A 72,089-nucleotide genomic window follows, 5' to 3' on the forward strand; every position below is an offset into this window, starting at 1 on the left:
TATTTTGGAAAGCAAATACCCCAACATATAATCTATGAGGCATAATGAGCCATTTGAATGGTTAATTTTCCAGAAGTTTTTGGCAAATATAGAAAAAAAAATGAAAACGCTTTTATTTTTTTTTATTTTTTTTACAAATAGTTGTCCATTTATAAGATATTTATAACGCATAGCATATACATAGCAAAAATTACAACCCAAAATACATTCTGCTACTCCTCCTGAGTATGGTGATAACACGTGTGAGACTTTTACAGAGCCTGTCCACATAGAGCCCCAACATCCCAATGAGCACCATCAGGTATTCTAGAGACATAAATTAAGCATCTAATTTCCTTACGATCTATCAGATTTTTGAAGTCCCTTCATATTTCTAACACATAGCATGTTCATACCAAGAATTACACCCTAAAATATATTCTGCTGAACAAATGGTAAACAAAAGATTACCTGTGGTTTTATTAGTGCAGTTGTCCACAAGAGGAGAGCCCTGATCCATGCAGCAGGTAGGGACGTAGTCAGCGACAGTGAATGGAATTGTCCAGGCTGAAATATTGTTCATAGTCAGTACAGGCAGGGATACTGTCCATATACAGTCTAGGGTCATTGCAGGTAGATATATTGTCAGCAGCACCAAAATATTGGTTCTGGTAGTAAGCAGGAACAGTGCCTGCATAGCGCCTGTAAAGAGCCTCTCCTCTCACTCCAATGTGAAAGCCTTAGGGCTTTCACATTGGATTGGTGCGCTTGCAGGACGGTTAAAGTCCTGCAAGTCACATCTTTGCAGCGCTGTATACACTGCTCCTAAAGCGCCCCTGCCCATTGAAATCAATGGGCAGCACTGCCAAACCGCCGGCAAAGCGTCTCTGCAGGGGCGCTTTGCTGCCAGTTTTAACCTTTTTTCAGCCGCTAGTAGGGGTTAAAAGTGCCCCAAAAAAGATGGTAAAGCTAAGCAGCACTTTTCAGCTGACGCCCCCAATGCCTCAGTGTGAAAGCAGCCTAAGGTAAGGGGGTGGGTTACTGATATAAGGGAGAACCTTTATATCAGTGCCCCCTTTACATAATTGTATTCGCTCCTCCCTTACATCCGTGACCCTCTCAGACTGGCCTGGTGGCGTTGTCACTGACCTCCTCTCAGGTGCAACGTGCAGGGCTCAGTCAGACGTCTGCAGCTTGATGACTCTGGTTTTATCCCATAGTCTCATTTACACAGTTCACACACGTCTGACTTCTCCCATGATCCCCAATCCCAGCGACACTCCCACTCTTGACTCCTCTCCAGACTCCCTCAAAGACTGCAGACATGATATAAGACGAGAGATGGTCAGAGACTGTGCAGACATGATACAACAGATCAATGCAGTCTCTCCAGTGTCCATCAAATGCAGCCTCACTGTGCCCATAATGGCAGCCTCACTGTGCCCATAATGGCAGCCTGACTCAGCCCATAATGGCAGCCTGACTGTGCCCATAATGGCAGCCTGACTGTGCCCATAATGGCAGCCTCACTGTGCCCATAATGGCAGCCTCACTGTGCCCATAATGGCAGCCTGACTCAGCCCATAATGGCAGCCTCACTGTGCCCATAATGGCAGCCTCACTGTGCCCATAATGGCAGCCTCACTGTGCCCATAATGGCAGCCTGACTCAGCCCATAATGGCAGCCTCACTGTGCCCATAATGGCAGCCTCACTGTGCCCATAATGGCAGTCTGACTCAGCCCATAATGGCAGCCTCACTGTGCCCATAATGGCAGCCTCACTGTGCCCATAATGGCAGCCTCACTGTGCCCATAATGGCAGCCTGACTCGGCCCATAATGGCAGCCTCACTGTTCCCATAATGGCAGCCTCACTGTGCCCATAATGGCAGCCTCACTGTGCCCATAATGGCAGCCTGACTCAGCCCATAATGGCAGCCTCACTGTGCCCATAATGGCAGCCTCACTGTGCCCATAATGGCAGCCTCACTGTGCCCATAATGGCAGCCTCACTGTGCCCATAATGGCAGCCTGACTCAGCCCATAATGGCAGCCTCACTGTGCCCATAATCGCAGCTTGACTCAGCCCATAATTGCAACCTGACTCAGCCCCACTGTGCCCATAATCGCAGCCTGACTCAGCCCATAATGGCAGCCTTACTGTGCCCATAATCACAGCCTCCCTGTGCCCATAATCGCAACCTCACTGTGCTCATAATCACAGCCTCACTGTGCACATAATTTCAGCCTCACTATGCCCATAATCGTAGCCTGACTCAGCCCATAATGGCAGCCTCACTATGTCCATAATCACAGCCTCACTGTGCCTATGAATGTAGACTCACCATTGCCTGCCCTGGGCATCTCCCGCTATGCTGGGTCTGTGTGTTGTCGGCAGCGCTGTTATGGCCCCGCCTCCCCGAGGACCGGCTCGTGTGATAGGCGGAACACAGATGCAATCTACTAACACACGAGCCAGTCTAGGCAGGCGGGACCGTAACAGCGCCACCGGCAACACACAGACCAAGCTCCGGCCGGGTTGCACTGCACTCCCGCAGCATGCAGCCACAGATCAAAGCGGCCCCAGTATTTCCCGGTAGGCCAGTCCGGGTACAGTTTGGCATTAGGCAGAAGCGTGGTCGTATAACAAGCCAGGGTCAGTTCCCGGAGAAGGCAGAGTTATGTTTAGCGTTAGGCAGAAGCTTGGTCATATAACAGGCCAGGGTCGGTTCCAGAGAAGGCAGAGGTATGTACAGTTCAGTGCAGTGGCATAAGGGGTGTGGAGGAAAATGACAGGCAATGAGAATTACATTTATCATACTTCCCTAATAATGTAGAAAAGTATGGTAATGGTGGAAACAGTCACCTATACAGAGGACTGGTTGGGAAGCACATTGGGGACGATGATACATGGTGTCTCTTCTAACTCCTCCTCTGGAGCACAACCGGCATTTCTTCTGATGCCTGTGGCCTGTTTCATGGGGGAGGGATTTTCTCAGGAAATTGGTGTTCGTAGAGTCTGCTCATGGAATCAGAGCGAATATTTCCTGGTGGGCCTTCAGGGTACAAAAGGGCGGAGATAATTTGTTCTTGGTAATGCATATAGGATACGGGGGTCTCAGACGTTTTTTGGTAAATAACATAAGTGTTATACATGGTCAAACTGAAAAAATAAATGGACACTTATTTATACCAATGGTGGGATTTTCTTGTGGGAAGGTCATTCAATAATCATCTGATCATTGAAGTCCACTCCCCCCATAAACAAATTATAGTCGTGGACAGAAGCTGGTTTCTGGATTGGGCCGTTTCTTCTGGGGACTTCCACCTATGTGTCATTATGGATTGATGTGAGCATGTGGACGTTTCGTCTGTCCCTCCACTTCACAGCCAATAGCTCCTGGTTTCACAAAGATGCTGTCTCCCCTCGTCGTAGCCTTTCATTGATGAGATTTTGCGGGAAGCCCTTTCTATTTGCTCTTACTATACCACATGCTGGGGTGTCCCTCCGGGAAAGATTACGTAAGAGGGGCAAGCTCGCATAAAAATTTCCCCCCCTTAAAGATGGTTTCCCTTTTCCAAGGAGTGGATAGACAAGCTCCCAGACCACTTTTCCACTGGCTCCAATATACTCTGGGAATGCAGTTGGGAGTCCTTCACTTCGTACACCAATAAGGCATAGATGTACCCCGTGGCTCGGTCACAAAGTTTGTACATTTTCACCCCATATCGGGCCCTGTTGCTGGGGATAAACTGTTTTTTACAAGGGACTCATCCATGGAGATATTCTGGTCGTCGGTATATAACTGGGGGATTTTTCAGAGAAATAATTTAGGAGTGGCTGAATTTTAAAAAATTTGTCAAAAGCTGGGTCGTTCGGGGAGGGTACTGGGTATTGTCATTATAGTAGAGGAACCGCATAATCATAAGGTATCTTGATCTTGGCATAATGGCTGAGAAGATTGGCATGTGGTGGATGGGGTTGGGAGACCAATAGGAGTACAATTTTTTTTGTTTTGTGAGTTTCATAGTAAAAGTTAGGCCTAAGACCCCATTCACACCTGAGCGTTTTGTAGCTTGAAGCCTGAAGCTACAAAACGCTAGAGGGGAAAAAATCTATTATTCTCAATGGAGATGGTTCACAGCTCCACTCCATGTCGCCTGAAGCCGAACGCCTGAAGCTCAAACAAGTTCCGGACCCTTTTTTGTCACTAGAATTGAGCAGATTTGGTAGTTTTTCTTCTTTTAACATTGGTGACCTTTTGCCCTGCACAAAATCACGGCAAATCATGGTAAAAAACGCAGGAAAAACCGCCGCAAAATCGCGGTAAATTTGCGTGATTTCCTGCTTGAAAACGCTATGCTCAGGTGTGAATGCAGCCTAAAAGAAATTAGAATTCCTTTATGGTAAGATCTCTCCACTCAAAGGGACGGTCGTAACTAGAACTAGGGTTGCTTACTATGTACTTCTGTTCATAGAGGTTGCACTGGGCCACAATTGACGATAGTAAGGGAAGTCAGTGAAAATCAAATGAAAAAAATAGCAAAATCATAGGTGTTCACCTGTACACCTGGCTGGGCAGTGGAAGGGGGGATTTTTGCTGCTCAGAAATTAGGGGGAAGCCACAGGGGTTTTTTAAGAGCATAGGCAAGGCTGGCATGGGTCCTATCCCTTTGGGACTACGATGACACCCTGCTGGTGCTTGGACTTTGTTGCAGTGGCACTACTCTCGAGGTGGACGGCCCTGTGCTGCTGGTAGTAAGCTGCTGCTCCACGCCAGAACACCTTCTTTTCATGGGCACACGTTCCTCACCCTCTGTACAGACCCACAGGTTCATATGCTGAATCAGAATCGGACTGAGAATCCGAGAGCTTCCCGCTGCTCTCATCGCATAACAGGCTAAGGCGCTGGTAGGCATCCTCGCTGGTAAAAAATGTTTTGCTATACTGGTGTTGCAACGGTTTTCGATACGTAAACTAGACAGGTGTGGCTGTACTGCTGTGTGCTGGTGAGGGTGCACTGCTGGGTGCTTGGTACAGGTGGCACAGATGCGCACTGAAGGCACAGATGACCACCAATAGGCACAGTTGGCACTGATGTGGCACAGATGAGCACTGTAGTGGTACTGATGTGGCTCTGGTGGCACTCATGAGGCTCTGTAGAGCCACTGTATCACTGATGTGGCACAGGTGGCACTGATTTAGTACTGTTTGGCACTGCTGGGCACAGTAATATAGGAATAAATTTACAATATTACACTGATCGCTCTCCTCTTCACTCACGCTGTATCCGTGTGTGAGGAGAGCGTTGAACCCCTGGATAACCCCCGCTGTGTTTACATTGTGATTGCTCCATGATTGGATGGAGCAATCATGTGGTAAAGTGCCACTGTCATTGGCTCTTTACCGCGATCCTTGTTGCGCTGGGTCCCGTGAACCCTGTGAGCACGGATAGCCCCGTGTGCGTGCCCCTGGGAGGATATCAATGTACGCCCTCCCAGGGCTATTGAGCCGCGCTGTAGCCGTCATTTGACTATACTGTGGTCGGTAACTGGTTAAACAGTTTTTTACATTTTAGGTGTCTGACCTCTTCTTCTCCCCAGTGTGCCAGTTTATTTTTGTTCTGTAGACACACTGTAAAAAAGACGATTGGGCAAAAGAGGCCACCACAACGCATTTGTTGCAAAAAATAAAAAATAAATGAAAGCAGGATTAAACCCAAGAACAATAAAAATATTAAATTCTTAGATGTAATGGTTGCATTCATTTTCTTTTTTTATGCTTTTTGTCCTTTATTTTCATCTGGTGATCCAACCAGAAAGTCTGTTGTTTTTCAACTTACTTTAACAGACCAAGCTGTCCAGCAAAAGTGGCAGAGATTTAAGATGAACCATTTAAAGGAGTAGCACAGCCAATGAGCTTTGGCTGTACTTCTTCTGTGGATAACAGGAGTGCAGTTTGTTCTGCAATCCTTTGACCCATTTTCAGCCAACAGACGGCTGACGTCACAGAGCCAGTCCAGCCTCCTCCACAGCCCAGTGATCCAGTGAGCGCAGGGGCAACGGTTTGCCAGAGATGAGAGCTGGTGACTGACAGTCACCAGCTCTCTGCTCACGGAGCACTGAGAACGGAATGATCAGTGGTGTTTAAACGTTTGATTCTCAGTTTTAGAGCTGGTGGTAAGTATAATTCTTAAAAAAAAAAAAAAAAAAACAACAAAAAAACACCAAACTTCTCTTTTAACACTGACAGGGGTGTTTACAATGGTCAGTTTTAATTTATTAATCCCAACCACGGCACTACCCGACTGGAGTTTGCATGTTCTCCCTGTGCCTGTGTGGGTTTCCTCCGGGTACTTCGGTTTCCTCCCACATTCCAAAGACATGCTCGAAGGTTAATTAGCTTCTGTCCAAAATTGTCCCTAGTATATGAATGGGGACCTTGGATTGTGGACTCCATGAGGGTAGGGACCAATGTGAGTGTGCAATGTATGTGTACAGTGACAGCGCTATACGGGTGCCTTAAATAAATAATAATATAATAGATGAGCATCTTAATTAAATGAAATGTACAGGGATAGGGATAATTGTAGACACGTACATTCACTCTGGTTGAACTGGATGGACTGGTGTCTTTATTCAACCTTACTATGAAACTATGTACTATGTAACTAATAATATAATGCCATAATAAAATGGCATTTTAATACTTTAAAAGATAATGCTGTGTCACACTCACCAACAATACACCCTCACTGTGCCCATTTGGAGCCTCATCTGTGCCAATTTGCAGCCTCACTGTGCCAATCTGCAGCATCATCAGTGCCCATCAATGCAGCCTCACTGTGCCCATCTGTAGCCTTATCAGTGATTACAATTCAGCCTCCTCAGTGCCCATCAATGCAGCCCCACTGTGCCCATCAATGCAGCCCCACTGTGCCCATCAATGCAGCCCCACTGTGCCATCAATGCAGCCTCATCAGTGCCAACACTGCAGCCTCAATGTGTCCATCTGCAGCCTCGCTGTGCCAACAATGCAGCCTTGTCAGTGCCCATCAATGCAGTCCCACTGTGCCATCAATGCAGCCTCACTGTGCCCATCTGCAGCCTTAGTGTCAACATCGCAGCCTCAATGTGCCTATATGTATCCTCATCAGTGCCCATTTGCAGCCTCATTGTGCCCATTTGCAGCCTCATTGTGCCCATCTGCAGCCTCGCTGTGCCAACAATGCAGCCTCATGGTGCCCATCTGTATCCTCATCAGTGCCCATCTGCAGCCTTGCCAGTACCTTGATTACACACAGCGGGTGTCTGCCGCTGTGTCATGCAGCTTTAGTCTTAAAGTGGTTCTGCACCTAAAAAAAAAAATATTAAAAGCCAGCAGCTACTAATATTGCAGCTGCTGACTTTTAATAAAATCACACTTACCTGTCCCAGGGTCCAGCGATGTCGGCGGCAGATGACGAGCGATCGCTCGTCTCGCTGCTGCCACCGCCACCACCCTCTGTCAGGGAATCGGGAAGTGAAGCGTTGCGGTTTCACTGCCCGGTTCCCTACTGCGCATGCGCGAGTCGCGCTGCGCGTCTCTTCTGGTCCCCGCTGTGTCCTGGGAACTGTGTGTTTCCCAGAACACAACGGGGGGGGGGGGGGGCGTCTGCGGGGGTCTGTGGCGGTCTGCCTGGAAGTGGGTGCAGATACCTGGATTATCCAGGTAACTGCACCCCCCTCCCCCCTGAAAGGTGCCGATTGTGGCACCAGAGGGGGGGGAGGGATCAGATGAGCGGAACTTCCCCTTTAAGGTGAAGAACCGCTTTAACTGTTCAGTGGCCGTCCACTGTAACAAAGCCCCGCCTCCTCATCCATGATAGATGGTCAACTGAACACTGATACAATGCTGGGAAAATGAATCAGTGTTCCGTCTATCATGGATGAGGAGGCGGGGCTTTGTTACAGTGGATGGCTGCCGAACAGTTAAGACTAAAGCTGCATGACACAGCAGGAGACACTCGCTGTTTGTGATTACTCCAGACTGAGTGATAGCGCAGTTTCAGCCGAGAGATCGTGCCGCACTCGCGGGTGCCCGTGAGCCCACCATCAAATGCGGTAGTATCCAGCGAGTCGCAGGAGACTTGAGATGTCTGTCATAGTGTATAACAAAAATAGGCACTGACAACTGGGCTATGTGTAACAAATATTCACACTTATCCCTCATGCAAATGAGATAATGCAGGAGATTCTGGTGGCAGTATAGAGAACCTTAGAACTGCAGGGTATAAAGGCTTAAGAACACCCACTGGATATTAGAATTAGGTTTCAGAAAAAACATATATTTCTAGGTATAGGCAATACATGAGATAATATAATAATTATCCTCGTAATGCATTGCTCAGTGCTAAGAAGTAATATAATTGACCACTGAATTAGAGATTGGTCAAAGACTGATAAGGCTGTATTTACATTTATACGTGTGCTTTGCAGCACATTTTCAAGTTTTTTACGCATTTAATGATGCACTGACATGCCTCACTGTTCTATCCAAAGCACCTATACATCAGTGGATGACATATCACCATAACCTTTTTTGGAAAATTTATGTCAGCAAGCTACCTATATGTGAACTAGCACCATTAAAAACAATGGCAAACCTCTGCAAACATGGGTATAAATGGGCCCTAAAGCAGTATGACAGCTGTATAGTATTATTGTCATTTGCAGAGCATATCATTGGAAATGTCAGACAAGAAGAATTAGGCAATGGATTTATAATTGCTGGAAAATATTAACAGCTCTAGGCATGTGAATGATTCCTCTCAGATGGGGGAAAATGAGGTAGATTAGAATATGCTGTGTTTGAAGGTTAAAGAAGAAAGTGAAAAGGATAGCTTGCTGTTTAAGATCAAAACTTTCAACTTTCTGCAGATAACTGAGAACACATAGACCTTATTTTCCTGCGATTCAAGATATCTTAAAATGTTGAACGCGCCTTTAGATATTTTTCATTGCCGGTGCTTTGTAGGTGCTTATTGTTGCACCACCATCACACTAATATCCATGTTGAAACATACTGGACTTGCAAACTCATACAAATAATTAAAAAAAAGGTTTATCACTACCATGTTATTAAAAAGAGCTGCTATATTGTATAAGCCCTTGTACACACGGTCAGACATTCGGATTTTGTCCGAAACTTGTGTTGCATACACACGGTCGGACAAAGTTGTCAGAAAATCCGATCGTTCGTAACGTGATGACATTATTTCATTACGACGGGACTACGTTCAGGCTAGTAGCCAATAGCTTTGGTCTAGGAATTTGATATGAGCATGCGACACACTTTGTCCGATCGGAATTCTCTACAAATGATCGGATAAAGTCCTATCGGATCAAGTTGTCGGAAAATTCTTATAACCAGCTCCCAAACTTTGTTGGTCGAACATTCCGACGGAAAAAGTCAGATCAAGCCCACACAAGGTCGGGTTATCGGATAACACGGTCCGATCGGACATTTTCCATCGGAATGTCCGACCGTGTGTACAAGGGCTTAGACTGCAAGGTTACAGAACAACTGTCAAAGACTGTCAGGTTCACAGAGAGAATCCATTGACTGCCCATAGTACTGAAAGACAACCATAGACTGCAATCTTAAGGGAAAAAGGATTGTTAATAATATAGAACAATCCCTGCTGTATACAGCTTTACCCCATCATAAATTATGTGGCAGATTGTAAATCTAAATTGATTGGATTAGAGTGGCAGGATTATTGTGGCGGGATTATAAATGAGGATTTAAACAGAAATCACAGTTTTGTTGAGAAAAAAAAAAATCACCTCCATGAGCAAAAAGGACATTTTAAAAACGTATCAAAACTTCATTGCAAATCATTTCTTACTTGTGTTCTGCAGATATTGATAGGACTGGGAGGGCTTGTCTGCTATACTCACACAATCAGTACCGGTGCTGTAAAGAACAGTTCACCGCCGTGGCATCTCTTTAGGTTTTCAAAACTCTTCAATAGTTTACTGATTTAAAAAAGTGGAGTGTGATTGTTCACCCCTTTTAACTGTATTATTTCTGGCTTATTCATCAGATGCCAACTGCTTGATTTATAAAGATCCGCTGCCAATCGCATCCAATGGGATCTGCATTTGCTGCTCTCACCTCCACAAATCTCTGTATTCCCAGTAAATATCTGTCCAGTGGAAATAATCAGGATTTATCTAGATTAGGGGATTTGCTGCACATTTGTCAATGACCCATGGCTTTCTATTGATTAACATTTACTTGGTTATTAATACTGGGGATGGTGCCAGTCAATGTCAACAAACATGCAGCAGATCCGAAGCAAGCAAAACAAGGAAAAAAACGCAAGATTTATGGATAGGGAATATGGTTGTGAAATACCACTGACCTAGTAATTAAAGCCTTTGGAAGGATGTTTTGACGAGAAATAATTTTTTTTTTTTTGTAGGGATGAAGATAAAATAAGTGAAAGGAATAGCAGTGAAATGCAGAAAATCTGTAATTACTGCAGGTTTGCAGCATGGATCAGTCAGAAAGCAGCAAAGCAAATTAAGACTAACACAAGGACAAGGAGTCAGTGAACATCAGGAAGGATGACTTCCAAACACAACCTCCCTCCTTCACTGACGCTTTTCTTTTGTCCCTTTCTTTCTCCCTCCCATATCATCTAATCTCTCATTTTCTCCCTCCTCCTTTTGTTTTTTTTTCCTCTTCCTCCCCCTTTCTCCACCCTCTTCCCTCTCTCTTTTTCGTCCCTTTTCACTCTCCCTCCTGCTCTCTCTCCTCCCTCCATCTCATTGGAAGAAATAATGTGAAAGAGATCAGCAGTGGCTGCAGTGGACGAAGCTTTCTGCATACAGAGGACATACCACATCTATACCTAGCCTACAACAGTAACCCAGGGATATGCTACAAAAGCAGCACCGAGGGAACAAAGGCAAACACAAGACAGGTAAAGTAAAAATTCCAAATACATATGCGGATATAGGTGCGGATAACCTGGGGGATATACCATGGGTACTGCATATGTGGTAGATCAATGACACTGTAGTTGTACAGAACGATATCTATGCAGGGTTATGCATGCGATACAAAAAGCCATGTAACTCATGACACAAATGCAGGTAGAGATCAAAATAAAAAGGTCGCAACAACAAATACACGTTTGTTCGATGTTATTTTTGTAGTAACAGTTAAGTTTATTTACGTGTATTGATGCAGAGGAGGAGTATCGTCATTCAGAAAATATTAGTTTAAGGAATCACATATACATCATTTGTTCTGTTTTGGGACATGCACAAAGACACCATGCACACACACACAAAAATTAGCAGCACAATGACATCCATCATGTGGGACCTGCAGTTTATCTGCATCATCCTTGTAAACATCCAACCCCCTCCCATCCACAGCACTCACTCACCAATTGCTCTGCACATAGGCACTGCACAGGCATATTCATTTCAAGGTATAGATCTGCACTGCAAAGGTAAATGTCCAAAGAACCTGAACCTATATTAAAACAGTACCGAAACCTTGGATTTGCAAATATGCTTAATTAATTAAAATGGAATGGGAATGAATTAGACTCGAAAGTGTGACTATTTTTCTTTATTGATACTAATTTGTACTGGTACTACTGAAATATACATCTTTTTTTTTCTGCTAAATTAACATACTATATGATGTATATACATATATGTACAATATATATCGTTTCTGCTGTCTCATCTTTGCTTCTAAATGAAAGAGAATTATATATGACATGCGTATAAAACACAGAGAATGACATATTTAAAGCTTAGATGGCGGGCCTGTAAGCCAGATAGCTAATTGTATGTAAACATTATTGGAGCGTTCATGTGAATAGCTGGATTAACTATATATATATATATATATTAGTTTATCACACATATGCACAAAAGCAGTACACTGATGTCATTTAATATGATTTACTTAGTATTTTGTTCTCTCAAAAATGATCGTGGATAGCGATACAGCAGGATTCAGTAAGCATTTAGTGACATAATCTCAGGCTCACAATTAGAACAATTAGCAATGCAGGAACAGTACAATACATGGAGACATTTCTTTGGTTTCCGTCCTTTTTTCAGACAAAATGGTTATTGAGAGGGTAAACAAGATTAGAGCAAAAACAGACCACATTTCCCAACATGTATTATAGTAAATGGTGGAAATAGCATTTTTGTTTCATATAGGCTTAGTAGCTTACTAGAAACCTTATGTTATGGGTTGTGGTCTTTGGCATGAAAGTTTTGAGGTCTTAGACCTTAGTTTATATCTATTTCTCAGGACCACTACAAAGCTTCTGGCTACAGAAAATGTGAGCTGCAGAGAAGAAGGTATTTTAAAAAGCAAGAATATCCACAGTGCCATATTTCTAGCTCCATCTGTATACAAAACAAACCTGGAAACTAGACTGGGCACAACTTCTTCGGCCCCTAAAGAATGCCCTTAAATTAGAGAAAATTGATTTGCCTGGTTGGAAATGTATCCTTTATTAGGCGAGCTTGCTTTAGACAGTTGTAAATGTCAAGTGGTTTGCAAGAAAATTGCTTATCAGCATTTTTACATTGTTTTGACTTTTACTTGGGAACCTTGTTGTACATTCAATAAACATTGAAGGGACATGTTACCAGATTCAGGGTGCAAGAATAGCTGAACGTTTTGCAGTGCTGCAATGCCGAGAGCCTTCACTATTTCTCACAGTGCTTTGTGATCATTTTACTTTTGGGATAATGTTGGCCACCTCAAAGATTTCATTTCAGCTATTTTGCATACTTAGGACATTTTTCCTTATGCATATTCCAACATCATCATCCAGTCCATGAACTCGTGAACTGCATCGTTTTAACCAAGCAGATGTCTTTATTTTTGTCACTTCAATTATTTCCCATATTACATCAGCTGTCACTATTTTTGTCACTTTGGTCACTTGCCATATAGCTGCTTTCAGAAGGTACTAGCTGTCACAAATTTTTATCACTTCTCTATTGGCCATACACAACTATTTGACAGGAATGCTAGACTTGCTTACAATTTTACTGAATGAAAACCACATTCACAATTACAATTTCATTATTTCAAGAAAAAAAACTTCCATTCTGCTACTGCAAATTTTCACCTCACCGCAGTCAAAAACAAACATCCATTTGACTCCACTATCAGACTGCAAGACACATTTGCCAACACACAGACAGAAGGTGTAAAACATGGTCATTTTTATAGGTCTGGATAGGTAGCAATCTTTAAATAACAAGACTGATGTTAAATGCTTTCAAACACCAAGGGGGAGGCTTCCTTAATCTAGCCATAATATCAGTTTGTCTGTAGCCCCTTCTTAACCATGACAGACATCCCTCTGGCCATGGCTTCTTGGGAAATTAAATGGCTGGGTTGAATACATTTTTTTTAAAGAGGTGCTGATGCACTTCTTCTTTCTCTATAGGCACAAGCATGTAAATTCTCTCAGGGCTAATATGCATGGTTTTACCATGATATTTCCATAGAAAGATAATTTGGTAGTAAAATCTTTCATGATTCAGTAGCTAGATCTTTAAAGAGGAGTTCAACCCTAACGTGGAGGCTTCCCTTATCTATCTCTCCCCCCTCCAGTGCCATATTTGGCACCTTTCTGGGGGGAGTGGGTACCTGTTTTTGACAGGTACCCGTCCCCACTTCTGCCGGACCTTGTTGCGGAGAGGTACATCAGAAGTTTGCCCCCCTCCTCCTCCCTGCTCCTTTCTCCTGGCCAATTAGAGAGCACAGCGCACTTCACACATGTGCTTTAGGTAACCGGCTGTGAAGCCGCAAGGCTTCACTGACAGTCTCCCTTACAGGCTATGGTGGTGGCAGCACTCTAAAGCTGATAGAAACATCGGCTGGGGTGCCACATCGCTGGATTCCCGGACAGGTAAGGGTCCTATTATTAAAAGTCAGCAGTTACAGTATGTGCGGGGGGAGCTGAACTCCGCTTTAACTCTACAGGTAACTTCAGATTACCTCCTGTTGGAGTTTGAAGTATAGGTTCTTGCTATTTCCATTAAAGGATAAGTCCTCCCTAACACTAAAATTGCTACATCTACAGGCATCCATGATATAAGCCTAACCTATCTAGTTCTATAAAGAACAAATACATACATGTATACAAATACATACATACTGTAACATTGGGGATTGTTTAGATCAGTGTAGAGCCTACCAGTGAGTGGAGTCCACACCAGATATGCCATTTAAAGGTTTGTATGCCCTCTTTTAAGAAAGAAAATGTCCACCCCGATTTCCCACACATGGGTTTCAACTTCACCGTAGTAATGAACAAAAAAATACCAAGCCACCTGGCTCTCGAGCAGCCTCGCTGCTCAGGCTTATGCTTCAGCCCTCTTGGCTCTATAACAGAGTTCCTGTACAAACCCTGTACATCAGCACTCTTTTCCAGCTTCCTTGCTGTTCCAGCCCACCGGCTTGGACCCTCTGTCTGCTCTGACAGACGGAACTGTGCAGACATGCACACTTCTCCCTTGCTCGCCTGGACTCCTCGGGAGGGTGGAGCATTACAATGATCAGGTGTCTACAAATAGTCCAGCACACACCTGACCAGTCAGTGTGCTGGTGAGTCTCAAAATCAGGACCCAGGACTGGGGATTTCATCCCACCCGGATCGATACGAAATCCCCGGGCTCCAGATCCCAAAATACATTTTTTTCCAAAGGAGAACTCTACCCAATGCCTCCTTTGGTTTCTCCCTCTAAGCATCACTGTCAGTCTGCTACAGGCTCTAATGAGTCCTTCCCAATCTTTTTTTCCGGGTCCTCTTCTAAAAGCCCTTTGCTTCCTGAAATTTTAACGGGGTCCCCCTGGCCTTTCGATCAACCCTTCTACCTCCACACCTCAGGTTCCCAGGTTTCCCAACACCTCTCTCAGCATTTGTTAGGACAGTGCCTGCAGAGGGCACACACACCAAAGGGTGGCAATCACCCACGAAAACCTCACAAGATGCCACCTCCCCTGGTGTCACCCACACAGCAGGCAACTGTCTTACCACCTGACCTTTAATACCACCTGGATTTCTATCCAAAACCAGGACAGATGAGCTCTCGTCTGATCCACATACAAATCTTACTGCACTTTTTACACATTTCCCTGTCTCAGGGACCTTATCAGGTTTGTCACCTAAACCTATTATTGGACTGGTGACCCCAGTCTCCTTAACCACCTCTGTCTGAGCCCCGATCAGGATCTCTGCTGTTTTCTGGTCAATGCTTGGGCCTTCCATCTCACGTGGTTTGTCCACTGGTGCAGTATACGTGTTGCAACTTTTAAACGAACATCCTTCCAGCTGGAGATAACCACAGCCTGGTGCTCTACCAGAGCGCTGCCAGGTGTTGAACTCATACCCAAATTCTTAGGCTCAGTATCAATGAACTGCTCCAGATCATTACCAGTGACATCACTTGGACACTCCATGCCAACATTACTTTTGTGGATCGCAGACAAAGTTTCTGCTGTGTGCTCGCCCTCATTTGGTCCATCTTTCTCACGCGGGTTAACCCCTGCAGCAGCTACCGCGCCCTCAGGTACAAGCTGTTCTACAGTCCCTTCTGCTGGCACAGCAGAAACAGTGTCCACCTTATTTTTGTGCATCTATCAGGGAGATTCGATTTTTACCCCAACAACCCTAATCTATTGTATGTGAGCTCCTTTCAGCAGTACTCCTCAGCACCGATCCATCTGCCCAAGGAGACACATAAGAACAGACAGGCTTAGTTGCAGATTCATTACACCAGCCATTGTAAATCATGTCAGATTGCGGTAATACGTGTTTTAACACAATAGGTTGTAATACACCATATTTACCACCTTGCTTGGATAGCGTTTCATAAACTTCACAGACCTTTACATTTTCTACAGGTTGCATTAACCCACTATTCACCTGCACATTTTTAGTATTAGCGCGTGCACTAAGATATTACCATTATAAGGTGCAGTCCCACTCTTCCCCACCAGAGTGACATCATAGTTGTCCAGAGCAACCTCCAGCTCCAATACATGAAGTTGCCTGGAGATGTCTAGGGACAACTGTTCTGGATTACCACCAGTTGCTATGGGCAACAGCCCATCTTTAACCACAACTTTTGCTTTGCTAGAACCTGGGGTTTTCCCAGCAGAAAACTTTTCATTAACATTAACAGCATTTTAGCTCTTGAGACTGGCAGACATTAGACACATCACTATTCCCCTCTTGAGAAGCACAGCCAGGTGCAGGTCTGACTTTAACCCCTGCCTCCCCATCGTTCAGGGTACTGCAGAGGGAAAAGTCACCCTCAAAAACACATTCAGTGGCCCCACTAACTGGGGTCACTCTCACATCATTGACAGTCTTGTAACCAGTCCTTTTCCACATAAACTCAGCATTTCCAGTCATCATTCCATTAAAGACAGTTTTACCCTCCACAGTAGAAGGGGTCAGCATCTTCATTTGAGTACGGCATCTCACAAACTAATCCTCTGCTGCACTTTTACTGGCCAACTCACCCTGGTGGACACGGGATGAAACTACAGCAGGTATCTCCCACCGTTTAGCACCCCCTGCCGACACACAACAGGAAATTCCTACTTGTTGCCAGGGGTGACTGCAAACATATTTGCACAGGATTTTGGGCCTGCAGACAAAAACATTTGCTCAGCAATATTATCTCCAGCCGTATTCCATAAGAAAGAAAACATGCCATGCCCCAGCTGGCCACATTCCAGGCATGGTACTGAACGACTTTTTTCCAGGGCGCTTCTCTCCTGGTGATTCACAGCTGGCTGGAATGCATAGGCCTCTTTGTGGGGACGCTTAGCCAAATCTCCACTTCAGCTCCTCTATTCAGGTACAACTTGCACTCTTGTCGCCATGGGAGACCGCACTCTCCCAGCAGAACTTTGCTGGCTCTCTCCAACATGATGTATCCTCTCTTCTTGAAGCAACTTGCTTAGACATACCCCATGGTACACAGACAGCCCGACTGGCTTCCGCTGTGTTGCTATGGGCAACCACTCTCGGTCTTAGCCTTTGGTCAGCCTCTCTCCTTGCATATAGCATGGGCTTCTCTCTGCTGAATCCTGTCTTATCCTGTGACACATTCACATCTTTCAAAGTGGCAACTGTTTTAACTGCAGCAGCGTTGCCAGGGGCAACAACACCCCTCTTCCAGTTATGGACATCCAGGCGCTCTCCCCTTGCACTGAGGGTTGGCTTGCTTTCCTCTGTAGCTTGGTTTAGCACTGCCAGGTGCCACTTGCACCAGTCCACAGCCGATTCAAACACTGGTGGACTCTCCATATTCACAGTCAAACCACTGCACAGAGCAACAACAGGAGCACTGTCTCTTTAAGGGGCCTCTCCCTTCCAGGTACAGCACCTGCTGCAGAGCACAGGCAGTTTCAGGAAATAGTTAACTGGTATATGTGAGGATATTCCATTATGTCCGCATCTGAGTACCATTTGTAACATTGGGGGTTGTTTAGCTCAGTGTAGAGCCTACCAGTAAGCAGAGTACACACCAGATATGCCGTTTAAGGGCTTGTAGGCCCACTTTTATTAAAGAAAGAAAATGTCCATCCAAAATTCCCACACAGGGGTTTCAACTTCACAGTAGTAATAAACAGAAAATACCAAGCCACCTGGCTCTTGAGCAGCTCCTCTGTTCAGGCTTATGCTTCAGCCCTCTTGGCTCTATAACAGAGTTCCTGTACAAACCCTGTACATCAGCACTCTTTTCCAGCTTCCTTGATGTTCTAGCCCACCGGCTTGGACCCTCTGTCTGCTCTGACAGACGGAACTGAGCAGACATGCATACTTCTCCCTTGCTCGCCTGGACTCCTCGGGAGGGTGGAGCCCAGAATCATGGTTAGGTGTCTACAAATAGTGCAGCACACCCCTGACCAGTCAGTGTGCTAGTGAGTCTCAAAATCAGGACCCAGGACTGGGGATTTCATCCCAAACAGATCGCTACAAAATCCTCAGGCTCCAGATCCCAAAATAGATTTTCCTAAACAATGAGGAAACTAAAAATCCAGTTTCCTCCTAAATAAGCAAATTTGTTGGAACTCCTCAACCTGCCTGGTTGAGAACCCTGCATCCTTCCGCTGGTGGGGTACCACACTGCCACAATACATACACATACATACCTTTTTTGAAGCCGATCCAGTCTCCAGCGGCGAAAGCTCTGCAGAGGACACAGTCAACAACGGCTCTGAAATGAATGGGAGGTGACATCATCCATAGACTTACTATGGGGCTTCCATTGTTGGCTGTGTCCTCTGCACCCATCTACACAGCAAAACCACAGATGACAGCTCAGCATGGGATTGGGTCGGATCGGCTTCAAAAAAGGTATGTATACTGATTTCTTCTTTACAGGGTTAGATAGGTTAGTGTTAGATTGTGGATGTCTGTAGATGTAGAGATTTTAGTGTTAGGGTAGACTTATCCTTTAACTAGAGTTGCAGTCACCAATGCACACTCATCCAAAAGTAAAGGTAATTTACCTTAAAACTGAACTCCAGGAATTCAGCTCTTGGTAAAAAGTGAAGGTACACCATGAGTCCAGTTCAAAGAAATGCATGACATCTCCTGGACGTATATCTATTATTTACATCTGATAGTTTTATTGTGCTGAAGATGGCTATCACTGTATTTCTGGGAGCCTGACTCTAATTATTCAGGTCTAAGCATCTTCAACAATAGAATCAACTGCTATGCCTGCCCCTTCCCTCCCCTTATCACAGAAGCCTTTGTATTACGTGAACTCATTCCCAAAATACAAAGGCTTCTCTAAATGGGCAGCAAAGGGAAGGGGCAGATATAGCTGCTCTGTGTGCCTCTCTATCTCAGTGTATGCTCTGGCAGAGCCATAAACCATCAGATATACCCAACTCATAGTATGCCTTCACTTTTCATAAAGTGGCTAAATTCCTGGAATTCAGCCTTAAAGCAATTGCCTTACTTTACTGCCATTTAATAAAAAACTACAGTTGAGCAATATATTATTCTTGCAGTGCGTGAGTTACACTCCAACTCTAAGATCTTGGGCTTTTAGAATGATTGCTGAACTTCAAGGGGTTGATTTACTAAAAGCAAACAGGCTGTGTTATTTTTTAAATTACTGTGTATGCCCCCAGTGGGAATATTTTCCTTTCACTTTTAGGAAGAAAAAAAGTAAATGTGAAAAACCCTCAAAGTGCACCCAAACTACTAAAACATGCTAGTTTTAGTATATTGGGACAGTGGTGGAACCTTTCTAAGTTTTTCTATTGTTCTCTTTGTTAGTGTTCTCGCACTACCAGCCCTAATGACAAGTGGTCACAGGGACAGCGAGCGATGGATAATCTCCACAGTCCAGACAAATGCTGCAATAAAAATGATTCTTCCAGGACCTTTAAAAAAAAATATTTTTACATAAATAACTTTCAACTCCTTACATAGTCTGTGCCACAACATGTTCCACATTTTAAAGAATTCAAGGAGATTGGCTTAAAAGGTATTTCAACTGTGTTCATGGTCCGCAAGCTTCTTTTGATGGGACAGGCCGTTAGCATATGTGTTATTAAATTTGCTGTGCTGTATGGTAAATATTTGGTAAATTCTTATTGGCTAACAATTCAAACCATCCACCACCAACCATCAAATAGACTGTACACTGAAAGCGCACATGCCCTTCTGTCATGATGTGACCCAAAACATCTAAGGTAAAAACAGTTCATATCATTGAGGTGCTTTTTAACTGCCCCCCATCTCCGACAGCCTGAAGCTTCTTTCACAGGCTATTTGGTCATCCTACGGTTTTTGATTACCTACCCCAACAAAAGATAGAGCTATTGTTTTAAACTTAGAAATATTTGTTTGTGTTACGATTTTACAATATCTTTGTGTATTATTTCAGAGCACGAGCGTCTGATGTGTTCAGCTCTACCTCATCTATAGCAATTCCGCTTGGTTTGCAAGCTATGACTGACATTGTTGGAAGATCTGTGCACCCTGCTGCCATGTCACAGCTATTATATCATCACAGCAATTTGCTTTAGTATAGTTTAGAGAATATGCATAATGAAAATATACTGTAGTTCCCAATGTGACAGGAGAAAAGCATTCCTTTAAATCTCTAAGCATCATCTAATGAGAGCTAACAGGGTTAGATTTTGCATATACACTCCCCCTATGACCTTGCCCAGAGCTACTATGATATAAAGTCATTACACACTACCTTCAGATGTTCTGGTATTTTTCCTGACTCCTCGGATGATGTTACTTGCATATTCTGCAATATCAGTCTACCTACTTCAGTACCCAGCAACACACTGACAAGAACTAAGGATGAGCCGAACACCCCCGGTTCGGTTCGCAGCAGAACATGCGAACAGGCAAACAATTTGTTCGAACACGCAAACACCGTTAAAGTCACCAACATGAATAATCAAAAGTGCTAATTTTAAAGGCTTATATGCAAGTTATTGTCATAAAACGTGTTTGGGGACCTGAGTCCTGCCCCAAGGGACATGTATCAATGCAAGAAAAGTTTTACATGCGGTTATTTTTTCGGGAGCAGTGATTTTAATAATGCTTAAAGTGAAACAATAAAAATAAAATATTCCTTCAAATTTCCTACCTGGGGGTGTCTATAGTATGTCTGTAAAGTGGCGCATGTTTCCCGTGTTTAAAACAGTCCCTGCACAAAATGACATTTATAAAGGAAAAAAAGGAATTTAACCACTTGCCGACCGCCTCACGCCGCTATACGTTGGCAGAAGGGCTCGTACAGGCAAACTAACTTACCTGTACATGGCCCTTTAAGAGGCAGCCTGTGGGCGCACATGCGCCCGTGGCAAGCTCCGTGAGTCGGGTCGCGGGTCCCGCGGACTAAATATCACCACGGGGACACCTACGATCGCCTCACGGGGAGGAAGAACGGGACATGCTGATGTAAACAAGCATCTCCCCATTCTGCCTAGTGACAGTGTCACTGATCCCGGCTCCCTGTGATCGGGAGCAGAAATCTGTGACGTGTCACACGTAGCCATGCCCCCCACAGTTAGAAACACTCCCCAGGACACACTTAACCTCTACACTGCCCCCTAATGGTTAACCCCTTCACTGCCAGTGTCATTTACACAGGAATCAGTGCATTTGTATAGCACTGATTGCTGTATAAATGACAATGGTCCCAAAAATGTGTCAAAAATATCTGATGTGTCCACCATAATGTCGCATTCATGATAAAAATTGCTGATCGCCGCCATTACTAGTAAAAAAAAAAATTATTAATAAAATGCCATAAAACTATCCCCTATTTTGTAAACGCTATAACTTTTGCGCAAACCAATCAATAATCGCATATTGCGGTTTTTTTTACCAAAAATATGTAGAAGAATACATATCGGCCTAAACTGAGGAAAAAAAATTTTTTTTTTTATAGATTTTTGGGGGATATTTATTATAGCAAAATGTTAAAAATAATGCGTTTTTTTAAAAATTTCACAGTTTTTTTGTTTATAGCACAAAAAATGAAAACCACAGGGGTCATCAAATACCACCAAAAGAAAGCTCTATTTGTGGGGATTTTGTTTGGGGGCCACATCGCACGACTGTGCAATTGTCAGTTAAAGCGATGCCGTGTCGAATTGCAAAAAGAGCTCTGATCAGGAAGGGGGTAAATCCTTCCGGGGCTGAAGTGGTTAAAAGTACTTGTGGCTATAATGCATAGTTACATAGTAGGTGAGGTTGAAAAAAAAGACACAAGTCCATCAAGTCCAAACTGTGTGTGTGATTAATGTGTCGGTCCCGGCAATACACATAAAAGTCATTGAAAAAAACAGCATGGGATTCCCCCACAGTATATTACCAGGCCTTTTGGGTCTGGTATGAATATTAAGGGGAATCCCAACCAATTTTTTTTTTTTTAAATTGCGCGGGGGTCCCCCCAAATTCCATACCAAACCCTCTAGGTCTGGTATGGATTTTAAGGGGAACCCTGCGCCAAAATAAAAAAAAATAGCATGGTGGTCCCCCCAAAAATCATAACCGGGTGACCCCGCCCCCCCTCTACGGGGAAGCCATAGGGATGTCCCTGTGCGACATCACCGTGTGGCCCCTGCCCTCAGTTATAAAATAACTGTCACCTGAGAAGGACGGTCATTACGGTGGGTGCCTCCCATGGAGGCTAATCGGTGGCGGTATGCAGGGTTTTTTTTTTTCGGTCTGTCGGAGCGAGAGAAGAAGAAGATGAATGGACTTCGTGGGACATTTTTATTTTTTTAATAAAGGACTTGTCCCCAAGCCGCGTCATGTCATTTTACCATTTTCACCCAGTTACCATTGCACACAGGGGGGAGGCCAGGATCTGGGGGTCCCCTTGTTAAAGGGGGCTTCCAAATTCCGATAATTCTATTCCATATGAAGAACAATATGTACAAATCCAAGAGGATAAGGTTTAAAAATTGTGTAGATATATACAGCTCAAATATATGTGTCCAATCAATGAATTGTGCACAAAATGTTGAGGTGAAAAGAATAACAAAAAAAACCCCACAAAAAATAGTAAAAAGGTTATGCACAGAGACAAAGGGCCGGATTACTCTCCTATAAATTATATAAAGATCTTAAACTTTTGGGGGGAAAAAAAAAGGGGCCTGTCAACTGCCCTCAGGAATTGACCATCAGGCCATCCACAGAGGACCGGATGATTCTCCTATAAATCATATAAAGATCTTAAACTTTGGAGAGAAAAAAGGGGCCTGTCCACCGCCTTCAGGCTCACCTCAGGAATTGACCATAAGGTCAAACAGCGAGCATAAGATGAATGGTAAGGGATCCCTTTCAGCCTCTGGGTGACTTTCTCCCAACAGAATCCGGGTCCCAGAGTCTACAATCCTTCCACTGATCCGCCTGCACATTGGTGTATGAAATCCTTTAAGCTCCCAAAAGTCGGTTTTACTCGAAGTAAAGGCAAAAATTCATAGCGCAATAATGATGATGTAAAGCCGTATTTATTAAAACCAAAGATAATCTGCTCACATGTAACCCAAAAAACTCACATAGGGTAGCAAGACAGGATGAATCACCTCCTCACCACACTTCACCCAGCCAGTGACATCAGTTCCGGTAACTCCAATTCCCAGAAGTGCGGTGAGGCGGCGATTCATCCTGTCCTTTTACCCTATGCAAGTTTTTTGGCTTACATGTGAACAGATGATCTTTGGCCTTAATAAATATGGCTTTTATCAGACTTATTGCGCTATAAATTTTTCTTTTACTTTAAGTAAAACTGACTTTTGGGAGCTTAAAGGATTTCATACACCAGTATGCAGATGGATCAGTGGAAGGATGGAAGGATTTGTGGACTCTGGGATCTGGATTCTGTTGGGAGAAAGTGACCCAGAGCCTGAAAGAGATCCCTTACCTTTCATCCTAGGAGTACTGTTTGATCTGATGGTCAATTCCTGAGGGCAGTGGACAGGCCCCTTTTGTTTTTCCAAAAGTTTAAGATCTTTATATAATTTGTAGGAGAATCATCCGGCCCTTTGTCTCTTTGCATAACCTTATTTTACTATTTTTTGTGTTTGTTTTTTGTTATTCTTTTCACCTCAACATTTTGTGAACAATTCATTGATTGGACACCTATATTTCAGCTGTATATAACTACACAATAATTTTTAAACCTTATCCTCTTGGGTTCGCACAGATTATTCTTTATATGGAATAGAATAAGTGCACCATTTACACTATTTTTAACTTTATGTTTGAGTGTTTTTAATGGTCACAGCTGCTCTTTGTTTTATATATCTAGTAACAGCAATTACCTATCACTTTGGTAATTGTTTACACATAGCAGCTCATAAGTACCTTCACATTGATTAAAGAATAGATAAAACTGCTCTGGGGAGGGGAAATAGTAAATTGGAAATTGCCTAGGTAGGCTTGAATACACATTTAAAATGCTTGAAATGCACTTTTAAAATGCTTGTACATGCACACAAAAATGCTTGTAGCACTGACCCCCGAAGGAGCTGCTGGTTTGATTGGGCTTACCGTTACCTTCTTCACCTTGATTTGCGTGTCTAGGGGTTCCCATGGTAGATGGCCCAGAAACTTTAGAGACTGAAGACAGATCCGCTTAAAGGGATTTTCATTTGCAAAAACGTAGTCAAGGAACAGTCTCTCAGTATAGGATCAGAGGGTTAGGAGGAAAGTCCAGGTACTCTTCGTGTCAAAGTAAATAATAAAGAACTTGCTTACTTTGACTAAATCTAGAGACTAGCCATTCGCAGCTGGATGTTCACTCTAGTTGGATAGTCCCTCTCTCACAAGGCCCAGGAGCCAACAAGGTGCTTAAATCGGGAATAAGTCTCTGCCACAGACTTTGTTGTTCAAGGAAACTTGAATACTTGTAGAACACTCGTGTGGTACCAGTATCTTTCAGCCAGTTCGGTGATACCCACAAAATTGTATTCACTTAGGTCCTTCAGCCCTACCAGGCTCTTGCTAAGAAGCCAACCCGTACGTGGCCTTCTTCTGAAGAGTCATCCCCTGGATAGCTACGAAGTTGCTGGGCCTCTAAACAACAAGAGACGGTACCGGACCACTTCCGAATCCTTTCCTTATTTTCCTTGCCTCGGGCTAGCCAGCCTCGAGACATAAAGTCAGGTGGATCCGCACCACCCCAGGCCATAGCCTTCCTGGGGGCTGGTCAGGAGGACCAGGCCATGGAGTCAGAACATACGTCTGGACAGGAACCCCGAACCATGTGACATCCGCATCTTAATTATCCTCTCCCAGAAAGCACAGTAAGAGTGACACTCTCACTGGGCTGGCTCCGAAAGAAAGTAACCTTAAAGCACCCAACCAGACTGTGTTTCCATGCCTGCCAGAAGAGACAGTGCCCCCTACAGCCAGGCTGAACACCCTATAGTCCAGTCAGACTGATGCTGAGGTCAAAATTTGGAATAATTATACCCAAACCAAACTGCAGTTCAGGTGTAACATTAAATTTCACAAACATAGCGCGTGCTTTTCAGGTGGCGGTGTTACATGCTCAAATAAAAACGCCTGGAAATCGATCTGCTCAGGGGAGAATACAGTCTAAGGCAGAAAATACATTATGTAATTTTCTTCATTCAACCTTGGGTTTGAGTAAAAGAAAATTGCTTGATTCTCCCATCAACACTGTCTAGAGTATTCTGAAAGCAGAAAATTTTCTAGCCATCAGAATACAATGATCACTGCTGGCGACTACAGCTGCAGGCAGTGATTGAACAAAGAAAACCAGACAAGTTAATTGTACTGAAATTAATTGATAGATCGACTTCAGTACAACTAGCCTGCTGAACCAGCCAAATTTTGATCCATCTATGGCTGGGTAAAGGTGCCTTTATTGTAATTTTAGTGATAAGGATGACTTTCACACTTAAAGGGTAGGTTCACCATAACTAACATGTTACATTACAACCGTATTTATACTCTAAACATCACCTGCCACCACCCAGACCTGAACCTCCATTGTGACAGCGGGCAACGAATCTTCTCCCCACACTAGCTGTCTAATTCAAATACAGTGCGGCACCACCACACAGCCACATCATTCATTCCGGGAATTCTGTGTATGAATTACCGTAACTATGACTTCCATCAGCCATTGCAGCTGACAGGTTGTAGTTTGCAATAAGTGCTGGTGAGTGTTCTCACATTGCATTGATCTTTCTACAATTCAGTAACTGCCTGTTTGTATTGTAGGTACAGGCAGACAGCTCTACTTACAGTCTGTAGGAGCCTGGCATTGCATTCACGGTCTGATCGTGGGTGCAATGCTTTCCAGGCTCCTAAGAAAATAAAAAATGCACATTTTACCACTGGTAGATGATATTTAGCCCACTGTTTTGAGGCAATTAATAATGTTTGCAGGTTCTAATAAAACACTGCAAAAAGTGTTTGAATTTTAATTTTTTTCTATGACAAGAAATTTGTCAAAGAAGGTGGGGAAAACTAAACTACGGTGACAAGCTTTCTTTCTAGAACTCTGACATGTCCACTTGAAATGATCCTCCTGCTTTCTGGAAAGGCAGAATATGCTGTAGGTCTGGTTAGCATCAGATTTCCTCAGACACTGTAAAGCTCTTTTCAAAGAAGAGTCCAAAACATCATGCAAAATGCAACTGCTAGCATCCTCACAATGGGATTATTCAGGAGTAGGGTTTACTAAATGGTACCTGAGACATTGTTTCCTAGATCAAGTACAGATCTCGTGGACTGATGTCCACTTTGTACCAAAACATCATATCAACAGTAATTTGTTCTTGTCAATCAAACCAAATACTCCTTTGCTCAAATTGGTTTTTCAGATAGATCACGTTGCCTCTTGTACAATGTTTGCCATCGCATGCAACCCTTGCCCAAAAAAAAAAAGCATAAATACCTCAAAACACAGGCTGCCACCCACCACCTGAAATTCGTGGCTATAGGACATATTTGTGAACTGAGACAGCTCTGTCAGTTAAAATGAAAATATATCTGCTGGCACGGATGAAAGTGGCTGAAGCATTTACTTGACAATATGAACACAATTTTCCCTAGAGCTTAGTGAATGAGGTGCACGTGATTAGGTTATGCGATGCAAAATGAAACGTCACCACATTCAGTAAGCTCTGGGGAAAAATCCTTTGCAGTGTGCAAGTTAACTTCCCTTACAAAATGAACAGCCTATTTGCCTTTAGAAAATCAAACCCCTACAGCTCAAAAGCCCTACCTAGCCCAACACAACTTAACTAATTCAAATATGACATGTTTCACATGGTGCATACCATGGCCTTATGAGTCATGCCATACTAAATGCTTCAAGGCAGACTTTGATACTCCCTTGTGAGACCTCCTGCTCACTAAATAAATCACCCAGTTCTTGGCATATAACTTAATAAATGTGCTTAATTTTGTGTTGTGAAACCTCTGTACCAGGAGCAGTGGTGGCTGGTACTCCATTTTTTTGGGGGGGGCAAACAATGCCCCCCCAACCCCGCTTGCCAGCCCCGCACTTAACCCATCAAGGTCCCGGGCTCCTTCTCCTCCCGGCCAATCCAGTCTCAGAACCCGCTTCAAGTCCTGATTGGCCGGGAGGAAAAGCAAGAAGAGAATAGCGAATGTTGATTAGCTATTTTCACAAGTGGGTGCTCTGCGCCCCGTGCCCACCCTTTTTGAAGCCAATTAGAGCGTCTGGCTCTAATCGTGCTTCACAGAACAAAATACCCAGTAAAACTCTAAGCATCCGGCACTCTGCATGGAGATTAGGGGCCAGGTGCATAGAGATTAGGGGGGCGGCGCCCCTGCGCCCCTTTTGGCTGGGCCACTGCTGACCAGGAGAATTTTTCCTGCATTAGTTTTTTTATCATTCCCATTTCACTTTCTTTTCACCTGTTTATCCTGGAAATAACACACTTCTCATCCTAAGGTGGCTACGTTCTGCCTTTGTTCATATCCATTAAAGGTGGTTGTAGTGGTACGGGTTCCCATTTTAGCTCACTTGACAAGGCATTGAATTTTGGACACGATTGATGGGCATTTACTGTACTTCCTAAACATTTTCTTAACATGAACAATTAACACAAATGTGCCCACCATATCATATAAGGACTTGAAAGCAATGTACGGCAGTTTTGTTCTTGGGTTTGGTTAACTTTTAGGATCCCTGTCAGGTTTTTTTTTTCTTCTCTAATGTATGTAGCTCCTATATCATCAGCACCACTTAGTGCCCATAATGCATTTTTTTAACATACAGTAATATACCTCAATCAGGGGAAAAAACACATTATGGCCACTAGGTGGCATTGACAATATAGGAACTACACATATTAGAGACTGTACAGTGATTTTTGCTCCAAATGTGCAGCTGTTACTTCTGCACAACAAATGTTTTATACCTAGACCCCTAACTGATTTCCAGACCTTAGGGGAAATCACACTTAGGGGGTCTATGATTAAAAAAATCACCATGTGGATGTCCTAAGCAATTGCTCAGTATTGTATTATTTTAATTATGACGTATGATTGTTCACTCCATCTAATAGGCGTAATGCTGCAATGAGATATTCCAGAAAAAAAACACATTATGGACACTAGATGGAGCCAACGATGATAGGAGATAAACATATTACAAATAAAGCCGAGATCCTTCATTGTGCCTGCTTAGGACATCTGCACAGCAAATAGTTTTATACATAGACCACTATAAGGCCCCTTTCACACGGATGGCTGTTTTGCCGCAGTTTAGCATGTTTATTTTTTTCTGTGACGTTCAAGACTCCAGGCACAGCGATCAGCTGCATTTGTACAGTGCAATTACTTGCGTTTATGTGCGTTTCTGTGCAGTTGCGTTCAGCTGCAGTTATCTAATATAGTCGTTTCCATAGCAACCCTTTTATTTTATTTTTTTGGTCCCTTGAATCCCTTCTCGCACTGCTATCCGCAGTTGACACAAAAGACTGCGATTACCTGCGGTTATGTGCATATATATATATATAGCTGCGCTACATCGCACCTGGACGCATTCAATTCTATTTTTTATATTCGCACCGAACAGCATGTAACGAAATCGCAGCTAAACACTGTGTGTGAATGGGGCCATAGGAAAGCATTGTGTGCTTTTAGCTGCGGTAGAAAACTAGAAAATCTGCAGCTAAAATCACCATTCTATCCATCTGTGTGAAAGGGGCCTAAGTGTATATCTACTGTAAAGCCAAAATGTATTTTTAGTTTTGGATAGGGAAGGAAAGGGCTAAACCTCTATGCATTTCAATGGGATATGTCTTACTATATTTTCCATAGACAATAAACACTCTATATAAAAGTATATATACACAGCACTTTGCAAAAGTTTTAGGCAGGTATGAAAAAATGAACTAACAACAGATCTTCTGTGGATGTTGTTTACCTCAAATCCTTCTGTCTCTTCATATAACCCCAGACAGACTATGATGTGGAGATTGAACTCTGTGGGATTCATTGAAGAGACAGAAGGTATTGAGGTAGCCTACATCCACAGAAGAAGATCCATGGTTAGTTCAAGAAGATGTTTGGAACAATCTACCTGCCGAGTTCCTTCAAAAACGGTGTGCAAGTGTACCTAGGAGATTTGAGACATTGATGAGACATTGATGCTGTTTTGAAGGGTAGTCACACCAAATACTGATTTGTTTTGTATTTCTCTTCTTTTAATTCACCATTTACCATTTTGTTATTTGATTAAAAAAAACTTTTAAACACTTCTATTTAATTTACAGCATTTTTTCACACCTGCCTAAAACTTTTGCACAGTACTATAGTTACCTATGTTCTAGTTTATAATTTTTTATTTTATTTTTTTTACACAAAATGTCTTCTGTTTAAAACCCCTTTCACACTGAGGCCCTTTTCAGGCGCTTTCGCGCTAAAAAAACAAAAAGCGCCTGAAAAGGGCTTCAGTGTGAAAGGGGTTTTAAACAGAAGACATTTTGTGTAAAAAAAATAAAATAAAAATAAATAAATTATAAACTAGAACATAGGTAACTATAGTACTGTGCAAAAGTTTTAGGCAGGTGTGAAAAAATGCTGTAAATTAAGAACGCTTCCAGAAATAGAAGTGTTTAAAAGTTAGTTTTTTCAATCAAATAACAAAATGGTAAATGGTGAATTAAACGAAGAGAAATACAAAACAAATATTTGCTTTCACACTGGGGTAAAGTCCTGCAAGCAGCATCTTTGGAGCATGTTTGGAGTGCTAAAAAAAAAAAAAAAGTGCCTCAAAAATGCCTTTCTCCATTGAAATGCATGGAAAGCACCTCAAAAGCTCCCCAAAATAGCTCATTGATTTGCTGGTAGTTTAGAAACACCTCTGTGTGGAAGTACACTGCATATAAAATGCATATTTTTTCAGGCTAAAGTGGAAAGCATATTTTCAAGGCTGTTTTTAGTCATCCACATGAGCAAGGTTTAGTCAATGTCTATGCCAATGGATATTTAATCTCCCACATCAGGGAGATAAATAAGAACATTTGGCCATTGCCACCATTTTTTGGAAGGCAACCAACTAATTAAGAAAGTATTTCACTGAGCAATAACATTCCAGTGCCATCTTATGCCACAGTGAACATTTTTAAGAAAGTAGTGTCATTCACTGCAAACCTTGCAGTTGAAAAGCTGTAATGGATAGAAACTGATGCCAGAGCTTGCCATTTTCTACTATAAGACTACTTTCAGACTGGGGCGTTGGGGGCGTCGGTGGTAAAGCGCCACTATTTTTAGCAGCACTTTATCGTTGTTTTTGCTGAGTTTTCCGCTGCTAGCAGGGCGCTTTTAACCCCGGCTAGCAGCCTGAAAAGGGTTAAAACCGCAGCAACGGAGCATCGCCGGCGGTGCTGCCCATTGATTTCAATGCCCATTCATTTAAATGGGGCGCTTTAGGAGCGGTGTATATACCACTCCTACAGCTCTGCAAAGATGTGGCTTGCAGGACTTTTTTTTACCGTCCTGCCTCGGGCTTTCACACTGGAGTGACAGGAGAGGCTCTTTACAGGCACTATGCAGGCTCTATTTTTCTCGCTATGGCGCCTGTAAAGCGCCTCAGTGTGAAAGCAGCCTTACACTACTTGTTATGATAGAATTGATTTAAGATTAGGGTCCACAAAGCCTAGTGTGATCTGGCCATTGAACAGTTATTACAAACAATCAGTGTACTAACATGCAAGTTTGCACTGGGTGAACATACCTGTTTTTGCCAATTTTCCAAAAGATTTAGGGCCAATTCACACATGACCGGTGTTTTTTCTGAACACCAGTTTCAGCTAGGACACACAAAAAACAATTATTTTCTATGTGTCATATTCACACAGAAATGCAGCACAGAGCTGGCCAGAGCAGAGATTCTGCATCTTATTGCATCGTACAGGACAGGATCGCATGTCACTGTACATCAGCACAACACACCACGTTGCTAAACAGTGACATGAACGAAGTGCCATTTTTGTGCACTTCAAATAAAGTTTGTTTGAAAAAGAAAACCGGGAGCTGTATGAGCTTAATCACACCCCACACCGTCGACTCGTTGCAAACAGAACAGACAGCAGCCGGACAGTAAACCACTGCGGTTTACCGTGCAGCAGCTGTCTGTTAATGTGTGAACTGGGCCCTTAATTGGAGCACTAAGGTACTGGCCTATTACAGGTCAAGCAACAGCCATCAGCTTTTATAGGGTAGGTTCCTACAGTATAAGATAAAAAAATGCAAACTAAAAATGAAGGGACCCAGCCTGCACTGTTGATTGTGGGAAAAACGGGAATGAAGAGATGCCAGCTTGCATGGGAAACCAGGAATAGGTTATACCTCCTCACATCAATACTGAACACCACATAGCTTTTGACTCTGCTGACTATATGGAGATTGCTGCAATTCTCATTATGCTATCTTTGAAAAAAAAATATATATAGTGTTTGAGCTGGAAAATACTATTAATAGCATACAATTAACTATTGGTATCCTGGCTATTAATTATTTACAAAATACAAATGTTTCAGTTTGATATGTCATACAAACTGTAAAAACACCCGTCACTGATTTCCTGGGTTATTGCCTATGGGGTTGCAGAATACAAGATTCCATGTTTTGACTATATAATGTTGTGAACATTTATAAATTTAATTCCCATTCTCTTGTGAAAAAAACAATCCCCTTTGGGTGATTTGTGCAGCATGCAAGGATTTTAACGAGCTTTGTAGCAGCTATCTATCTTTTGTTGCTCCGAATAATAGCTGTTTGTTTCACAATGTCCTTTGCAGCCTGATTCTGAATAGGAAGGACTGGTTAATTATAATCAGCTGATACATTTTTAGTGTTCTTATGAAAAAAGCTGCAATGTTTGCATGCTTTTGAACGTATATAACCCTTGGAGAGTATCTTATCAAAACTGCAACCCCTATTGCAGGTGGTGTTTGGGGCAAACTACAATATGAATGCAGGATGGGCAGATGAAGGAAAGGTCTGCCTCCTCTATTCAAAGATAAGGTTTTATTCATGAGAGCCATTGTAGAGCTTCTATAAATGGAGGAGGGAGTGGGAGGGGGGCAGGCATATACTGCGCTCTTGATGTGTGCATATGACAGGTTCCTGGGTTTGTATAAATGTGGATGTAAACCTGATTCATGAGATTTGAGCTGGAAACATATATCTGCAGTGTTTTCTTGTCTCTCTTTAAAGCACCGTGCCTTTCTCTTGCTTTGTTCTTCTCTTCTGAGAAGTTCTCTGTCAATAGAGATAAAACCAGGCTGAATTTTGTGTCGTGGGAGGTTGCTATAAATTGTCAGAGACCTGAACTATTCATAAAGCAGCTCTGCAATTCTCTGCCTATGTAGAGGGGGGGGGGGGGTGGCCTTTCCTCCAATCCGCTGCTTTGGCTGTATGCCCAGGCTTCCCTTCCAGTGCTGAATAGGAAGAAAAAAAAATCTAACTCCATGTGCACTTTGTAAAGAATATATAAAGCTTAAGACAGAAGATATGCATGTAAAACTTATGTAGAGAGATTTGTTTCATCCCTGTGTATTATCTGAAGCTGTTCACTTCCCTGGGTATATGTGAGGGTTTACATCCACTTTAACTTCGGAAACCAGGAAGATAACAGCTGTGGGGAGGGATTGGTTGGTGAGATCAAAGAACAGAAGATTTAAAGGAAAACCTCACTAGCAGCCCGAGGAACACCTCTCATTGATTGTAAGTAACATCCCTCATGCTGATTTATTTTTTTACTCGTTGACTAAACTTTGTCTTTTTTTTATTTTATTCAAGTTTTTAAATAACCAAACAATATTTCACAGTAAAAGACATTGGGTACAAAAGAGTGATACAGCAGGGCATGGATGGCATACAAATCAGTGACACAGATTCACAGGTAGAACTCAATACAAAGACATAGAGCACCTGAAAAATCATTGAGACTTACATATTGGCAGATAATCAAAGTGAAGAAACAACCCTCTTTTAGAAGTGATGTAAATTAAACAGTAAACAATAGCACAACCAAGGGGGGAAGAAAATGAATCAGGGGAGGAGAAGGGGGAAAGGGAAATTAAGGGAGCAAGGGGTAGAAAAAAAATGGAAGAGGGGTGAAAAGGACATCGTAATGGAACATCACATATCATCCAAGGATTCCTGGCCATGTGCATCAATCCAGATGGACCATATCTTATCAAACTTCTTAGCTCAATTTCTGCTCTCATATGTAATTTTATATAGTGGTAAAACTGAATTAACCGCCTCGAATGAGAATGGAATGAGTAGTAGGAGTAGTAGACTTCCAATGCAAAAAGATTTCCTTTCTTGCATAAAATGACGCATATGTGAGAAAGAACTTAGTATATCTAATAGCCTCAATATCCTTCATATAATTCAACAGCAACAAAAGAGGATCTAGAGGAAAAGTCACCTCACAAAGCACAAAGACCTTGTCTGTCAGAGACAAATTACACAAGCTATTCTATGTTGAGGCTAACAAGCCAGGTAGGATGCTGGCCATAGCCCTCCATGCCAAAAATTAGCCTTGCCTCTATTCCTAAACGTATACGTTTTGACAGCCAACTTATCAATCATCCTAAGGAAATGAATGAGCTATTTCGTTCATTTTATGCCACACTGCATAATCTTCCTGCGTACCCTTCTACTATTGCATCGGAAGTTTTTCCATCTAAAATAGACTAATATAATGTCACCACAGCACTTCCAACCCTTCCTATACCTGTGGTGTAGAATCATGAGCGGCCATTTCTAGAAGGTGAAATTGTGATTTGCGATCTCCTCTCTAATAATAATAATACTAATAAAATCCCACTTCCGGATGGATACTTTGCTCGCTTCTATAAATCCTTTAAGGACAATCTCTTATTGCTTCCGACTAAAACATTTAATGGCATCTCCCCGATTTCCCTTTCCGGCACCCCACAATGCACTGCACGCCATCCTGATTGGCTGACGCAATGATGGATTTGTCCAATCAGGGCACAGAACACTGTCAGAGTTATGATTGGAAAAAGTAATGATGACTGTGCACAATCATAGCTCATTGCTCATAGACCCACCCCCACTATAAAGGGAAAAGCAACCATTTGCAGTGTGATATTGTAGTGGAGATAGATAGAACAGGGATCTATTCATTACTAATAGCAAGTTAGTGTGCTAATGTGATTCTACTGTAAGTGTAGAGTGTTAGGCCTGATTCACACCTATGCATGTTTTGTGCTTTATGCATTTTGCAGATTTGCACTACAGAACGTGTTCCATAGGAAACCATGTTAAATGGACTGTAGTGAAAATCTGCAAAATGAAAATAGCATTAAAAATGCATAGGTGTAACTCGGGCTTAAGTGTAGTGAGCATATAGTGATAGTGTAGCACGAGTGTAGTACGACCATTCAGTTTTACTTAAGACCCCTTTCACACTGGGGCGCTTTACAAGAGCTACAGTGCTAAAAATAGCGCCTGCAAAGCGCCCTGAAAGAGCCGCTCCTGTTTCTTCAATGTAAAAGCCAGAGGAGCGATGCACTAGCAGGACGGTAAAAAAAATCCTGCTAGCAGCCTCTTTGGAGTGGTGAAGGAGTGGTGTGTGTATACCGCTCCTCCACGCGCTCCTGCCCATTGATATCAATGGGGCAGTGTGGCTGCAGCAGCACTTTGCTGATGGTTTTAACCCTTTTTCGGCCGCTAGCGGGGGTTAAAATTGGCCCGCTAGTTGCCGAATACCCCCCGCAAATACAACGGTAAAGCATCGCTAAAAAATAGGATTTTTATAACAGCTTACCTGTAAAATCCTTTTCTTATCGTACATTATGGGACACAGAGCCATAGTAGTTACTATGTGGGTTATAGGACACCTTCAGGTGATGGACACTGGCACTCCCTAAATTAAAAAGTGCACTCCCTATATAACCCCTCCCACTGGTGGGAGTACCTCAGTTTTGTAGCAAAGCAATACACGTGCATACCAAAGAAGGGAGGGACCTCTGTGTCCCATGATGTACTTCAAAGAAAAGGATTTTACAGGTAAGCTGTTATAAAAATCCTATTTTCTTATCGTACATCACTGGACACAGAGCCATAGTAGTTACTATGTGGGATGTCCCATAGCAATGCCAACTGAAGGGAGGGAGACACAACAAAAGTAGGGCACCGAAAGACTAAATGACTCATATTGCAGCCTGCACTACATTGTGCCCAAAGGCGATATCTTCATGATCTTTTACATCTACTTGATAGAATCTGGTAAATATATGTACTGAAGACCAAGTTGCAGCCTTGCAGATCTGAGCCATATGGGCTTGGTGATGCACTGCCCAAGAAGCACTAACAGCTCTGGAGAAGTGCTCTTTAAAATGAAAAGGAGGAACTTTCCTCTTTAAACCATAAGCTTGAATCACTTGACAAATCCATTTAGAAATAGTAGATTTCGATGCTGCCTGTCCTCTAGGACCGTCTGGCAACACAAACATAACATCTGTTTTATGAATCTGAGCGGTCACTTTCAAATAGACCTTGACTGCTCTTACCACATCAAGAGAATGTAGTGATCTTTCTTCCAGAGAATGAGGTTCTGGAAAAAATTAAGGCAGGACAATATTCTGGTTTAAATTAAAAACCGATACTACCTTCGGTAGGAATTCAGGATGAGGCCGCAATACAACCTCATCCTTATGAATAAACCAATATGGCTCTTTACAAGAAAGAGCAGCCAACTGTGATACTCTTTCTGCAGAAGATATGGCAACCAAGAAAATTATTTTTCCTTATCAAGAGGATCAATGGAATATCTCGTATTGGCCCAAAGGGCTGCTTCTGTAAAGCAAACAGGACTAATTTAAGTCCCAAGGGTTCAGGGGAGACCTAACTGGAAGATTAATCTGTGTGCAAACCAAGATCTCCTGGGCCACAAAAATCACCTCCTTCCCTTCTTGCTTGATTCTGCGAGAAGACATGGAAGCAGCAGAACAGGAGGGAACGCATAGATCAATGAAAAACTGATCCCATGGACAAACCAAGGCATCTGTACGCCATCGGATCCCTTGTCCTTGACACAAAGTTGTCAATCTTGTTGTTGAACCTGGACACAAACAAATCCATGCCCGGAACTCCCCATTTTTGGCATATTGACAGAAAAATGTCGGGGTGAAGGGACCATTCTCCCAGGAACAATTGTTGGTGGCTCAAGTAGTCCATCTGACAATTCTCTATCCCTGGAACGAATATTTCTGATAGGCAAGGAATGTTGTTTTCCCAAGATAGAATATGAGTCGCCTTTTTCTGGGCCGCACGACTTCTTGTGCCCCCTTGGTGATTGATATAGGCTACAGCTGTGGCACTGTCGGACTGGATCCTGATAGGACAATTTCATAGTCTGAGCGTCCAGGCCTCCAGGGCCAGGCGTACTGCCTGAATCTCTAAAATATTGATGGGCAAGGTCTGTGATTTGGACCATTTCCCTTGGACAGACGCTTCTTCCAGGACTGCTCCCCAGCCCAGAAGTCTGACATTTGTTGTTGCCACCTTCCAGGTAACTGGTAGAAAGGATTTTCCTTTTTGAAGATTCTTGGATATCAACCATTAATTGAGAATCTGAAGCACTTTGGGGGATAAATGCATTGGCAAGTCCAGAGCTTGGACCTTCTTGTTCCAAGTTGAAAGGATACTGTTTTGCAGCAGTCTTAAATGAAACTGCGCATAAGGAACGGCCTTGAAGAAGCATCTTTCCCAACAATTTCATACAAAGTCGAATAGAAGGATTCTTCATCTTGATCAACTGAATCAGTTCCCTTATGAAACTGATCCTTTCCTGGGGCAAAAACATCCTCTTCTGAGCTGTATCTATGATCAGCCCCAAGTACTGCCATCTCTTTGATGGTTTTAAGGAGGATTTCTTTAAGCTAAGAATCCAACCTAGGTATTCCAGGTAGCTGACTGCGGTGAACTAACTTTGGTTTTGAGCGGGCTACCGATTGAGCTATCAAGAGTAGATTGTCTAAGTAGGCTAGTATCGTTATACCTTGAACCCATAACCTGGCTATAGGAGGAGGCAAGACCTTTGTAAAAACTCGAGGTGCAGTAGCTAGACCGAAGACTGAGCTACAAACTGGAAATAAAGATGTTCTACCTCGAAGCGTAGAAATTTCTGGTGAGCAGGGGAAATCAGCACATGGAAAAAGCATCCTTGATGTCGATTGACGCCAGAAGTTCTCCCCCTTGTAGGATGGAGACTACTAATCGGATTGACTCCATGCGAAAAGAATGGATATTCAAAAACTGGTTTAGATCTCTGAGATCTAAAATGGGTCTGACATCCCTGTACCATGTTGGAACCATGAAAAGGTTTGAATAAAACCCTAATTCTTGCTCTACCAAGGGGACCACCGATATCACTCTTTAAGACAAGAGATGATCCAAAGCTAGAAAGAGAGACTTCTTTTCACTGGATCTCTGGGAACGTTTGATCTGGGAAAACGAGGTGGGGACCCTCAGAACTCTGGTTTGTAACCTAGAGAAATTGAGGAAGCCAACAATCTGTCTTCACATTGTTCCTGCCAGACCCTTGAAAACTGTAGAAGCTTTCCCCCCACTCGAATGAGTGGGGGTGCCCTTTCATAAGACTTTAGTATTTTATTTTGTGGGTTTCCTCCCCAGGTCCTCTTTTGACCCTGGGACTGACCCTGAGGTTTCCCTGTTGAAACCTGACGGTGGAGGCCATCGTGACTGCCTGCAGGCTGATGCCTCTGGCACTGGAGAAGAAGCATGTTTAAAAGAAAAATACTTAAACTTCTTCTTAACCAGAAAAGGGAACTTTTCCCATTAGAAATTATTTTGGATATACTTATCCAGATCGTCTCCAAATAACCATTCACCATAAAAAGGGAAACTGGCAAAGAGCTTTTTGCATGGCGTTTCGGCTGACCAATTTTTCAACCATAGGATTTTATGCACATGTACCAGCCCTAACATGAATGGAGAATAGAATCTTTCATAGCGTCTACTGTAAAACACAACGCTTCTGATATGCTGGCCAAATCCTGGGCCTGCTGATCAGGAATAATTTTGAGTACTTCTATAAACTGGTCCTTTAAGATACTCTGATCGCTGCCAGCACAGGTTGAATGACTGAACCTGCAAGCAAAATATTTTTTTTTTTAAAAAGGAACTACAACTTATCTATCTAGCATATGAGCATTGTCTACTGGACAAGTCAGGTTTTTGTTTACAGAGGGTATAACGGTGTCAATTGCTGGAATTCCCCATTTCCCATTTCTTATAAAACCCTTTCTCCATAGAATAAAGTATCAAAAACTTTTTATCTGAGTGCTCCCACTCAGAATACATAAGCTTTCTTAGCCATGAATGGATATGAAAGCATGAACAGATTGGGGAGGGTTTAGTGAACCCAAAGTAGAAGTGGGCTCATCGATCGATTGCTTTACTGGCAGTAAAAATGTGGAACGGCCCAATTCAGTAAGAGATTGTCCTTAGTAATACACACAGGGACTGCAGTGTTAAGAGCAACTGCAACACCATCCCCTCCTGACAGCTCCCTCTGACCAGCCATATTACTCTCAGGGGAGGATGCCATCTTTACTGGGATGGATCTAGGCTTCCGTGTGACTATAGGAGTCTTTCTAGAGCCCTTTATTGAGGTGTTTTCCAACCCCCTTTTGACCATAGCCCAATGCACAAAGCAGAGGTACTACCAGAAGGAACTCTGCTTGAGCAATAGTCCAACTTTGTCACTGCTATTAATGCTCAGCTTGATGCAGTAGTAAATGTGTCAAAGGAATGCCTGTGTCACCAAACCTCTTATATTCTCTTGTGTCCCTCCTGCAGCATGCACAATACATACCTTCCCGCGCTGGACGTTGGAGGATGCCAACGCCGCGCTAAGCCCCACCCCCCCTCACCTACAGCCCTTACACTCTTTTTCAGAAAAGAGCTCTTTCCCACACGAGCGCAGGATCCTGGACCTATGGGATCCACTGGGAGGAATGGCGAGGGGGGATCTGGAAGCTGCCGAGCGGCGTGCCATTCGCACTGTTTTTTTTTTAAACTTGCGGAGCTCTTTCCCCGAGAAGAGGGGAAGAAAAAACAGCACAGGGGGGCATCTGGTAAGGAGAGGGAAACCCCCTAGACTTACTGGAGGTCTGCTGCTTGGCCGGAGGAAGAGAAACCTGCTGCTTTCTGGAAACAACGTGGGCTTTCTGAGAAGCATGAGACAGTGCTCCATACAGCCCCCAGTGGTGACACATAGCCATGACAACACTTACTAAATTTAAAGGAGCCAATCATAAGAAAAAATTTAAAATTTCTTAGAAAACTCCACTTAGCTTTCCCGCCGCAGGGTTTTCTGTGGTAAACCAACAGACCCAATCTTCACCCTGCACGGTGGGTTCCAGTAAACCTTTAGGAGCTGGGCATCCTCGAGGAAATCCACAATCCTGGACCTGTAATAGCACCACCACCAGTAAAAACCTTATGGCCTTAATACCAAAAAGTACTGGATCCCGGCTTTATAAAAAGAAGCGTTACAGGCAAGATCTCCTTTCTTCAGATATGAGGCCCAGGTACCATTTAATTTGGCCAAAAAGACACTTTGAATGGATCCGGCTGCATGGCTAGCCCCAGCAAAAATTGCTCCAGTGAAGTGCAGCACAGCACATATTTACTCGTGACCAACACCTTAGACAAAGGCGGAAAAACTGAGGTACTCCCACCAGTGGGAGGGGTTATATAGGGAGTGCACTTTTTAATTCAGGGCATGCCAGTGTCCATCACCTGAAGGTGGCCTATAACCCACATAGTAACTACTATGGCTCTGTGTCCCGTAATGTACAATAAGAAATAGCAACGCTTTTAGTGCACATTTACTGCAGTATATTGAGGTGCATTAGTGCATGTTTATTTCAGTATATTGAACTGCGTTCGTACATGTTTACTGGAGTATACTGAGGCAACGTTAGTGCATGTTTACTGCAGTATATTGAACTGTATTAATACAGGTTTACTGCAGTATATTGGAGGTGCATTAGTGACCCTTTTTATGCAGTATATGGATGCATTAGTGCGTATGTACGGCAGTATATTGAACTGCGTTATGCATGTTTACTGCAGTATATTGAACTGTGTCAGTAGAGTGTGTCTGTGCAGTGAGTACTCAAGTTAAAGTGCACCAAATACCACATAACATTCTTAAAACAATCACCCTGATGTAATATGGCCAAAAATGCCAAATGCCAGCTTGCTTGATCTCGGTCGATGCTGAAAAAGCAATCGACCGATTCACTGGAAATTCCTTGTGGGTACTCTCTGGCAAGTGGGCCTTGGGTCCAACATGTTATGTTATGTTAAGATCCTGGTCCTCTATGGGAACTCCACGGCAAGAATTTGCTCTAATGTACTACTCTCAGACCCAATTTAGATACGTAAGGGAACCTGACAGGGATGCCCCCTTTCACTCTTGTTATTTATACTCACTATGGAATATCTTGCAATTGCCATAGGACAAGACCTTAATATTTAGGGTCTTTCAATCGGCCAACGTCACTATTAGCTCTCTCTTTATGCAGATGACCTCCTATTATATGTCTCTAATCCTCATGTCTCTCCACCAGCCAGTGTCAGAGTGTTCACAGAGTTTGGCTTGACAAGCAATTTCAAAAGTAAACTATGACAAAACTGAGGCGCTTAACATACCTTTACCCGAGGCTACTTTGCCCCAACTCCAAACTACTTTTGCATTTAAATGGCAACAAAAGGCTATTAAATACCTTGGTATCCAAATTCCTACTCCCTGTCTACCCTGGCAGATCTTAATTATAGGCCCCTGTCTTGTACAATTTATTTGTGTCTTAAATCATATGATAAACCATTTGGTTGTGTGAATGTTGTCAAAATGGACGTATTGCCTAATCTTCTTTATATCTTTCAGGCGATCCCTGTACCTCCTCTTCTGGGTTTTTTACCATCAGTCAATAAGGCTATTTGTAACTTTATCTGGCAGCATACACAGTCTCGGATTGGCCCTACTATCTTAGCCCTACCTAAAATCAGAGGTGGTGTTGCTCTACCTCACCTTTTGTTATACTTTCATGCAACGTCGCTGCTTCAAAAATTGATTGGTACCATTGCAAATCCACAAAACTTTGGACCCTCTTAGAAAACAACCGATATCCCAAGATCTTACGTTTCTACAGATCTATCTCTCCACTACTCAACTCACCCCCTCGATCTCCTCACGGATCTCCCCCCCCCCCCCCGTGACTTCACCATTAATATCAACACAACCATCCTGGGTCTAAACCTTGACTCTGACCTCTCCTTCAGCCCCCATATCCAATCACTGGCTAAATCCTGCCGCCTTAACCTCCGCAACATCTCCAGAATTCAACCCTTCCTGACTACTGACACCACAAAGAAACTTATTCACTCCTTGATTATTTCTCGCCTTGACTACTGTAACACTCTCCCTAATGGCCTACCCTTAAGCAGGCTATCCCCCTTCAGTCAATTATGAATTCTGCTGCTAGACTAATACACCTCACTAACCGATCCGTGACTGCTGCTTCTCTCTGCCAATCCCTTCACTGGCTTCCCTTACCCCACCGTGTAAAATTCAAAATACTAACAATAACATACAAGGCCATCCACAACATCACCCCCAGCTACATCACCAACCTCATCTGCACATATCGCCCAAATCGTCCCCTCCGATTTTCCCAGGACCTCCTGCTCTCTACCTCCCTTGTTACCTCCTCCCATGCTCGCATTCAGGACTTCTCCAGAGCCGCTCCCATCCTCTGGAACTTCCCTGCCCCGATATAGCCGATCAGCCCCTAACCTGTCCACCTTTAGGAGATCCCTGAAAACTCACTTATTCAGGGAAGCCTATCCCACACCTACCTAACAACTGTCCCTGAGCCACCCCCATCAAATCATTCTCTGCAGCCATTACCTTTTGTAGCGCCACCTCCTCCCTTTAGCATGTAAGCTCTACAAGCAGGCCCTCCTGTACCTTTTGTATTGAACTGTACTGCAATTGTGTTGTCCCTCTATACATTGTAAAGCACTACGTAAACTGTTGGCGCTATATAAATCGTGTATAATAATAATAGTAATACTGTGGACAGACTCGACACACAGACCCTCTAATGATCTATTGCCCCTCATGACTTATGCTACACTACGGATCTGGGACAAATACCTCACCAGAGGCTTACTGTCCTCAAGACCTAGCCCCATGACCCCGCTTTTTGGAATCATGTCCCTCCGACTTTTACTAGTTCAAAAACTCCTCTCATGGTAAAAATATGATGCTCCTGTTCCGAGACAAAAGTTTGAGATGGAAAACGAATCCCTCTCTTCTGAATGCTTTCCACCTGTCTCAATCCTTTGGGAGCATGGCTTGAACGTATGCAATTGACACACTTTCCAGATAGAATGCCAAGCGTGGACGCTTTGACTAGACCACAAACAGACTTTGAGCCGTTGCTATCCCAGTCTAACACACAGGAACACTTGATATTCCAGATTTATCAGATTCTGTTACAGGTCTCTTATTCAGCTTCACCACCATTCCTTTAAAAATGGGAACAGGAGTTGAATGTATCCCCTGATGATATGGAGTGGGGTAAAACACTAGCACTTTCCTTCAAACTATCTCATCTCATGCCCAAGAACAGAATTACTGAATTGTGTCTAGGTGGTATCGCTGCATTACTATCCTGCATAAAATTGATTCAACCATACAAAATACATCAGGTTGCGCTAATAACAAAATTGGTGAGTAAATCTTCACATATATAATGCATCAATGTAAATGAATAAAAACAGTCCATAAATGTGAGAGAGTGAATCCCAAAAGCAATCTTCACCAACCACCAAAGTGATAACAATCAGTGCCTCCATCAATAGCTGTAGGGCCTGCTTACCGGCTTTTATTACATACATAGTTACATAGTAGGTGAGATTGAAAAAAGACACAAGTCCATCCAGCCCAACATACATGTGCGATTATATGTCAGTAGTACATTGCATATCCCTGTATTTTGCGGTTGTTCAGGTGCTTATCTAATAGTTTTTTTGAAACTATTGATGCCCCCTGCTGAAACCACCGCATGTGGAAGGGAATTACTGTCAGGGCTGGCTTAGCCCTTCCTCCTCTGGGCTGGCCCCTCAGCTGTCGGCTAATTGCCAACTCTCTTCTCTTTCCACAGTTACCAGCTGTTCCCGATGATGCTCATCTGACCTGCCTTATTAAAGCCTTCCAGCTCACTCTTTAATTTGCCTTCGCGTGGTCACATCACTAGGAACCATCTCCTGCTGTTTGTTCCAAGACTGGCTTGCTGACATCCCTCCTGGCTTATATCCTGCTTGCAGTTGCTCTCCTTGGATCCCTGACGTCTGGACTGGCTGATTACCCGATCTGGTTTATGAACTTTGGATTGGCTGACTACCCGATCTGGCTACTGGACTCTGGCTATGCTTGACCACGCTTTTTTCTATTTACTTTTTTATTTTTATTAATAAACAAGTGTGATTTGAATGTACTTCTGTCTCTGTCTGCTTCATGGTTCCTGACAGCCCGCGAAGGCCATACGATCAGGAGGAATCACAGGAACCGGAATCGACTCCGAATTGGAAGTGAAGGAAAATTGTCGTGACAAGGCATCAGCCCTTACATTCATAGTACCGGGTAAGAATGAGACAATGTAATTAAAACTCGACAAGAAAAGAGCACATCGCGCCCTTCTGGGAGATAGGCGCTTAGCCTCAGACAAGAATGTAAGATTCTTATGGTCAGCAAGAATAAGAAACGGCACAGGCACAGTGGTACCTTCAAGGAGATGTCTCCATTCTTTCAGGGCTAAAATGATTGCCAACAGCTCTCTGTCACCAATCTCATAATTGCACTCAGCAGGTGACAATTTCTTGGAAAAGTAGCCACAGGGATGCATAGCGCTCTCTGAGTTAGGACTTTGAGACAGAAGGTCTCCAGTCTCAAAAGCATCAACTTCTAGGATAAAAGGCAACGTAGGATCAGGATGTGCCAACACAGGAGCAGAAACAAATAACTCTGTAATCAATGGAATCGGGTAGGCATTCTTAATCGTGACACGATTGAGACCCCTATAATCTATACAAGGTCTCAGTTCACTGCTCTTCTTCTTCACAAAGAAGAAACCAGCACCAGCAGGAGACGAGGATTTGCAGATGAAACCTTGAGAAAATGCATCTGCAACATACTCCTCCATGGCCTTATCCTCCAAGACCGACAAAGGGTAAACTCGGCCACGGGGAGGTATGGCACCAGGTTGAAGGTCAATTGCGCAATCATAAGACCGGTGTGGAGGCAAACTACCGCTTGACCTTTGTCAAAGACATCGCTAAAATCGCGGTATTCTTCTGTCAGGGAGGAGAGTGAAGAGGTGATACCTTCAGGAAGCATGTCTCACTGCATTGTGGTGACCAGGAGAGAACCTCAGCATGGAGCCAATCAAAAGAGGGGTTGTGCCTCTGTAACCAAGGATAACCAATAACCAGCGGAAACCTGGGTGAGGAAATAACTTGGAATTGGATTATCTCATGGTGAAGAACCCCTACGGCCATGGACAACGTAACTGTCTCATGAGTCACATGGGCAGGCTGTAAAGGTCTCCCATCAAGAGCCTCAATGGCAAGTGGAGTGTCACGCAGCTGCAGCAGAATCGAGTGCTTTGATACAAAGGCAGCATCAATGAACAGGGCTGCAGCCCCAGAGTCAGTTAGAGCCTGTATCTCGATGAATGACTCAGCCCAAGAAAGGGTGACTGAAACCAGGGGCTTATCCTTCTGGATAACTGGGGACGAAACAATGCCGCCTAAGGTTTGTCCATGACAGCACCTCAAGGTTCGGGCGTTCCCTGGACAGGTAGGACAAGACTTCAAAAAGTGACCTGCCTGGGCACAATAAAGGCACAATCCCTCCTCCTAAAGACTCTCTCCGCAGAGAGACACATGAAGCCCAGGTGCATGGGCTCATCTTCACTGACCGACTCTGTACCAGGAGGCATGGGAGGTGAGGGAGGCACGGGTGGGTCTGCAAAGCTCGGAGGCAAACGTACAGGAGGCTTCCGCAAGCGTTCCTTAAAAGAAAGTCTCTCTGAGTCTGGAGTCAATGAGGACTGCAAACGAGATCAAGCTCTCCAGCTTAGTAGGTATATCTCGGGCTGCTATCTCATCCTTGATGGAAGCTGAGAGACCATGAAAAAAAGCAAGAGGGCCTCATTGTTCCAAGTAACCTTTGCTGCCAGAGTACGGAATTCAATGGCGTAGTTGGCAACAGTTCTTGTACTCTGTTTGATGGACATGAGGCACTTGGCAGCAGAAGCGGAGTGCGCGGGAACGTCAAATACCCTTTTAAAGGAGGCCACAAACTCAGGGTAACTCAAGACAACAGGTTTTTGAGTCTCCCATAGAGGGTTAGCCCAGGCCAAGGCTCTCTCAGAAAGCAAAGATCACGAAACCTACTTTGCTTCTGTCCATGGAAAATGCCTGGGGCAGCATCTCGAAGTATATCTCAACCTGATTGAGAAACCCTCTGCATTGAACTGGATTGCCCCCAAATTGCTGGGGAAGTGGAGCGGAACCAGACAATACCTCTTATAGAGTTAATACTTGAGGCGGGTGCCTGCACAGAGACTGGCGCACCAGCAGGGACTGCCTGCGACTCAGGTTGTACCAGAGCAGCCACAGTGGGGGATTCCAGGTGAGCCCTGCGACTCAGGAGCGTTTGTAACGCCATGGCAAACTGATCCATGCGGTGATCTTGCTCATCCAATCTGGAAAAATTACCAAGTGGATTGACTGTATCTTCTGAATTCATGGCCTTCGCCTACTACTGTCAGAAACCATAAACCAGACCGAAACAGAAGTACAATTAAATCACACTTGTTTATTAATAAAAAGGGAAATAGAGTAAGCGTAGTCAAAGCATAGCCAGAGACCAGTAACCGGATCGAGTAGTCAGCCAGTCCAGATTTCAATAATCAGATTGGGTAATCAGCCAGGCCAGAAGTCAGGGATCCAAGTGGAGCAACAGCAAGCAGGATAAGGAGCCAGAAGGGATGTCAGCAAGCCAGTCTTTAAACAGAACCGCAGGAGATGGTTTCTTGTGACGTGACCAAGGCGAAGGCAGAGATGAAGTGAGCTGGACAGCTTTAAGTAGGCAGGTCAGACTAGCAGGATCAGGAACAGCTGGTAACTGTGGAGAGAGATAAGAGCTGGCAATTAGCCAACAGCTGAGCAGCCAGCCCATAGAAGGAAGGGCTAAGCCAGCCCTGACAGTACCCTCGGGTGCAAGCCATCCGGTCCGTCGACTGCAGGTAAAACCAGTCCTTTTATTTTTTTGTTGGGATTTCATGATATACAACTATTAGCTACAGTATATACAGTATTTCAGTACAGACATGTAAAAGAATACATTAGAAGAGAACCAAAAGTACAAAATAGTCAAAATTAGAAAAAATGTATTTGTTAGAAATGAGAGCTCTGATCTACTTTCTAAATTTGGTCTGCACCTTACAAATGAATACATTGGGCTAAAATGTAAGTACAATAAATACCAACCCTTTGTTAATAGTACTGTATATGCTTTAATATGTTGTTGCACAGATGATGCCTCTTTCTTTAGGTGTTAGTTGATTTTGAGCAGACACACATAGCAGAGCAATGTAGCATCTGACCTCTTGACATCAGTAAAATAATTATGAAACTATACGTACCCATAGATATAAAATAATCATTACCCAAACCAGTCATTAATAAATGGATTGGGGAATTAATGTATATCTGCAGGCTATTTTGGCAGTACATGTGCAGTCTTCATAACTTCTATTTTTTTTTTCAATTATTTTCTTTTAGCCCTTATACTACCAAGGTCGTTTTTTTGCAGGCAGACACACTAGAGAATAGAATAGTGGTACTTACAATTTTTTATTTCACCCGATATTAGCATAACAGTTTACAAAACACAAAATCTCAGTAAAAAATATACCAAAGTTAATCTTAAGGCACAAACGTAATGCTTTAAAAAATTTTGGGTAAAATATAAAAAGTTGAGGTTGTACCGAATAAATACCGTATATACTCGAGTATAAGCCGAGATTTTCAGCCCCTTTTTTTAGGCTGAAAGTGCCCCCCTCGGCTTATACTCGAGTCACCGCCATCTGCCTACCCGATCAGCGTGTCGTGCAGACAGACAGCGGCAATTCCACTATTCAAAAGCCGCGCCTCCTTGTCTGTGATAGGCGGAACACTCAATTTCCCAGCAGTCAGTGGTCCGCCTATCACGGACATCCGCTCATCCTCATACTACGGACGAGGATGAGAGGATGTCCGTGATAGGCGGAACACTGACTGCTGGGAAATTGAGTGTTCCGCCTATCACAGACGGAGGCGCCGGTTTTGAACAGTGGAATGGCCGCCATCTGTCACAAACGAGGAGGAGAGGTGCGGCGATCCTGGCATGGCCGCCGTATGATCGGTGCAAAATGGCACACAGAGGCTGCAGAAGGACACAGAGGCTGCAGAAGGACAAAGAGGCATGCACAGTACACAGGTAGGCTGCGATGGACACAGGGATGGACACAGGGATGGACACAGTGATGGACACAGGGATGGACACAGGGATGGACACAAGGGAGGTATACAGCTGCAGATGGGCATTGTTGACCCTCTTTTCCACTCTTAAGCTGTAACAGTAGCTGCTGCATGTCTCACCCTCGGCTTATACACGAGTCAATAAGTTTTCCCATTTTTTTTGTGGTAAATTAGGGGCCTCGGCTTATATTCGGATCGACCTATACTCGAGTATATACGGTACATACCCAACATTCCAGTCCTTAAAATTGCTGGTCTTGCTCCCTTCTACCCAGCAGCAACCGCAATGCTCATTCAGGGTCTGCCAATGGGTGCACAGAGCAGGGAAGCATGGTTAGAGCAGCCATTACCAGGGTGTGTTGGAGCGATCTGGGGGCTGCAGAACTGCTGGATCACTTCCATCTGTTCACTTGTCAGATATACACACACTCCTGGAAGCTGTGTCTCTCACAGACACTAATTGTGATTTAAAAAGCCGCAAATGTGGGAAATTAACTTTTAACCACTTCAGCCCCGGAAGATTTGGCTGCTGAATGACTGGGCCATTTTTTGTGATTCGGCACTGAGTCGCTTTAAATGACAATTGCGCGGTTGTGTGATACTGCACCCAAGCAAAATAGACATCCTTTTTTTCCCACAAATATGTAGTAATAGGACTGAACAGAAGTGACTGTATATTTAGACTCAAGTTAGTAGTTTGTAGCAGGTTTTCTATAAAGCACATATATAAAAAAATATAGCTTACAGCAGCATCTTTCTATATTAAGCTTTTGTGGTAAGAGCTGTCTGGGACATTTGTCCTGTGTAAAGGGGAACACCAAAGGCATGACTATGAGTCACGGAAGCAGATGGCATGGTTACTATGGTTGCTATTGTCAGCCATGTTTAAGGGGTTGGGCATTTGAGTATTGATGATATGTAATGATATTAAATGTACACCCTGTATTAATTCACCCACATGTTCTATGCAATGATTGGTTGATAATAATGTATCTAAATTGTATACCCGAACAGAATCAGATAGCTTTGAACATTTAAACTTTGCAGTCATCTCCTTTGTGTTCATCGAGAAGCTATCTCCTCAGTACTGGTAATTGCCATAAATATATCTAGCTGGTCTTGTCAGGTATATAGAAATACCGTTTCATTCCACTTCCAGCTTTCTTTCTTGGTATTTGATCACCTCTGCGTTTTTTATTTTTTGTCTCTAAACAAAAAAAAGCCACAATTTAGAAAAAAAAAAAACACAATATTTTGTACTTTTTGCTATAATAAATATCCCTATTTTGCTAAAGCTATTTTTTTTCTCAGTTTAGGCCGATATGTATATGTTTTTGGTAAAAAAAAAAAAAAAATATATATATATATATATATATAGAATCTACAAAACTAGGGGATAGATTTATAGCATTTTTATTATTATTTTTTTTTACTAGTAAGGGCGGTGATCTGCGATTTTTATCGGGACTGCAATATTATGGCGGACACATCGGACACACTTGACACATTTTTGGGACCATTGGAATTTATACAGTGATCAGTGCTATAAAAATGCACTGGCAGGGAAAAGGTTAACACTAGGGGGTGATCAAGGGGTTAACTGTGTTTCCTGTGTGTGTTTCTAACTGTAGGGGGAGGGGACTGACCTAGAGGAAATGACAGATCGTGGTTCCTAGCTATTAGGAACACATGATCTGTCACTTCTCACAGAACAGGGATTTGTGTGTTTACAGACACACATGTCCCTCTTCTGCCTCTCGTACCCGCGATCACTTGTGGCCGGCGGTCATCGCGACCGTCAGCCATGAGCATTGGCACCCCCACAGTGCAGCGACCGCGCGCCTTCTATCCCGATCCCACGAGCTGACGTATAGCTACGACGGCTCGCAGGATCGTGCCGACCCACCACAGTAAAATGATGGTGGCTGGTTAGCAAGCGGTTAATTGCCATTTTAATCTGTGTGTGCAACCTTCTGTGTCTGAACCAAGGCCAAACATTCCAGGGTATGTAAATTTTTTATCAGGGCCATTTGGGTGATTTCGGTTATCATTATTATTTAAAAAGGATCCAAAAAAGGATGTGATAGTAAATGGCTTCATGTGATTGCTATGCTTAAATAAAAGACAGTTTTTTGGCATATTTTCAATATTAATGCCAAATTTCATTTTCTGCCCGGGTATGCAAACTTTTGAGCACAACTGTATGCCCCTTTGTATTATCCTACAATGGCAAAGTTGTTTATATTGGTTTCTTGTCAAATATTATGTTGTGTTTGAACTAAAACTATGTACTGGGACAAGGAAATGTATAGCATGCTTAATAAGCAAACAGTTGTCTGGTATTAATTTATGAAATAGAAAATTCTATATCAGAACTCAAAATGTATAAATTCTAAAAATTGCATTACAACCCTGTTATGTCTAATATACTCAGCACTTTTTTTTTCTTTCCCTACAGACATTGTTTTTCCTAAATCAATAGCTTTTGATCTGTTCTACAGATTAGCTTTTGGACACTAAAGTGAGCTGATGGAAGTTTATAAGGAAGTACAGATGTCGATTTTGGATCATGGGCTAATCCAGACAATTCTATAAAACACAACAGCATTACAACATTGGTTAAGGACATCTAATGATGTGTAATATTGCTTTACTGCCCTGTACCAGTAAATGCCTGGCACCTGTAGTATGGTACAATGCAGCCAAATTAACTGTTTGCTACGTGTGACCGATCTCTCACTATGAGGCTGCCCTGTGTCTTCTGGCCACGACTGTTCTGGGCCTTCAGTCTGTGTTTTTTAGAAACCTTAACAAAATCGGGAGCATCTCCACTTAACTGCCAGGAAACTTGTGTCTGTGCCAGTGATGTTATCAGTTGCTCTAAGAAGGACCTGGGAGTGGTTCCGAGTGGTTTACCAAAGTATATAGCAATGTTAGACCTCAGTCACAACAACCTGATAAGAATACGGGCTGATTGGACCACATATCCACTAAAAACACTTCATACATTATTACTGTCACATAATCATTTAACCTTTGTATCCCCTGAAGCTTTTCTTCTGACCCCCAACCTCCGTCATTTGGACTTATCCTGTAATAAACTGCGCACACTTGAGGAGAATGCATTTAGTGCTCTGGAAAACCTGGAAGTACTTCTTCTCTATAAAAATAAATTAGTAGATATGGATCGCAGTGCATTTGATGAAATGAACCATTTACAAAAGTTATACCTGAGCCATAATTCAGTGCAACGATTCCCTCTAGAACTGGTGAAGGATGGAGAGAAATTGCCAGAGCTTACATTACTTGATCTCTCCTTCAATCACATAAGAGTTCTCCCAGTAAAACAACTTCGGGCGCTACCTGCTTGGCTGAGTAACAGGCTATATCTACATGGAAATCAACTGACCTGCAACTGTGAATTGTATGAACTTTTCTGGCACTGGCATGTACGTCAGTTGGCATCCACCATCGATTTCAGAGAAGAGTTACAGTGTTATCCACCTGCCCAGCCACGAACTGTCTCAGTAAATGTGTTTTCCCTCAATGGTAGTGAGGGTATGAACTGTAGTGTTGTAAGAGAAACTGGAATGGAGGCACATCTTGAGGAGACAGTCACCTTAAACTGTGACACGAAACAAAGAGATGTAAACCTAATTTGGGTTACTCCTGGCAATGAATGGATACAAAAACATGGTGATTGGACAGAGGTAAATCGTACCATACATGTGCTTGGCAATGGCAGTCTTCAAATAAAACGGATTCGTTTGGAAGACAAAGGGACATATACTTGCTATGCTCAAGGGGAGGTTTTAAATGAGACTCTGTATGTCACACTCACTGTATTTAACTTTACACAGCATGTCCACCAGGATACACTAAATACAGCATATACCACTTTAGTGGGATGTGTGGCTAGTGTTATTCTAGTGCTGATTTACTTATACATGACACCATGTCGCTGCTGGTGTCGGCCAGGTGATAGGGGACAAGGAGAGGACAGGGATAGCATTCGCTCCTCGGTCCTCAGTGCCACCCCCAACCATGAGACTACTAGTGACAAGGCAGCTCTGAGTCGTCATGTGGCTTTTCTGGATCCCCCTGGAGATCTGCAAGGTCAGAATGGTAAACTGAAACCAAATGGTTCACAAGAAGCTCCTGGAATAAAAGGCCACCAGCTACAGATATCATCACCACACCGGAAGCTGTCAGATCCAGGATCTATCAGTTCAGTATTCTCTGATACTCCAATTGTGGTGTGACAAAGGTGTTTCAAAAGTAAGCTTGCAAACAGTTCATATCAAACAACCTTTCCATCCCTTAAAGTCCCTAAAAGTCTCCTGTCCCGCATGTGCATGTCAGGTTGTTGTTCAAATCCAATGAGAGGGAGGGAGCAGTAATACGAAGTTGGATGTTAAACTTATGAGAATCATCATACAATAGTGCAAGGAAAATAAATATATATGCATAGAAAATTTATATTTAAAGAGTAGAGAGGGTATTAAAATCATCACAGAACCGCCTGATTTTGATAAGCAAGTTTTAGTTTACAAATGCAAAGATGCAACCATGATTTTCCTGGAGGTGCAGCCATTGTAATAGCAACCTAAAATTTAAATTTGAGTTACAGTGCTTTGAAAAAGTATTCATACCCCTTGACATTTTCCACATTTTGTTATGTTACAACCAAAAACATAAATGTATATTATTGGGATTTTATGTGATAGACCAACACAAAGTGACACATAACTGTGAAGTGGAAGGAAAGTGATAAATGGTTTTCAAAATGTTCTACAATTAAATATCTAAAAAGCATGTCATGTATTTGTATTCAGCCCCCCTGAGTTAATACTCTATAGAACCACCTTTTGCTGCAATTACAGCGACAAGTCTTTTTGGCTATGTCTCAACCAGCTTTGCACATCTAAAGATTTCTGCCCATTTTTCTTTGCACAATAGCTCAAGCTCTGTCAGATTGGATGGAGAGCATCTGTGAACAGCAATTTTCAAATCTTGCCACAGATTCTCAATTGGATTTAGGTCTGGACTTTGACTGGGCCATCCTAACATAACACATAAATATGCTTTGATCTAAACTATTCCATTGTAGCTCTGGCTGTATGTTTGGCTCCATCCATCTTTCCATCAACTCTAACCAACTTCCCTGCCCCTGCTGCAGAAAAGCATCCCCACAGCATGATGCTGCCATCACCATGTTTCATGGGATGGTGTGTTCAGGGTGATGTGCAGTGTTAGTTTTCTGCCACAAATAGTGTTTGGTTTTAGATTAAGAAGTTAAATTTTGGTCTCATCTGACCAGAGCACCTTCTTCTGCATGTTTGCTGTGCCCTCCACATGGCTTCTCACACACTGCAAATGGGACTTCTTATGGCTTTCATTCAACAACGGCTTTCCTCTTGCCACTCGACCATAAAGGCCAGATTTGTGGAGTGCACGACTAACAGTTGTACTGTGGACAGAGCCTCCCACCTGAGCTGTGGATCTCTACAGTTCCTCCAGAGTTACAATGGGCCTCTTGGCTGCTTCTCTGATTAATGTTCTCCTTTCCCGGCCTGTCAGTTTAGGGAGACAACCATGCCTTGGTAGGTTTGCAGTTGTGCCATACTCTTTCCATTTCCGGATGATGGATTTAACAGTGCTCCGTGAGATGTTCAAAGCTTAGGATTTTTTTTTTATAACCTAAGCTTACTGGTGTTTCTTGGTTTTGATGCTGTTTGTTCACTAATGTTCGCTAACAAACTGCTGAGAGCTTCACCGAACAGCTGTATTTATACGGAGATTAAGTTACATACAGGTGGACTCTATTTACTAATTATGTGACTTCTGAAGGCAATTGGTTCCAATAGATTTTAGTTAAGGGTATCAGAGTAAAGGGGACTGAATACAAAGGCATGCTACACTTTTCAGATATTTATTTGTAAAACATTTTGAAAACCATTTATCATTTTTCTTCCACTTCACAATTATGTGCCACTTTGTGTTAGTCTATTACATAAAAACCCAATAAAATACATTTACGTTTTTGGTTGTAACATGACAAAATGTAGAAAAATGAAAGGGGTATGACTGCTTTTTCAAAGCACTGTATAATGCACAATATCCTTAACTTTACCAATGATTAAAAAAAAAAAAGCCACATCCAAATATAATGGGGGCAATAATGTCAAATAATCAAATATTCATAAGATCATTTTTGTGACATTGCTTTCTGTGTCCCTGCAACTGTATGGATCAAACTGCGGTCTGTATATAATATCTTTGTTACCCAAAAGACTGCTGGTCAGTCATTCCAGTGTTGAATTCTGTACTGTTCTAAAGTAATGTAAGATAGAAAAGCACAACCATCCCGTGTAACTGTGATATAATGTGCTTGTAGCACTTAGATGTGACAGATTGTTGAACAGCTTATGAAGTCAAACTATTCCATTACTGCATCTACATTTGTTAGCAGCTCATTAAACATATACCTGCTTTCCAACTCCATCATGTAACTCCTGTGCTGAGGCCTATACTGTCAAAAATAACCAGGACCGAAAAATAAGCTTCACCATTATGTGAAAATTAAGGCTAATACTGACACCCACTCAACTTTGTATTTCATAAACTTAGATATTTACTTCTCTTGAACACTCTCTTTGAAGCCCAACCTTTTTTAGGCTTATATATTGGCAGAGGGATCATTAGCATGTCAGCATGCTCTAGACTTGATAAAAATTACACTCAAATTGCCGACCAATTCTAGGAGAAGGTCAAGTGTAGAGCGGTTTTAGTTATGGGGTAAAATGGGCATTCATCTTGGGTCCTTCAAAATTAAAAAGTCTACAATTTGTCAATAGCAATATAACTTTGAAAGCTGAGTAGAAAATGATTATCAGCTCTCTAGAGGCTCCAAAAAAGAAGAAAAAAAAATTCACACCGCTGTGCACATTATGCTTGTTGGTGCACTGTGGCCTATTCTGAATTGCAACTTGATGCATCTTCCCAAAGCACCTGTTTGCTGATAACCACAATGCATGTTAACACCTTGTGTTGTGTTGCAATCACCTTTTTCCATGTGTTTGGTGCATTAGGCAACTCATTCATAAGAATGGTATGCCTTAATGCAACAAACATTGTAAATAGGGAACTTAAGGAAACTTTATTTTATGTGAGGTGTTTGGTCAGAATGGACTTCAAAAGTAGCAGGACATAACATTGAATTAATGTTAGATGTTGGCCCCAAATTCCAAGCATAAGTCCCTATTTTTCTGAGAAACATTGACCAGATTCTTGCCTTAGATTTGCTTATTTCTTGCTATGGTATGTCTAGCTTGAAATATCAGTTTAATTTAGTAACAATGAAGTGCCAACTATCAATTTACCCTACTTAACTATATGATTTTCTGATATTTGAATAAAAAATATCTTCAATAATTTTAGTAAATTGATTTAGCTGGTGAGTATTAGATTAGTTTTCAATATTGTTCAGTCAAAATTGTATCTCCTTTATTATTTAAACACTGCTTTGGCTGCTGGGCCATGATGTGCCAAAACACTCATATGAAGGAGCAAAAACTAAAGATATACTGTAGTGGGTTACTTTTTGCCAACTAGGTTCATAGAAAATCCATGTGCTCAGTCAATGCCATTCCCATGTGCATAAATGTAACAGAGAAAGTCATCTGTAGGTAGTGACATTTGTTTGAGGCTGGATGCAAAAGTACATTCTGTTTGTCTTTCTGTTGGGGGAAGCTTACTTATTTGATTGGCATGTAGTTATTTGTTTTCTTTCATTTTAATGTGCTGCAGTTCAAAGCATAGGGAACCTTTTTTTAAGCCTTGTGTTCCCAATCATATACTATATATTAGTCTGGGCATACATTATACAATTTTCATATTTGATTTCCTTTAATTTACCTTTAACTTTTTGACTGCCTAACTGCATACATACCTTATATTATATGGTTTTGGAAAAATCTAAAGGAAAATTGTGCAATAAAGTTGTATAACGTATGGCCAGCCTTAAGCACCTGATCTGGTGCATGAGGGCAATAAGGAGCCTACTCTCACAACAGGTCCTTCTTATTCTCTGTGCATGCATAGAAAAAAAATACCATACATCCCTATGCAGAGATCATCTAACATTGGGATGCGTAGGAAGTTGGCCTCTCAATAGTAATGAATAAGACATTTTCACACTTGAGCGTATAAGACGCTGGTAAGTGTTTTGGTGAATGGAAGTAACTTAAAGGGGTTGTAAAGGTAATTTTTTTATTTTCTACATAGTTTCCTTTAAGCTAGTGCATTGTTGGTTCACTTACCTTTTTCCTTTGATTTCCCTTCTAAATGTTTTTTTTCTTTGTCTGAATATCTCACTTCCTGTTTCTCCTCAGTAAACTTCTCACCATCATCCGAGCTGGTGGTTAGTCAGCCAGAACAGCTTACTGAACAGCTTACTGAGGGGGAACAGGAAGTGAGAAATTCAGACAAAGAAAACAAAGAAAAAAAACATTTAGAAGGGAAATCGAAGGAAAAGATAAGTGAACCAACAATGCACTAGCTTAAAGGAACCTATGTAGAAAATAAAAAATTTACCTTTACAACCCCTTTAAAAGTTGACAGTATGATAGTATAAGTATCCCCTAAGTGGCATTTCTTAAATGCACCCAATTAGAATTCACTTTGTTGAAGTCAGATGAATATATTTTGAATTATCTTGCTTTCATTTACGACAATTAAAAATGACCATTTGACTACCAAAAACTATTTTACATAGTCATTTTGGGGTTGGCCTTTAATTTGACAAAGCACATTTCACCTTTCAACTTTTATAAATATGGGTCTTAAATATGTTTATTCAATGTTATTTTGAAATACAAACAGACAGTATATGGGATGGGTTTTATTAGTTAATTAAATATGCACTGGAAAAGGCTATAAAATAGGTTGCCTACCATTACTTGTATTGTCCTGTTGCATATCAGTAGCTTTATTCTCTGCCTATAATCAGCCTTTGCGATTAAGCCCCTCCTTCTGTGCTAGACCACAAAAAATAAAAGAAATTACAAAGTGTCTGTGGGAAAAGTAACTGCAATAGCATATAGAACAGTACATTTTTTAAATGTACTTTTGCAGCAAATTGAAACAACAACTAGTTTAAAGTGGAACTTTTGTCAGAAAATTAAATCCTGCTAGATCACTTTAGGCTAGCCATTTTTGAAGGTATAGCTATGTAAAACATTAAAAATAAATAAGTATATTGTTTAAAATCCAGTAATACACTGTCTCACCCTGCTCTGCATATGCTCATTTGCACTCTATTTTAAGGGCACTGCCGAATTTGTACAGGCTGATCTACTAACAGCCCTAATGGAATTAAACCTTCCCATCCTTTACAGCCAAGGATGCTGTTTGATCTTTAACTGCCATGGTGCTGCACAGGGGACACAAGCAAATATGACCGTTAGAAGTCCCAGCATTCCAGGAATGTAACTTTTTTGAAACCCTTAAAATCGATGTGTTTAGTTCCACTTGATTATTTACTGCTGTTCAGGGGCTTTGGGCTTCAGTAAAAATGGGATTTTTGTACTCCCCGTAAAATCCATTTCTCTGAGTTCATCGAAGAACACAGTGCTTCCTTAATCTTGACCACTGGGTTATATCGCCTCTGCAGGAGTAGGACTAGGCAGAACAAAAAACACCTGGCTACAACCATAGGCTGTCCTCAGTATATAACCCCCTCCTTGCTCTAGTTAATCAGTTTAGTAGTAAGAAGTATCACAAACTCCATAGAGGGGTGGGTGCTGTGTCCGTCGACCTCAGAGAAATGGATTTTACGGTGAGTACAAAAATCCCATTTTCTCTTTCGTTCATCGACAGATACAGCACCTCCTTAATCTTGACCATTGGGAGGATCAAAAGCAGTGCCAAAGAAAAATAAGGGTTGGGCAAAATAACCCAAGGCTAACCACAAGAGCCCTAACCAGGCCACAGGAACCTTAACCAGGTCACAGGAGCCCCCTCTTAAATGAAAAAATATTTAAAGAAAAAACACCCCTTATGAGGGAACCCCCCTCTTAAACAGAAGCCTGAAAAACCTTGTGGCCAAAAGAAGCATCTGCAGATGGCAAAATATCTATCTTATAAAATTTTGTGAAGGTATGCACGGACAACCAAGTGGCCGCCTTGCAAACCTGTGATATTGTGGCTTGATGACGGAAGGCCCAAGAAGTACCTACCAAGCACCCGAGTAGAATGCGCCATGACAGGAAAAGGAGGGACCCGACCCCTAATAAAATAGGCCCGAGTAACAGTCTGTCTGATCTATCTAGAGATGGTAGCCGAAGAAGTAGCCAGCCCTTTCCTTGGTCCTTGTGTAACCAAAATTAGTGAGTCTGACCTCCGGAAGGATTCAGTGGATTCCAGATACACCCGAATTTCACGAACCACATTCAAGGTATGCAAAGCAAATTCTTAGGGATGAGGGACAGCAACACAATGTCCTCGTTCAAATGGAAGTCAGAGACAACCTTGAGCAAAAATGATGGACAGGGACAAAGAACCACTTTATCCCTTTGGAGTAATGAATAGGGACTATGACAGGATAATGTCACCAACTCCGAAACCCTGAGCCGAGGTAATAGCCACCAGGAATGCCACCTTCTGGGACAGTGTAGGTAAGGGAATCTCCGGAATATTCTTGAATGGAGGATTCTAGAGAACCGATAGCACCAAGTTTAAATCCCATGGCAGCAAAAAAAACTGTACAGGTGGAGCCAAATGCCGGACTTCTTGAATGAAGGTACGAACTAAACACGTGTGGCTAGGGGTCGTTGAAAGAAGACTGCTAAGGCAGACACCTAGCCCTTGATGGTGCTCAAAGCCAGCTTCTGCTCCACGCCCTGTTGAAGAAAAGCTGAATACCTAGAGCAGGGAGGGGGTTATATACTGACTGAGGACAGCCCATGGGTGTTTTTTGTTCTGCCTAGTCCTACTGCTACAGAAGCGAAATATAACCCAATGCTAGATGAGCGAAAGTGAAATGGCAGCCTACAGCAAAAAGAAACAGGAGCAATGCTGAAGGCAATTTACAGCACACTAATTTTGATAGAATCATAATTAAAGTGGAATGTATGTTCCTTGCTAAAGAACATTATTTTCACATAGCTTTTTAGTGAAAACGTTTTACGGTAATGTAGCTGTTGAGACTGTAAAAACATCCAACAGTATAAATCTCATATTAATAAAGAAAACTTGTCACTTGCAAGTTAGAGTAGGCATCAATGAGTCTGGTGAATTTGATGCAGGCCGTGAAACAGTAAGCAGATCAAAATATCTTGTCTGAATAAACAGAAAGATCTGCAACAAATAAGAAAGTAGGAAAGAGGAAGGAAGACTGTTGACAGGAGGAAGGTGGGAAAGAGAGGCGGGGTAAGGGGAAGGGGAGTATTAGGAATGCCCAAAACCAGCATCCCAAAGCTGGACTATTATAATGAGGTATGGACAGTGACGGATGAGCACATCCACAGGCTCCAAATCTGGGAGAATTTATTCTGCGTGTCCAGCAGGATACTGGTCAGTTTCTTATTAATAAAGAACCCATCGATTCGCTGACGAACTTCCTCAAAAGGAAGCAAATTGTTTCTGCCAGGCTTTGGCAAATGTCTGCTTTGCAGCTAACAAAATGTAAGTCACCAATTTAAATTGGGGTTTAGTAAACTAAAACATACCAAAAATCTCTGGGGAAAGGACGATCGAACAAAGAATTTATGAGCTTCAAGGGTCCAAAACCACATGAGCATGGGACATGTCCACCAGGTATGTAAAACGTCACCTGGCATTGAGCAGCCACAAAAGCATAGGTCAGTATGGGAAGGCTGAAGATGGGCTACACGTGATGGGACCAGCTACCATCTAATAACTGTCTTGAATGCAAACTCGATAGCATTCACATTAATAGAGCAGGATGCTATTGTGGCCCAGATTTGCCGCCAGTCTGCTCTATCCCTGGTGCACAGGAGGTCTATCTCCCACTTGGAAACGTAAGCATGATCGGTATGGTGGAATGATTCAGTTGAGAATAGAGGTCTATTTAGGGGAAGAGAGGTTTATCATGGCATAGATGTTCAAAAGAACATTATTTTCTATCAAATTGTTATGGGTAAAGTTCTGCTTTAAATTTATTACATGTTCCTATTCACATTACCTTCCCAAAACTTTCAAAAATTTTGTTTATCTTTTTACTAAAGTTTTCCCTTTCTTTGTAATGTTAAGGAGCGGAGTAGGGAGTTATATTTAACATAGTTAACCCTATATACTGTGCTGTCAGATCTACATTATCCATTGTAAATTAGATGCACACACAAAGGATTAAAGATCTTAAGACGTGGGTGGTACAATGTATGCTAATGCTTTTAAACCAATCTGTCCCTTGCAAGCTATTCAAGGGCCCTAAGTATGGCGGCCCGTCCATTAGGGGCGCAGAGGCTGCCCCCCTAATCCATGCCCCTGACCCCTAATCTACATGCAGGGTGCCGGACGCATGGATCCCAATGGGTTTATTTATTTTTTGAAGCACAAGATTAGGGCCTGAGGCTCTAATTGGCTTAAAAAAGGGTGGGCTCAGGACCCACTTCCTGTTCGGCCAGGGGGAGACGCAACACCTGTTCAGCCGGGAAGAGAACCAACAGCCCCAGCTCTTCCCTCGCAAGCTGGAGCGAGGAGCAGCATTGGCTTCCTAAGGTAAGGCCACTGATCGCCGCCATCCATTTCCCGTGGGCGGAGAGGCAATGATCACCACCACCCATCTGCCTGGGGGGGGGGGGCACAGATTCCTGCCATCGGTCTCCCACGGGGGGGGAGGGTGCAGTTTTGTTTGCTGCTGCCCCTCCAAAATATTGAAGGCCAGCCGCCATTGATGTATAGTATATTCCTGCTACAGAAACAGCAAGAAAGGCAAGAAATATTTTTTTAACTATTCAGGGATACTGTGCGAATGGGAACACAAACATAGTGGGGTATTCTCAAATTTATTTGCAAAGGCAAAAATGCACTTTGAAGTAGACCTTTCTCCATTAAAATCTGTGGCACGTGTACCTCTTCATGCTTATCCCTAATCATTATAAAGTCATGGCAAAAATTTAAGTTTTAGTCATAAACTGACCTTTCATTTACAGTGAAGCACTGACAACATAACCAGGACCTCACAAATACATCCTGGGAAAACAATATCATCATAGAGAGGAAATGGCACAACAAAGAGACAGTACTTCTAACTTTGTTTTTATAATAAATATGTTTACATTAATTTAGTCAGGGTTTTTTTTTTTTGTTTTTTTTAGCAGGGTCTACTTTAAGGCTACAAAACAAGACAATTCTGCTGAGCTAAAGTTAGTATATTCCTGAATTGTTTATAATCTACAGTAGCTGGATTGTGCAACACTCCTTACATGTGGCATGAGTTTGTCTGTTCTGATTGTCTGATTTAGGGTTCATTCACACACCATATCAATTGTGGTACATTGATCTGCATAGATCGATAAGGTCTCAACGCAAGGGGCATATAGGATACAATTGCTTTCTATGTGCCCTGTTCAAACCATAATGCTGTGTTGATGTGGATTGTGTAATGTATTGCCTAAAAATGCAGACATGCTGTATTTTTCCACATTACAGCATGTCACCACACTGCAGCAGAGTGGAAAGAAATGTAATTTTATGAAATTTCAATAAAATAAAAAAGGTAAACAGTGCCTTGCATTGTAACAATGTAAAACACTGCTCAACACATCAGACACCAGCTCACACACGTTTTAGTGTGTGGGTTGGTGTAATTGAGCCCTTAAACAGACCACTCAGAAGCAAATTTTTTTGTTCTGCCCATGGATAGAATTAAAAGCACTGAACAGACTCCCTAAGACCCCTTTCACACCACACCACCCTTTGCGTCGGCGGTAAAAGGGTTAAAACCGCCGGCAATATGCCGCAATAGCGGCGTTTTGCCGGCGGCATTACAGCGCTGCCCCATTGATTTCAATGGGGAGCAGCGGTGGAGGAGTGGTAAATACACCCTCCTTCACAGCTCCAAAGAAGCTGCTGGCAGGACTTTTTTCTGACGTCCTGCCAGCGCACCGCTGTAGTGTGAAAGCCCTCAGTGCTTTCACACTACACACAATGGTGCAGCTTCTTTAGGGCGGATTGCAGGTGCTATTTCTAACGCTATAGCACCTGCAAAACGCCCTGGTGTGAAAGGGGTTTAAAAGCTAAACAGCACAGATCGAAGAATCTCACTGTGGCTTTTTTTATTCTGACAGCTGGCGCCACTTGTTGTCAAAACATCCGAGCGATGCCCGCATCTGACTGGATGCAGGATCTGTTTGGCAGACAATTTTCATCACATTTCTAGTTGTAAGAATTTGGACAGGACAGGGACACACACAAAACACATTTTGGTTGGTTCATCAGGAACTGGCTCTGTGTATGGCCAGCCTTAGGCTTACAGGAAAAGTGAAATATTTTCCAAAGGTGTATTTATAAAAAAAATTCTCAGAGCTATTTCTTCTGCAAAACTGCATGCACATTTGTTTTCTGTGAACAAGGGCAAAAAATGTTACTGGGGTAGTATCTCTCCGGGTAGGGTATTTTTCATTCATATAGAATAGGGTGAATCAGGATAATACTGCATTATGGCCACTAGATTGAGCTGATGATCATAAGGAATAAATACTTACACATACTCTATAGTTGCCATAATGGGGTTATTTTCCTGATTCCTTACTATATTTATGAACATTTAACCTGTAGATTAAATTCTCTGTATATCATACATCATAAGATAAAGTCAATATGTGCATTAAAGTTTTCCTTGTATCAAAAAACACAAAGTAAAAATATACATAAAGTGCAATGAAAATCATATATATATATATATATATATATATATATATATATATATATATATATATATATATATATATATATATATATATATATATATATATATATATATATTGGTAGTGAAAAACATTATTTTAAAAGTCCATATTTCCAATGATGTTTCTGGATTAGTAGACCCAGACCGAAAGCATGATGGATTTAGATGTGCGTACGCCATAACGTTTTAATTACGGAACATACATTGAGACGCTTCCGATTTCTTCCCATGCACGAGTGGAACACACACCGTTTATTGACGTGAGCCCAGCGGTAAGCGGTTCTATATATAATCCATTCAGGCTATCTTCAGTGCCAGGCTAAGGCACATCCAAAGGTTTTATGCACGTTTTTAAATAAACCAACAGTATTGTGCTATGTAGTATCCTTTTGTTTCTTCCAAATGGGATATTGTGGTGGAGAGGAGGTCATATTACAGAGGATTCATCTGGTTATCTAGGGTATCCAATGCAGGATTTCCCAAAAGTGCATTAGATCATCTTTTTAAATAAAGAGGTCACATCTATCTGGTGAGCAGCTTTCAATTCAGAGCATTTGGGTGGAATCAATATATAGGGTGAAGGAATTCCCTCTTGCTTTTGGTGTGGGTCTACTAATCCAGAAACATCATTGGAAATATGGACTTTTAAAATAAAATTTTCAATATCAATATATATATATATATATATATATATATATATATATATATATATATATATATATATGGATGATTCTCATTGCACTTTATGTATATTTTCACTTGGTGTTTTTTGATACAAGGAAAAATTGCACTTTAATGCACATATTCACTTTATCTTATGATGTATGAGATACAGAGAATTTAATATAACCACTTAGTGTGTGGCGCTACCTAGGGAACAAATAGCAATGCCTGAATGAAAATCTGATACCCTGTGCTGGTCCACCTATTTTAGTTATATGCATCTCAAGACTTAAAGAAGATCATATTTTTTTACTATTCTGTCCCCTATGGGACAAAGTACATATAGTATTTTGTAGACATGTGCAGAGTAAAATATTTCGTTTCGGAATTTCGTTTTCGTCTGAAAACTTAATTTATTTAGTTACTCCCGAAATCCGTTTTTATTTATTTCGTTTTTCGTTCAAAAATTGCATTCGTCCGAAAATCCACATGAATTACGGTCGAATCTGTCTTGGAAGGCTTATGGTGTCTGTCGAATGTATAAAGAAGATTCGACGGAGCTAACTATATAGCATACTTTAGAACCCTATTAAAGTCTATGGGACTCCAACGTTCAAAATCTAAAGTGCTAATTTTAAAGGCTAATTTGCAAGTTACTGTCCTAAAAAGTGTTTGGGGACCCGGGTCCTGCCCCAGGGGACATGTATCAATGCAAAAAAAAGTTTTAAAAACGGCCGTTTTTTCGGGAGCAGTGATTTTAATAATGATTAAAGTGAAACAATAAAAGTGTAATATTCCTTTAAATTTCGTAGGGGGGGGTGTCTATAGTATGCCTGTGAAGGGGCGCATGTTTCCCGTGCTTAGAATTGTCCCTGCACAAAGTGTCATTTATGCAGGAAAAAAAGTCCTTTAAAATCACTCGCAGCTATAATGAATTGTCGGCTCCCGTAATACAGAGAACACTCATTGAAAGTCATTGATAAAAAAATAAATAAATAAATAAATAAAAAAAAAAGCGTGGGGGTCCCCCAAATTCAATTACCAGGCCCTTCAGGTCTGGTATGGATATTAAAGAGAACCCTGACTCAAATTGAAGAAAAAATTTGACGTGGGGTTCCCCCTAAATATCCATAACCAGACCCTTCAGGTCTGGTATGGATATTAAGGGGAACCCCGCGTCAAATTAAAAAAAAAATTGACGTGGGGTTCCCCCTAAAAATCCATACCAGACCCTTTATCCGAGCACGCAACCTGGCAGGCCGCAGGAAAAGAGGGGGGGACGAGAGAGCGGCCCCCCCTCCCTCCTGAACCGTACCAGGCCACATGCCCTCAACATTGGGAGGATGCTTTGGGGGTCCGTGACCCCTCAAAGCACCTTGTCCCCATGTTGATGAGGACAAGGGCCTCATCCCCACAACCCTGGCCGGTGGTTGTGGAGGTCTGCGGGCGGGGGGCTTATCAGAATCTGGAAGCCCCCTTTAACAAGGGGACCCCCAGATCCCGGCCCCCTCCCTGTTTGAAATGGTAAGGGGGTACAAAAGTACCCCTACCATTTCACAAAGAAAGTGTAAAAAATGTTTAAATAAAACAAACACACTTTTTAAAAATTCCTTTATTAAAAATAAAAAAAGATTCCAGCGGCGGTAATCCACTCTTGCTATCCAGCGACGGACGGTCAGCTCTCCATCGATGTCTAATGTCATCCAGCGCAGCGCAGCATCCTTCTTCTGTCTCCTCCACGGAGACACTGGAGGCATTCCGGCGCTGACGTTTCTTATATACGGAGGGCGGGGCCACCCGTCACCTGACCCCGCCCCCCTCTGACGCAAGGGGAAACCCGGGGTTCCCCGTGACGTATGGGTGACCCCGCCCCCCTCTGATGTAACGGAAACCTGCCTGTGTTACATCAGAGGGGTGCGGGTCACCCCTACGTCACAGGGAACCCCGGGTTTCCCCTTGCGTCAGAGGGGGGCGGGGTCAGGTGACGGGTGGCCCCGCCCACCCTATATAAGAAACGTCAAGCCGCCGGAATGTCTGTAGTGTCTCCTCCACGGAGACAGAAGAAGGATGCTGCGCTGCGCTGGATGACATTAGACATCGATGGAGAGCTGACCGTCCGTCGCTGGATAGCAAGAGTGGATTACCGCCGCTGGAATCTTTTTTTTATTTTTAATAAAGGAATTTTTCAAAAGTGTGTTTGTTTTATTTAACCATTTTTTACACTTTCTTTGTGAAATGGTAGGGGTACTTTTGTACCCCCTTACCATTTCAAACAGGGGGGGGGCCGGGATCTGGGGGTCCCCTTGTTAAAGGGGGCTTCCAGATTCTGATAAGCCCCCCGCCCGCAGACCTCCACAACCACCGGCCAGGGTTGTGGGGATGAGGCCCTTGTCCTCATCAACATGGGGACAAGGTGCTTTGAGGGGTCACGGACCCCCAAAGCATCCTCCCAATGTTGAGGGCATGTGGCCTGGTACGGTTCAGGAGGGAGGGGGGGCCGCTCTCTCGTCCCCCCCTCTTTTCCTGCGGCCTGCCAGGTTGCGTGCTCGGATAAAGGGTCTGGTATGGATTTTTAGGGGGAACCCCATGTCAAATTTTTTTTAAATTTGATGCGGGGTTCCCCTTAATATCCATACCAGACCTGAAGGGTCTGGTTATGGATATTTAGGGGGAACCCCACGTCAAATTTTTTCTTAAATTTGAGGCAGGGTTCCCCTTAATATCCATACCAGACCTGAAGGGCCTGGAAATTGAATTTGGGGGACCCCCACGCTTTTTTTTTTATTTATTTATTTATTTTTTTATCAATGACTTTCAATGAGTGTTCTCTGTATTACGGGAGCCGACAATTCATTATAGCTGCGAGTGATTTTAAAGGACTTTTTTTCCTGCATAAATGACACTTTGTGCAGGGACAATTCTAAGCACGGGAAACATGCGCCCCTTCACAGGCATACTATAGACAACCCCCCCCCCTACGAAATTTAAAGGAATATTACACTTTTATTGTTTCACTTTAATCATTATTAAAATCACTGCTCCCGAAAAAACGGCCGTTTTTAAAACTTTTTTTTGCATTGATACATGTCCCCTGGGGCAGGACCCGGGTCCCCAAACACTTTTTAGGACAGTAACTTGCAGAATCTTTTCTCTCTGTCAAATCTTTTTTCTCTGTCGAATATTTTCTCTATATAATCTTGGACTAATAGAGGTAAGGTTAAGCACATTCGACCACAGGTTCTATAGACAGATTGTTATCGTCAGAGTCATGTCGAATCTCCTATTCTATATCAAACTGTTGTAACAATGAAAACGAAAATAAAGCATTTATTTATGTCGGATCTTTCGTTTTTCGGATTTTGTGCTTTCGTTATCGTTTGTCAAAACGAAAACGAAAATAGCTGAAATTCGGACGAAAATGCATTCGGACGAAAACGAATGCACATGTCTAGTATTTTGACCCACGATGGTTAATGCTGCTTAACTCCAGCTTTGAAGTCTAACCTGCCACCCTACCATCCTGCTGTGGCTGATCTGATAACAGCTAGGAAGGAGACAGCTGCTCCATAATGGCAGGTTATCTTGGCTCTGAGCACTTTCCTGAGACAAACAGTTGCAAGAGGAATGCATGGGCTGACACATTCCCCAGTCCCTCTGCATTTCTCTTGCTGCTGTTTGTCTAGGGAAACTGTTCAGAGTTGTAAAAAGCTGCTGTTATGGGGCATCCGTCTCCTTCCTAGCTGCTGCAAATTGGCTGTGGCAGGAGGGAGGGGGGTTGATCCCCATAGCTAGGGTTAGGAAGCTCCTAGCAATATGGGATACAATACTACCTGTACTTTGTCCCATAGGGGACAGATCAGTAAAAATATATATAATGACAGTTATTAATCAAATCCTACTGGAGTGTACCTATGTTTGGTTAGCCAAAAAAGGCTATCCCCTATACTTTCTATGGCTAACAGTACAACACATCACTGTTCACAGAAAAAAAATCTAGTTTTCATGCAGGCACAAGTTTCTATTTGTTATTTTGATTCATATTGTCTGTGTGTGTGTTTATGCTTATGCATACGGAGGTATTGCTACTCTCATGATGCAAATGAGACTGATGGCTTGAATGGACTCTGTCGTGAAGCAAAATGTGCATGTAATCAGCCTCTAGTGCCAATCCCTGGATAATCTGCCACATACTGGTTTTAAGGCAGTGACTAAGTAAATATGTTTGGTCCAGCTGGCCCAACACTAGTGTGAGGCACATGAGCCAAGGAATTGTTGGTTCCATCAAAGCCTAATTATACAGGTGCTTTGCTTTCTGATAGATTTAGCTAAAATAAATATGGAAAGCAAAAGTAGCCTTTTCATAAATTAAGTACTTTAAATGTGTCTGACAAATAGGCACGCTACAGAAAGTATCAGACACCTTTTTATTTTTCTATAAACTAATGTGTGATGTGTCACAGGTGGATACATGTCATCTGCCTTTATTAGAATTCTTCATCCTAGCTTTGTTGTCCTTTCTTATAATGTTATCATATGTCTTCCCATATATACAGCTGTAAGAAATATACATAAAAATATATAAATATATATATAATATATAAATATAGATTTTACTTTATTTATTTACGTCAGGAACATGGCTGCATTGTTATGATAGTTTGAATTATGGAAATAAAAATTTCAGTACTTGATTTATTTGTGTGTTGAATTGTGCTTTATTTCTGTTGATATACACTACAAAAATTCATCCAACCAACATAACCCACATTATCTATCAGTAGTAATACATACAGTGTATTCGGAAAGTATTCACAGTGCTTCACTATTTCCACACTTTGTTATGTTACAGCCTTACTCCAAAATGGATTAAATTCATGATTTTACTCAATAGGGGCATAGTCATAAACCAGTGAATGGGAATAAATCACTGCAACTTTCAAAAACACATGCACCAGGAACATTCACCAGCAATAAAGGTTTTGTGAATGCCACATTCAGTGAAATATAAGGCTCCTTTCACACGGAAGTGGTGCTCGTTTTAGAGGTGCTTTTTGGCCACTACTAGGCGCTTTTAACACCAAAACAAAGGTTAAAAATTCACATTTTGTGGCACTTTCAAAATTCCAATGGGCAGGGCATTTTGGGAGTGCTAACTACAGCGCTCCCAACCCTCCCCAAAGATGCTGCTTGCAGGACTTTTCGGAACATCCCACAAGCGCACCGCCCCAGTGTGAAAACACATATAGGAATGAATGGGAGGCACTTTTCAGAGGCTATTTATAGCACTAAAGTGCCTGAAAACCGCCCCAGTGTGAAAAGGGGTCTTAAGGTTAATCTTATTTAAAATAGACAAGAATTTTCATGTACTATTACTTTGAGAATACAAGAGGTCAATTTATTTAAAGAATAAGTTCATCGTTTGTATCATGTTACACCCATATTTAGGGTGTAATATGTTTATCCAAAAACTGTCAATACCAGTCAACACTGCGCTATCTCCAAAAGAACACCAACAAAGAAAAAAGCTGCTAACACGATCACAAGGATATAGAAACGTGAACAAATTGCAAATATTAAACTAAAGTGTAGCGCTAAAAAGAAAAGTGACCTTATTTATAACCACATAGTGATATGACAATATTATGTAAATGTCAGGATTATATAACATTCATAAATGATGCTTCTCAAAGCACACCACACGTGCACAGTTTGAATTTGTGAAAAAGTAAAAAATAAATAAAAAGCATCAATTATTGCAAAACAGTCCAGAAAGAGATATACAAAAAAGTCTCTTAGATCCAATCCACACGTGAAGGGAAAAGAACCGTCCACCTTCTTTCTATGAAGACAGCATACAGACACCCCGTGGCATTTCCGTCACCAATTAGGATGTGAGCTTACCAGATTAAATGGATCCAAACGAATATATATTCGAAGGATCACTCAGGCTTTAAACACTCTTTAGGTAGAACTCTCCGACGTAAAGAACTCTCCAGGGAACTTTCAATCAAGTACTCAAACAGTGAAATGATCTTCCGCCATATATTCCAACGCACATTGTAGAACTCATACAAAAAGGAAATGAGGGCCACAATAGTGTAAATCCGTTTAAAAGAAATTTAATAAAACAAGTAATGAACTTACATGTATCCAATGACTCAAGCGCTTATATCATATAAAAAAGCACAGCTGCAGTAGGAGTCCCGACGCGTTTCGTCCTCAAAAGACGTCATCTGGGGTGATAATATGTTACCCAAGAGCACCTGCCTTTGCCGCTTTGATCCCCCACTGTGACAGAGTGAGGGGGATCATTTTGCCGCACCTGCTTTCACAATTTAAAAAGAGCATAGCTGTGCAGGGCTCTGCCCACATGTCCGTATCATTCTTTCACAGGCACAGCAGATGGCTCAAGGTTCTCAATCAACTGTTACATAGTAGGTAAGGTTGAATAAAAACAATAGTCCACCCAGTTCAACCTGTGTATGTGTGTCAATGTTGATAATCATTTCCCATATCCCTGTAAGTCGTGTTCACTAAGATGGACTTCCAAGAGTCTTAAAAACTATCAATACTCCCCGCTGACACTACCAATTGTGGAAGAGAGTTCCACATCCTTATCACCCTGACAGTAAATATCTCTTACGCAGTTTGACCAGTTCCCAGCCGCCTGCCATACCTGGCAGTGCCCGGCCGCCTGCTGTGGCAAGGCAACTCTATTGCGCAAAATCATGTACCTGTACATGATTTTGTCAATAGCCACAGGGGGAGCCAATCAACTTGCCTGGTGGACGCAATGTCCGCCGGCCACCAGCGATCGCTCCCTACAGTGATAGAACGGCGGTCTGCCGTTGTAAACAAGCAGACAGCCATGCTGTCAGGCATGGATACTGATCGAGTTTCTGCTAATCAGGACCACGGATCACAGTGTATATGCACTGAGCCCATCCCTCCACAGTAAGAAAGCAGTTAGGTTATACACTTAACCCTCTGATTGCCCCTTATATTAACCCCTTCCCTGCCAGTGTAATTTATACAGCGTCAGTGCATATTTTTAGCACTAATCACTGTAATAACGTCACTGGTTGCCAAAAAGTGTCAGCTAGGTGTCCGATCTGTCTGCTGCAAAGTCGCAGTCCCTCTAAAAAGGCCATAAACATATTTCCGATTTTGTATACGCTATAACTTTTGGACAAACCAATATATATAGTATAATCCCAATAACCGTATATAATATATATACGGTTATTGGGATTTTTTTTAACCAAATGTAGCATACCCAACGTGTTTCGTCTGAATAGACATCATCTGGGGTCAAGTGCTGCCATCACTACTACCAGATCCAAGTTCTAATGTGATCGTGGCTATCCGGATCGCTGAAGGGTTTCAGATCACATATAGTGTTTTTTTTACGAAAGGCAAATCCACCTTGCACTGCAAGTGCACTAAAAGTGCACTTGAAAGTGCAGTTGCCCTAAATCTAAGGAGTAGATCTGAAATGAGTGGAAGCTCTGCAGATTTTATCATCCAATCATGTGCAAGCTAAAATGCAGTTTTTTTATTTTCCTTCCATGTCCCCCTCGGATCTACAGTGACTTTATTTCCAAGTACACTTTCAGTGCACTTGCAGTGCAAAGTGGATTTTCTTTTAGTAAATAACCCCCATAACGTTCATCACTACAAGACTGGTTGACTTAAGTGGTATATGCCTCTTTAAGTCCACTAGTTCCGGTAAGCCTTCATGCAATTGGTTGCGGTTTCCTCACAAGATTCCCTTCTCCTTTTCAATATATCTATCTATCTTGAGGATTTTTTAGCAACTTTTTGAAAATGTATAAATGTTGCTTCATTGTTTTTTTTTATGCCAATCAATATTCACGTGGAGGACTTTTTTTATATTAATTTTCATTTTTTGTCAGTTAATTGATGTTTGATGTTTACTATTCACTTGGCGGCTTTTATGTCACAAATTTGTCAGTATTGTTGATAATTAATATCAGTGTTTACACAAAATTTTAAGCGCAAAATTTTTCTACTTTATGTTATATGCAAGTTATTGTCATAAAAAGTGTTTGGGGACCTGGGTCCTGCACCAAGGGACATGTATCAATGCAATTTAGTTTTTTTAAAACAGCGTTTTTTTCGGGAGCAGTGATTTTTTTTTAACGCTTAAAGTGAAACAATAAAAATGAAATATTCCTTTAAATATCATGCCTGGGGGGAGTCTATAGTATGCGTGTAAAGTGGTGCATTTTTCCCGTGTTATGAACAGTACCGCAGCAAAATTACATTTCTAAAGGAAAAATTGTCATTTAAAACTGATCGCTGCTGTAATGAATTGTCAGGTCTTGGCAACATGGATAAAACTCATTGAAAAAAATGACATAGAGTCGCCCCCCCAGGTCCATTACCCTTTGGGGGCCTGGTAATTGCGTGCCCCCCCCCAAATCCATACCAGGCACTTCAGGTCTGGTATGGATTTTAAGGGGAACCCCTGCGGCAAAATTTAAAAAAATGGTGTAGGGGTCCCCCCAAAATACAAACCAGACCCTTATCTGAGCACGCAACCTAGCAGGCCACAGGAAACGAGGGTGGACAAGATTACCCCCCCTTCTGCAACGGACCAGGCTGCATGCCCTCAACATGGGGAGGGTGCTTTGGGGTCTGACCCCAAAGCACCTTGTCCCAATGTTGATTGATGGGGACCAGGGCCTCATTCCCATAACCCTAGCCCGGTGGTTGTGGGCGTATGTGGGTGGGGGCTTATCTGA

The 72,089-nt window shown here is 42.4% G+C and overlaps 1 protein-coding gene across 1 annotated transcript; it reads left to right on the forward strand.

Moving 5' to 3' along the window:
* The first annotated feature begins 10,611 nt into the window (after positions 1 to 10,611).
* On the forward strand, positions 10,612 to 52,432 carry AMIGO1 (adhesion molecule with Ig like domain 1). Its single transcript, XM_077481341.1, has 2 exons — positions 10,612 to 10,952; positions 50,185 to 52,432. Exon 2 carries the CDS (start codon positions 50,468 to 50,470, stop codon positions 51,986 to 51,988), a length of 1,521 nt encoding a protein of 506 aa, XP_077337467.1. The 5' UTR covers positions 10,612 to 10,952; positions 50,185 to 50,467; the 3' UTR covers positions 51,989 to 52,432.
* The last annotated feature ends 19,657 nt before the right edge of the window (positions 52,433 to 72,089 follow it).

Source organism: Lithobates pipiens, unplaced genomic scaffold, assembly GCF_037356315.1.
Source record: "Lithobates pipiens isolate NorthernLeopardFrog02 unplaced genomic scaffold, aLitPip1_a1.2 Scaffold_16, whole genome shotgun sequence".
NCBI lineage: Eukaryota > Metazoa > Chordata > Amphibia > Anura > Ranidae > Lithobates > Lithobates pipiens.

Bases quoted from the DNA above. Each gene is read 5' to 3' on its own strand.
- AMIGO1 (XM_077481341.1), top strand. From the start codon at position 50,468: ATGAGGCTGCCCTGTGTCTTCTGGCCACGACTGTTCTGGGCCTTCAGT.